Genomic DNA, 63,379 nt, shown 5'->3' with positions numbered 1-63,379 from the left:
ACATTTATTTATTTATTCTATTTATTTTCATTTTAATTTTAAAATTTTAACCTTTAATTTTCATTTAATTATTCTATTTTTAAATTATTCTAGATTTTAATTTTCTTATTATTTTTCATACATCTTATAATATTTATTATAATTATAACTGCCTTCTTAACTCGTGAAAATACTTCCTTTTTATAATTATAATTATTATTATAACTTGTTTTATTTAATTTTATTTGTTTTTTTAAAAAAAAAATGAACACTAGCCTAGTTCTAACTTAATCTCAATATTTTCAACTTCTAGGTTTTTCATTTAACTACTAACTACGATGCAAGAAGTTGATAATATGGAAGTTGTGTTCCGTGGTAGAGGACAAGAAGCAAGATTTAACAAGCTGGCTGGAAGACAAATGGATTTGACTTGCTATCCTCACCAACCAACTATGGTGAAACTTGGTATCGAAGAAAGTATCCTACACCTGCTTAACCAAATTGGTTGGACTGGTTCTCACTTGTTCCGCAAGTTTAGCACTTACCGGAAGCTCACTCTGGAATTCTTGAGCTCCCTGACCTATCTCCCAAACTGTGGACAAGGACTGAAAAAAGGAGTTATTCTCTTTAGACTCTTTGGTATGGAGTTTAATTTCTGCATCCGAGATTTTGCTGAAATGTTAGAACTACCTCATGGACCTGATGCATACGCTCAAGTAGCTGAAGAAAACCTTCCATACTGGGAGTTGGAAAAATTCTGGGGCAGGATCACTGGAAACGACAACCCTGAAGAGAATGAATTTCAATCTGAGAACATCCACAATCCTGCTTTCCGCTACTTTCACAAGATCCTTGCTCACTATATTTTTGGAAAGCCTGATAATGTCACTGAAGTCACTAGAGAAGAGTTGTTCATCATGTTTTGTACCTCTCAGAATCGCCCGGTCAATGCCATCGCATTCATGCTAGCAAACTTCGAGCGCATCACGCAAGACGAAGTTTCGCCCATTAGGATCGGCGGATTTGTCACTATGATCGCTAATGCCATAGGAATGAGAGTGCCTTTGCTTAGATTGACACCTTTTGGTACCCATACCTCTATGGACATCAATTTCTTCTTTAATCGAGGTATCATCGGTAATCTTGGACCTGATCGTTTTGAATTGCTAATTGATAACAAAGTTTGGTATCAGTTCACCTTACCAAATCCTAGGACGAGTGTGCACAACCCTGCCAACTGGCTTTACTATGGTCAGATCCCTGAGAGAGAGCCATCACCTGAAACTCCTCAAGCTTATGAACATTTTGATGAGGAAATGCCTGCATCTGAATCTGAACCTGAAACGCCTCCTGGTTATTATGAACCTCTTCCCGTTGATGAACCCATTCCTGATTATGAACCTCTTCCTATTGATGAACCTATATCTGAGTATGAGCCTGAAACTCGTTCTGAAAATTCTGTTGATGATCACACTGTTGATATGACTGATGTCGAGGTCGAGCAACAACAACCCGCTACATCTACTGCATCGGTGAATCAAAGAATGCCTAATCTGAATACGCACGAACAAGCCATCACTGCGCTACAACAAGATGTTCAACATGTGCGCAATGAACTACACACTTTGCAAATGCATTTCTTTGATTTTATCGACACCGTAAATGCTCAGTTCGACGAAGTTTTCAAACACATTCAGTCTAATCAGAACAACAATAGACGTGGCTAGATGTTACCGTATTAGACTATTAGATTTTATTCTAGTTTTAGTAATTTCTATTCCTAATTTAGATTTGCATTTTTCTGCACTTTTGTTTTCTACTTCTGTTAACACTCAGTACTGGTTTATTATTAAATGCAAAATTCTTTTGATTACTGCTACTGTGTTATGTTACACTGCTATTGACTGCTATATATATATACTTCCCTATAATTTTTTGTTGTTAATAGTATTTAAATCCGACACTGTTATGAACTGATGGACAATATTAATGGTATCTGTCAGCACTGTCTGGTCACTTGCATGCGTGACCCACTTGCCTGCAACCAGGAGACGCCCGTCTCCATCTTTGTGGGACCAGCTGACCAGAATCAGGGGACAGGAGACGCACGTCTCCATGCTCTGCCCCAGCAGACTGACTGCCTGAGACGCACGTCTCCCAAGGCCAGCAGTCTGCATTTGACCACGCAGACCATTCTTCTTTCCCTCTTGAATTTTGAATTTGAATTTCAAAATTCAATCTTCCTCATTCTTCCCCTATTTATTCCATTTAAACTCCATAAACCTCATTCATCCTCCATCATTCACCTCTTAATTCTTCATCATTTCCTAACCTTCTATTCTATTCAAACTTCAAACACTACCATTAATCCATTTTAATTTTCCATTGACCACACCATTTTCAAACCTCACTATAAAACCACACCACCACCACTCTTCTTCTTCACAACTATCATACCAATCTCTACTTTTCTACACTACATTTCTATTTTTCATTTCCATACTCACCATGCCTCCACGTTCATTAATCCGTAGTGAGCGTCCCGAGAGACCACCTCCCGACCTTTCAAACATTATCTTCTGAGATGATGACAATGATGCTCAACGAACAAAATATGTTGCTTTCTACGAACGTTCGGTTGTTCCCACAAAATTTGTGAACACCGAGTGTCTAGAAACTTTGGGCCTCATTGATGGTGTTACCCGTCTGCTCACCAAATCTAGCCTCCACCATCTTTGTACCGAACCCGTACCTACTTATGAGCCGCTCGTCTTAGAATTTTTGAGTTCTTTCAACTACGACACTCCCTCTAATCAACCACTCTCAACCGGTAGCATCCAATTTCGGATGTTCAACCGTGAATATGCTCTCGAACAAGATGTCGTAGCTTCATATTTGCATTTTAATCATGCACCAATTGCTCACCGCTCAATCTTTCAAGAACTCAATGGTCGATCTTGGGAGGATCTCGCTTTTGAATTTTGGTTCAATCTCACTGGAGAAAATCCTTCTGGTTGGAGAGCTCTCCATGCTTCCCACATTCAAAACCCCGCTATACGTTATTTTCAACGTGTCTTGGGGCATACTATTTTTGCGAGATCTAACAACCACAAGGTAAACCAAAATGAATTATTTTTCCTTTACTGTGCGCTTAACAATATCCGTTTCAATGCCGCACCGTTTATGTTCCAACACATCCAAGGTTTAGTTAACGCCCCCGCTACAAATCCATTCTTGCTTGGAGGCATTATTACTACCCTAGCCTGTGCTTTAGGTCTTGGTGACGAGCTCCTCTCACTCTCACATCTCATAAAGCCTGCTCAGTCACTCGATCTCACCTACTGCCGCGATTCCCACTTGGTTTCACCCCGCCACGATGGCCGCTACACTTTGGTCGTCAACAAAGTTCCTATTCCTTATGTTATCCTTCCATGCCCTGAAAGAATCAACATCCGTTATGTTCAACGTTGGAGGCTTATTGAAGACAACCCTCAAGATGACCAACAAGAACATCCTAATGAACCTATGGATGCAAATGAAGAAGAACTCAACCAAGGGCAAGCTGATGTCAACCAACCTCCTCCAAACAACCCTCCGCCTATCACTCTTGAAGCCATGTATGCTGCTATTCAACGCCAAGATCAACTCGTTCAAGCTATGCATACAAACCAAACTGAAACAATTAGGCTCATCAGAGAGATGCAACAGGAGCACCGTGACTATGCTATTAGGAACGAAAGTCAATACGCTGAAATTGCTACATATTTGCATGATCTTGACATTTGTGTGAACGACTCTCCTGATAGACGTCGCCGTGTTCGTACAAGAGGTGCGAGCAGTTCTCGAAACCGCAACAATGAGGAGTAGTTCTTATGCACTGAGGACATTGCATCATCTAAGTCTGGGGGAGTCGTATTATTTCTATTTCCTTTAGTTTTATTTTTCCCTTCAGTTATTTCCCTTCCTTGTAATGTTTTTCAAATTCAATAAAGTATATTTATGGAATTTAAGTCTTATATGTATAATTCCGTAGTTATTTCAATTTCTTCCATTTTCTTGAGCCATAACAAAAATTTTTGCTCCTAAACGATAAACGCAAACCCCACACGTTCGAGAAATACAAAGCTACTCAAACACTCAACGCATTGAAACTGAATATAGTCAATATCCTTATTGTCCCAACACTCTAAAACCCCCGAGTATGCATAACCGATTTGAGTACCCGTTGTACCAAAACCACCGACTTTAAGTTTTGAAATAACCCTTAGTAGTTTATTCTAGCAGTCGGCACCGTCTTAGATACAAACTACGCAGAGAGTCGATGAATATAAGTGTATGATCCTCATAATGATAATTATGTGCTCAACCATAAGAAGAAATGTGCCTACTAAGTAAGGTGATCCTCACAAGATCATTTAACCTAACGGTCGCAAATTTCAAATACAAAGAATTTAAAAAAACTCACTGTCGATTGGTTCAGAAGTCATCTGGTAATGAACTTGGTAGGAAGGACTATTGTCCGATTCCCCACAATCTACAAGTGAATGCTAAGGAGTATACCACATATTGTGCCAGAACTATGTGAGAAGGATCATAGTCACTAACCGACTACTCTGCTATGTGCGTGTCAAGATAATGGGCTTAATGTGATTGCGCGCGAATGAAAAGGGTGAAACATGATGACAAGTCAAATAGGTCGAGCTATAATGGCATGATTCGGATTGGTATGCATACTGGGAGTTGTTTAGTGTTGTTACTATAGGTTTATTGCTAGATTCATTATCATTATTTCCGAATAAGAACGCTATGTAGCTGAGTATGACTGAACGACATGGTGGAAGTGTGTTTCATTTATCTTTATCTTCTTATTTTGCTTGAGGACAAGCAAAGGTTCAATTCTGGGGGAATTTGATAACACGATTTTATATCGTATATTTAGCTTAAAATCCATAGATATTTATAGCATTTTCTGTTTATTATTTTAATTTATTACGATATTACGCGTGTTTTTGCTTTGTTTCAGGTTTTACACTTCAATTACGACTATTTGCGAAAAGGAAAGAAAATAGAGCTTAAATGACCGATATTTATGCCTAAAAGACGAAAAAGGAGTGCTGAAGCGAAAGAGGGGTGCAATTAGGACCCAAAAGGCCCAAAAGAGATATTCAGCCCACCATGGAACCAAAGGCGCGTGGCCCAAACCTGCCCAGCAAGTGGAGACGCACGTCTCCACGCCCTCTATGCCACGTCAGCAAAGGGAGACGCACGTCTCCATGTTCCTACATCTTCTCCACTTGAGACGCACGTCTCAAGTCAGTCAAGCTGCCTCCTGAAGAATAGGAGACGCACGTCTCCACGTCCTGGTCTGCAAAAAGCTCCCCTTTTCACGCAAAGCAACTGAAAAGCCCCTCCTATAAATAGGACGTGTCACTTCACTTCAATCTGTCCGATTTCCTGCCAACGAAGTGCTGCCGAAATTGTACCGCGAACTGCTTTTCCTTATTCTGCTTTCATTTAACCGTTTATTTTCTCACAACGATTTCTATACTGGAAATTGTTGTGAACTTTTCGTAGATCTAGCCTTACGTTAGATTTATTGCTTTATTTCATTGTTTTTTATTTTCTGCCATTTAAATTCCGAAGAACGATCCAGCCAACCTGTGGTGGAAGTTCGAGTACTTCAAGATTCAATTCAATCCAGATTTATTTTAATTCAGGTTTTTTATTTACCGCCTTTATTTATATTATTATTGCATGATATATTATATTCCATTTAATATGTCTATTATTATGAGCCGAACCGATTTATGCATGTTTAATCATATTAATATGTCTGGCTAAATTACTAAAGGTGTCGGTATGTAAAGTAAGTTAACCGTAGGGATCCGAAATAAATTGGCTTAAATTATGTTTTATTAACTATCACTTATTTTTGGTTTATATGTCTAGTTTAATTAGTAAGTCTTAAAACCAATAGAGCGAAAGTTTGAGGGCTTAGGACGGTCAAAGGTTAAAACCAATAGAGCGAAAGTTTGAGGATTTTAACTGGATAGTAGACATAGGACATTAGTTTTAAGGATGGCGAAAGCGTATTAAGACTAATTGGAACTTATTTATTTTCAAAAATTGTTTTTACACTCGAGCGGGATGGCGAAAGCGTACGTTAGGGTTATTAGCTTGCTCCGAGTCAACAGAGCGAAAGTTTGAGATTAGGAGATTTAAATAGATAACGACCTCGTAAAATAGGTATTTTATTAATTAAATTGTTTCCAAAAAGCTCTTCTAAAATCTAATGGGATGGCGAAAGCGTACATTAGGATTAGGATAGTAGTCTGAATCAACAGAGCGAAAGTTTGAGACGAGGATTTTTAATCAATTGGAATTAGTAAAGATTTTTAATTTAATTATGCAAAAGCCAATGGACCTTCGGATTACCTTTAGTTAAACGAAATACATACTGATACCTGTCTTTTATTATTATTCTTTATTTTCTCACAATCACTTTCCCTTAGGAACAATCGAAATTTTAGTACTCCTAGCTTTACATAGTAACCTTAGATAACGGTAGATCGATTCATAGTCCCTGTGGATTCGATATCTTTTAAAACTACACGACACGACTGTGCACTTGCAGTTATCAGATTTATAGACACGTAAAGTCGCGATCAGACTGTTGCATATGTTGCTCAGAGTAAAGGTAAAGGTCGTGATATGAGACAGGTTCAATGTTTCTCTTGCAAACAATTTGGCCACATTTCTCGGAGTTGCATTAAGAAGTTCTGTAATTATTGCAAGCAGCAAGGTCATATTATATCTGATTGTCCCACACGTCCTCCACGACCAACACAACGTCCGGTGCAGGCATTTCATGCAACTACAAATTCTGCCTCTGGTCCTTCTGTTACTAGTGCATCTAATGTTGGTACTCTACAACCTGAAATGATTCAACAAATGGTACTTTCCGCTCTTTCCGCTTTGGGAATTCAGGGTAAGTCTTCTAATGTTTTACATCCATGGTTTCTTGATTCTGGTGCTTCTAATCACATGACGGGTTCCTCTGAAAACTTGCACAATTTACGGTCTTATCGTGGTAATCAACAAATTCAAATTGCTGATGGTAATAACCTATCAATCTCTAATGTTGGTGACATAAACTCTGATTTTCGGGATGTATTTGTATCACCTGGTCTTGCTTCCAATTTATTGTCTGTTGGCCAATTGGTGGACAACAATTGTGATGTTAATTTTTCTCGGTCTGGTTGTCTTGTGCAGGAGCAGGTGTCGGGGAAGGTGATCGCGAAGGGGCCTAAAGTGGGAAGATTGTTTCCACTTCAGTTTATTTCTAATCAATTATCTCTTGCTTGTAATAATGTTTTGAATTCTTATGAGGATTGGCATAGAAAATTGGGTCATCCAAACTCTTCTGTTTTGTCTCATTTATGTAAAACTGGTTTATTGGGAAATAAAAATGTTATTTCTAATGCCTCTATTCCATGTTCTGTTTGCAAATTGGCTAAAAGTAAAACACTTCCTTTTCCATCTGGTGCTCACCGTGCTTCTAGTTGTTTTGAGATGATTCATAGTGATGTATGGGGAATTTCTCCTGTAGTTTCGCATGCTCACTATAAATATTTTGTCACATTTATCGATGATTATAGTCGCTTTACTTGGATATATTTTCTCCGCTCTAAATCTGAAGTATTTTCTATGTTTAAGAAATATTTGACATATGTTGAAACTCAATTTCAAGCAAGTGTTAAAATTTTCCGCTCTGACTCTGGTGGTGAGTACATGTCTCATGAGTTTCAGGAATACCTACAACACAAAGGCATTTTGTCTCAACGGTCTTGTCCTAATACCCCTCAACAAAATGGCATGGCAGAACGTAAGAATCGTCATTTGCTTGATGTAACACGCGCCTTACTTCTCCAAGCTTCTGTACCATCCCGATTTTGGGTGGAGGCTCTTTCCACGGCTGTCTTCTTGATCAATCGTCTTCCTTCTACGGTTATTGATCTTGATTCTCTTTTCTTTCGTATTTTTAAAATTCATCCTGATTATAGTGCTTTACATACTTTTGGGTGTGTGTGTTTTGTTCATTTACCTCCATTTGAAAGACATAAGCTTGGAGCCCAGTCTGTTCAATGTGCATTTATGGGGTACAGTCACTCTCATAAGGGATTTGTGTGTTATGATGTCACTAACCATCGTTTTCGCATTTCTCGGAATGTGACATTTTTTGATAATCAGTTTATGTTTCCATGTGTGTCTCCTGTCATGAATGATGTTGTTACTCTTCCTAAGTTTTCTATTATGCCTCAATCTATAGAACGTTATAAACCATGTCATGTATATGTCAGGAAACAAAAAGAACAGGTTCCCACACCCCTTCCCGATGCTGAACCGTCACCTGATCCTGTCACGATTGAACCACGGCGTTCTGTTCGAATATCTCGAGCACCAGATAGATATTCACCAGACAGGTATGATTCCTCACATACTTCTCTAACCGCCACACTCTCTAGCATATCTGTTCCTACTTGTTATTCACAGGCTGTTAAAGATGTGCGTTGGATAAAAGCAATGAATGAGGAACTTCAAGCTCTTCAAGAGAATTTCACATGGGATATTGTCTCTTGTCCTCCTAATGTTAAACCTATTGGCTGTAAATGGGTGTATTCTGTGAAATTGAATTCCGATGGGTCCCTAAACCGTTTCAAGGCTTGCTTGGTTGCCTTAGGAAATAAGCAGGAATATGGAATTGATTATGATGAGACATTTCCACCAGTTGCCAAAATGACAACTGTTCGGACTCTAATATCTATAGCTGCTTCTAATGGATGGTCTCTTCATCAAATGGATGTGAAGAATGTTTTTCTTCATGGTGATCTGACTGAAGATATCTATATGACACCTCCTCCAGGTTTGTTCTCTTCATCCAAGGGTGTTTGCAAGCTTAAACGCTCTTTATATGGTTTGAAACAAGCACCCAGAGCATGGTACGAGAAATTCCGCTCCACTCTACTTGGGTTCTCTTTTACTCAGAGTCAGTATGATTCCTCTTTATTTATTCATAGCACATCTGCGGGAATTGTTCTGCTTCTTTTGTATGTTGATGATATGGTTATTACTGGTTCTGATCATGCTTCCATTCAACGACTTAAGCAACAGCTACAGGCATCATTTCACATGAAAGATCTTGGTAATCTACACTATTTTCTTGGTCTTGAGGTTCATTCTACGTCCAAGGGAATATTCCTCCATCAACATAAGTATGTCACAGATTTAATTTCTATGGCTGGTCTCCAATCGGCTAATCCAGTGGATACTCCTCTTGAGGTTAATGTTAAATATCATCGTGATGATGGTGATCTCTTACCTGATCCCTTGTTGTATCGTCAACTCGTGGGTAGCCTTAATTACTTGACTATTACTCGCCCTGACATATCTTTTGCTGTTCAACAAGTAAGTCAATTCATGCACTCTCCTCACCATCTTCACTTGGTAGCAGTTCGTCACATAATTCGTTACTTAAAGGGAAGCTCTCATCGTGGTTTATTCTTTCCTATTGGAGTTGCTCCTAAATTGAGTGCTTATAGTGATGCCGACTGGGCAGGGTGTCCTGATACTCGACGATCTGTTACTGGTTGGTGCATGTTTCTTGGCTCTTCATTGATCTCATGGAAAAGTAAGAAACAAGCCAGAGTCTCTAAATCTTCTACTGAGTCTGAGTATCGGGCCATGTCTGCTGCTTGTTCTGAAATAATTTGGCTTCGTGGTCTTTTGGCTGAACTTGGATTTCCTCAAATAGAGCCAACTTCTCTTTATGCTGACAATACAAGTGCCATCCAAATTGTTGCAAATCCCGTTTTTCATGAACGCACCAAACATATCGAAGTTGATTGTCACTCAATCCGGGACGCGTATGAAGACCGACTAATATCTCTTCCTCATGTTAGTACTCAGTTGCAGATTCTTACCAAGGCTGTTCCGCGTCCACGTCATCAGTTTCTTGTTAGCAAATTGATGCTTATTGACCAGCATCAATTTGAGGGGGGATGTGAATAAGGATAAGGGTTTGTTCCTAAAATAAGGGTTTGTTCTCATTAAATGTAATTTTTAGTGTAATTACTTGTATAGCCCTGTAATTTCTATATATACAAGAAATAATAATCAGAAAGGTTGACGCCGGAATTTGTGACAGTAAGTCTGTCTGCTATGATTTGAATTGTAGCAGAGAGAAATGTGCCTCCCACCACAGTTGCAGCCATATCGCTATAAAGATTGAAGGATAGTAGTATTTGCAATTCAGGAGCAAAGATTCACATAAGAATGGATAATACTTCTACAATAATTCTTTGTTTGAGTCCTATAAAAAAAACCCAAGTCTGCATTAAACATTTTTTGTTTTAATATTTCTTATGTGATATAATTATCAAGACGCGTATTGATAATACGAAATTGCAATCAATTTGATATCTTTCTACACGTCTTTCGGTCTGATCAATGAATTTATTCAAATGTACTGTTCTCAAAAGTAAAATATACATGCACCATAGAAGCTTGTATGGCTTCTGGCATGAGTTTACAATCACAAGATATAAAAGTTGCATAAATTTAGAACCAAGAACAACATGGATTATTCAACTTGTTCCATTTATTTATTCTTCAACATGGATTCTAACAAAGTAGTGGAACACAAAGACACAGCTTATGAGTAACTTACGAAGATACAATCAAATGATGATAAAATATAGACTTAATATTATCTACATAAATCAAATTCCGCGGCAATCAATGGCAACCATATGGTTCCTCTAAAACAGGTTTGCAATAAGAACCACAACAACAGCAAGCACCCCTTTCGTCTTCAATTCATCAAACTGGCTGTTTTTCATCCACTGCCTCTCCTGAAAACAAGACAAAAATATTACTTTCCTTTTCAATATTCAATTCATCCAACAGTTTGCACAGAATCATCCAAAAGTAAAATTGGTACTAGCAGGAGTTTAACAAAATAAAGATCAAATAAGCATTTTCTTTTCATTAGCAAACACATTTCTAGTTTAGTTCACAAGCAAGAAAACTATAACTCTTTGTATGAAACAAACCAATCATAACAGTAAAAGATTGATTTAACTTTATTCAACAATAGTTAGACGATTAATTAATAACAATAGTTAGTTTTTTTTTTTTAATAATATTTGACTTTTATTTAAACTTTTCTTTAATGTAGTATTTATATATGGTTATGATTCATTGAAAGTGTATATAACTTTTACACTTGATAAGTTTAAGGTACTAGTGCTTTCTTAACGTTGCAGCATGCTATTACCGTAGCCCCTGTGCAACAACTTCCGGACTTCTTTAGGATAAAAAGTAATCTATTATTACAACAATCTTTATTATTGCACATACTAACAAAGCAGTGGAAAACAAGATTTCAAACAACAATCAAATAATAAGAAAACATTACAAAGCTTAATTGCATTGTACTCTATCTGTCTGCCTCATGCAGGTTATGAAGAATACCCAAAGATGCAATCAAATGATGATCAAATACATACTTAATATTTGCTACGTAAATCAAATATTGCGAAAATCAACTAAAAGTATTTGATTCCTCTAAAACAAGTTTACATGAAGAACCACAACAATAGCGTGCACTCCTTTTATCTTCAATTCATCAAGTGCGCTGTTTTTCATCCACTTAGTCCTCTCCTGAAAATAAGACCAAAACAATTACTTTCCTTTTCAATATTGGCCAACCGTTTTCACTGAATCGTCGAAGAAGCGAGGAAGTAAAACCGGTAGGAGTTTAAGAAAATGAAGATTCAATAAGCATTTTCCTTTCATTTTCTTGATAACAGATTGTCAAATTCTCATTATAGTATAAAATGTATCAGTTAACAAAAACATATAATTATAGTTTTGTTCACAAAGAAGCACATTTCATACCAAAACATAATGTGTTATTTATTCAACAAATGCAAAAGATTTGATTCTTTGCAATTTTTATTTAAAAGCGTTGCTGGAACCAATATTAAAGACTAATGATAGTGTCCTTCGCATAAAATTTCTGACACGAGTTTAAAAGTCTCAAACAACATTATGTCAAGTGATTTTTGGAATAAAATTTGCAGAAAAAGTAAACATTGTATCTCAGACAGCGGAAACATAAAATGTTGATCCATTAGATGATATGAAAAGGTTTAGAGATGTGTTTGGATTGTGAAAGAGAAAATCATACCTGAAACAACGGGAAGGCAGCTTGTCTTCATATTGTGAGTTGGCCATTTATTCGTATGATAGGGATGTGAGAAATTTTGAACCAATTTTCCTTCCTTTTATACCTTTCTTCTAACAAAGGGCAATCTCTAATGGTGAGTTTTTTAAGAGAGGTAGGGAGGCTGTCTTCTGGTAATGACTCTAGCAGAGGGCATTTTCCTATAGTCAGTAGCTTAAGAGAGGCCGGGAGGCTGTTTTCTGGTAATGACTCTAGCAGAGGGCATTTTTTTTATAGTCAGTAGCTTAAGAGAGGCAGGGAGGCTGTTTTCTGGTAATGACTCTAGTCTTTCACAATTAATAAATTGAAGTGATTTGAGCGAGGAAGGAACGCGGTTTTCTGGCAATGACTTAAGATGTAAACAACTCAGAAAGTGGAGATTTTGGAGAGAAGAGAGGTGTGGAAGCCCATTTCCTTCAAAGGACATATTACTGACAGTGAGAGACACAAGGGAGATGGGGAGAAACGAATCCATCGTCAAGGTGTTATCCATTTCTCCCCTTTCTTGAATTGACAAATTTGAAAGAGCTGTTAGGTCTTGGAGACCCCATTCCTTTACATGCGGCTTTGTTCTTTTGCATTCAATCACAAGTGATTGTAATTTGGAGGGTAGACAAACTCCTTCACAAAATGACAACTCTCCATGACAGCAAAGATTCAAATGTTTAAGATTGGTGAGCGTCTCCAACCGAATATTGACTTTAAATGATTCAATTGAGGGATCGGATATGATGCGAAGTGATTGGAGGGTTGACTGCCGACATGAAGGACTTTCTGAAATAAAAATGGAATTCATACTCCTACACTTTAGAATGGAAAGTGATTGGAGCGCAGGGAAACCATCAAGTGGAAATGATGTAAGTGAATCACAGCTATCCCACATATAAAGACTCACAAGTGATGTGTAATTTTGAAATGTTTCGAAAGGCATGAAGGATAACTTCCTACACCCATCAATATCAAGTGACTGCAATGAAGTGGGTAGACCATTTGTGAGAAATGCAGTGAGAGATTGAATATTCCAGAGTGTCAAACGAGTAAGACAAATACTACTCGTGATCACTTTAGAAAAAAACATTAACCATGGAGTGCTTTGAGTATACACTTCCCACTTTAAATCTTCTTCAATTTTTACTTTTTTGATTGCCGAAAGCCAATTCAAAGTATGGGAATTTTCCAATAGGTTATAACAACCTCTTATTTCAATTTCTTCCATGCAAGAAAGGTGGCCAGGTAAATCTCCCCTTAGTTCAGGACAATCAAGTAACTTCATAGTTCTAAGTCGTGGAAATGCAAAATTTATGCCTTCAAAGGAAATCCAATCCTTCCAATTTGGCATGCTGTGAAATTCCATATGCTCAAGGGAAGGAAATGGTTGGAAGGTAGAATTGGAACCTTCTCCTTCCTCAACACAATAGAACTCTGGACCCATTGTCTCCAATAACAACAAATTCGATATACTCAGCTTCTTGAGAGAAGGTAGTTGGCCTAGTGGTGGAAGTGCCATGCAATATTCACAATTATAAATACCAATGGACACCATGTTAGAAAACGAAGAATTTCCCAACCAATTCGGAAAACTTGTCCCTCCATACAAATCAATGACTAGGCTCTTCAAATTTATTGGTGGTTGCAACATTTCGAGCACAACTTTCACTTTTAGTGAATCTTCACTTTGTTTTCCCCATTTCAACTCTAACACCTCAATTTTCTCTTTGTTTTTCAGGTTGGCATCTTCTGCCTCTTTTGCATCAAAGACATTGTAAAGGTTTTTGATGGTAAATTTTCCTTGTAGGTTTGGAAATTTCCTTAGCTCTTTGATAGATAATCCTTCATGTCGCTTACCCACTAAAAAAACAGTCAAAGTTTGGAGGTTTTCTAGTCCACCAATTTCCATGGGCAACTCTTTTATGTGAGTCCCACTTATATCAAGGTGACGTAAACTGATTAAATTTCCCATATGCACTGGCAATTCAGTGAGACTGTAGCAACCTAATAAATTCAAAGTTTGCAAATTGTAGAGGTTACATATTCTATCAGGCAAGCTTTTGATTGCAGTTTTGGAAAGATCTAGATACCGCAACTGCACCAAATTACCAATTGAATCTGATAGCTTGGTGAAGTTTCTATATTGTGATAGCGACAAGACGCGCAACCTTTTGAATAGTGGTAGCAGATCATCAACCACCGTGATGGATAACGAATTGTATGACCTCCCAAAATTAATGGGTAGGAAGCTTCGCAAGCGTTTAAAATTGTAGAAGTGCTTGAAATTCATGAAAATATCATACTCTTCTTGATTATATGATAAATGACGAACCTTTTCAGGAATGTCACCACATTCAGACCTACTACAAATTTTTCCAGATACGGATGTAGCTAAGTCGTTGATAAGGTCATGCATGACAAACAATTTTCCACGAGCACCATCATTTAATTGTTGAATTAAGGATCTAGACAACAATTCTGCAAAGCAGTCATCACCTAATTCCTCTGCCAATTTTCCCACATGAGAATAATCAAGGAAGCCTTCGGCCATCCACAACCGAACCAATTTCTTCCTATCAAGTGGATGATCCTTTGGAAAAATTGAACAATACGCAAAACATCGTTTCAAATGAGACGGGAGAGATTGGTAACTTAAACGCAAAGCCGGCATAATGTTATCATTCGGTAAGTTCCATACTTCGCTATTCAAAATTGCAGTCCATTCGGTTGTCTCTACTCTTGAACGTAGAAGTCCTCCTAGTGTTTTCGCGGCTATTGGTAATCCGTCACACTTTCTTGCAATCTTCCTACCAATCTCTTCAAATGCTATGTTTTTTCCGGCGTGATATTCATCACTTCCGAATGCATGTTTTGAGAGTATAGACCAACAATCTTCATTTGACAGATGGTCTAATTTATAAATAGGAAATGTCTTTACCATCTCTGCAACATTTTGTTGACGCGTTGTTATAATCACCGAACTTCCAGGTTTTCCATCAACAAGGGGACTTACTAGCTCATCCCAATCATTGTAACTATCATTCCACAAATCATCCAGCACAAACAAAAATCTTTTCTTCCTCGTGTTTTTATTTAATTCAACTCGAAGAATATCAAGATTATCGCTTTCCCATACCTTTGAAGATGCAGATGTTGTATTTCTAATAACAGATTCAAGGAGGCTCTTGGTTATTCTCACAACATCGAAATCTTCTGATACGCAAACCCAGACTTTGAAATCAAAATGTTGTTCAACTTTTTCATTATTGTAAACCAGTTGTGCAAGAGTCGTTTTTCCGACACCTCCCATACCCAAAATTGCAACAACACCTAAATTATTGTTTTTGCTGGTGCCACAATTTGATACAAGCATATTGATGATTGATTCTTTATCAACCTCCCTACCGACTATGACAGATTCATTAACCCTTGAACTTGAAGGTGGTCTTCGTGAAACTCTAGCACTTTTTGTTTGCAATCCAAGGGTATCTTTATGTTGTGCAAAAGGTTCAAGTGTTTCACACATGATCTTCAATTGGGAATTGATATCTCGATAGAAGTTTTTGAAAGGAGATGAAAGAAAATTCAACACCTGATTAGTTCTTCTTCCAGCTTGTCTATTCTCCATCTTGCACCGAAGGGAGTCGTAACTTATTTCATTGACCAAATCCTCAGCATCTAAGACAATATCTTTCAAGTCATCTAGCCATTTTTTGACAGCAAGATTGTTGATCTGCCTCTCTTCTGCATCATCCAGCACAGCCTGAAGAGTGAGCAGGGTTGTTTGTAACTTTCTCAATAGGGAGACATCCAGCTTGGTGTTTTGAATGTAATCAAGAAACTCAGTTGAAGCAAGTTTCTCAAGTAAGGTTTGAAGAGTTGCAGAGAGAAAAGCACCTCCTATCATAGTTGCAGCCATCTTGTATGGATTTTGTAAAGCAAATCAACTAGTAAGGAAGTTGTAGCTAATAGTTGAATTTTGAAAAAGAGTAAGAGTTATGAAGATTGAGAGATAGCAGTAATTGAAAGTAAGGAGTAAAGACTCATTGGCATGAGAATAAATGGATAAGAGTAGTGTTTTTGGATGAATGGTTGGCTGTAAAAGAAGACTCACATGTGAATGAATATTACTTGTTTGTTTCTGAGAAATGCACATTAATGGTTTATGGATCCATATCCACTGAAATTGCTCGACCTCATTCAGTGCATGGGCCCATAACAAAGACATAACACAACCACACAGTCAAATATGGTGTACTAGACTACTGTTGTGTAAATTGACAAAAGCCAATGCATAGTAGGTGGTGTTTCCGATAGACGACCACAACCTTCTATTTTAATTTCTTCTATGGAATAAAGGTGACTAGGAAAATGTAGTTAAATTCAAACTATCTTTCCATTGAGTTAGAATCATTTGACATATTTGTTACCTTTGCAGATTTTAAGTTCCGGACTTTAGCATTTTTACCATTGGATGTTGCCTAATGCATGTGTAGATTTCAAGTTCCATGATGATCATTCCGGTGGTGTAAAATGATGAGCAAATCTTCAGCATCAAATATTGCATCATTCAAGTCTTCAAGCCATTGTTTATCATGAATATCCTTGAACTGCTTCTGTTCTGCATCAACCAGCACAGCTTGAAGAGCTGATAGTGTTGTTTCAAATGAAAACACGAAACTCCGAGAAGGTAAGTCTGTCTGCTATGATTTGAATTGGAGCCATATTGCTATGAATATTGAAGGATAGAGACTAGTCTTTGTTGAGCATTTTTTGTTATATTTGAAAACCGATGAAACATCGCATATGATAAAATACTGACAACATATAATTGAACAAATCCTCAGCATCAAAGATTGCATCTTAAATCCATCCATCCATTGTTTGATTTTTGGTTTGACAATCTGCTTCTCCTCTGCATAATCCAGTTAGTGCAAAATCAAAAACAAGCAGTATTCTCCCCATCAATGACTCATTAAATTTGATGTTTTTGATATAATCATGAAACAGACTGAGTTGAAGTTAGTTTGTCCATTCAGGTTTGAACAAAAGCAGACAGAAATGTATTTCCTCCAACCAAAACTGCAGCCATCTCTTACAAGTTGAGTGAAGTTAGACATAACTAATTGTATGGTAGCTTGGATATCTATCAGAAAAGGATTGAAAACATCAATGTTATGTGAGAGACTTGGAATACATTCTTTTTTGTAACAAATATTATAGTAATGTGGTACATGAGCTGCACATATGGAATACATTCACACTGTTACTTTTTGTGGACTTTGTAGAACTAAGCAAATAAAAGAAGATCGAAAAGAATAAACACTGTTGTCCAATTAAATATTCGTGGACAGTGTACAAAGTGGTTTTGTACAAATTTATAGAGAGAGTGAGAGAAACTCGATGCAAATGTAGATATCTTCAAGAAACTTTCATGCACTTATGGCTGTACTGCATGAGAAAGAGTAGTCTTGGCCACAGGAGAGGCATACAAGTTGTATACCTCTTCAAGAAACTTTCTTTAATTGAATATTAGCTATTATGATTAAGTTAATGAGAATTTTATGTTAAGGTTATTTTTTCGAGCTATTTTTTATAATTTTGTCTATTTGTTGGGATCTTAGGATCCGAGTTACGATCCTACAATTTACGCTTTTTCCATATCCTAACGCTCTTTATTGAGACCCCGATTTTGACAACCATGCATACAACCATATGATAGCTCCGTACTTTTCATAGATTTTGACGTGCGTTCGATGTTAAATGTGTATACCTCTTTTGGTTCAGCATGTTGTGGGAGTCAAACTCCTTCCGCTGGACCCAACCCAGAACCAGGCCAGCCTCCGGTACTCACCACAAGAAAAACCAGAGACAATAAAAAACAGCAGAAAATGAAGAAAATTTGTTGGAAATGACGTTTTTCGATAGCTTCCAATCTGCAACAGGGCCATTGTAATAATGCTTGTCAAGAATGATATTCGACGGTAGTGTCCAACAAGAATATATTTCTGTCTGAAACTTTACCGACAAATCAGAAACTTAAGGAATGATCAAACCCATTAGAAATCACGCGGTAATGAACAATATTCCTTGATCGTTGGAGCAAGCAGATGGAAATTTTCCTCAGATTTAAGGAATACTGATACATTGTTGAATTTGGTGTAGCTAATCCCAAGAGAAAAAGAAAAAAAAAGTAATCTGATATGACTTGAAGAGTATCATGGAAAAGTCTCAAACTGACCACTTTCAGAAAGTGATTATTGGAATAGTTGCATTAAAAACAAGTTAAAAAGCACAGTATCTTTTAGAGCATCAATCTTTATGTTACTCAGACAAGTTGCTTGTACTTAGAACCAAGAAAAATACGGATTCTTCAAGTTGCACATACTAACAAAGAAATGTAACAGACGATTTGAAACTTCATTTTTCTGAATCATATGAGCATTCAAATATGATAAGAAAATATTACAAACATTGGCTACTGTAGGGTTGTCGAAAATAATAATACAAAGATCCAATCAAATGATGATAAAATACAGACTGAATATTAGCCAAGTAAATCAAATTCTGATGAAAATCATTTGGTTCCTCTAAAACAAGTTTACATGCAACAATAGCATGCACCTCATTTGTGTTCAATTCATCAAGTGACCATTCAATTAATAAAATTCAAATTGGCTAACTTTTTGCACAGAATGATCCAAGAAGTAAAATTGCTTAGCAAAGAATATACACGAAAAGAGAAACGGTGATTCAGAAAAGTAGTTACACCATATTGGAAGTGACCAATTAGTAATTTAACTTTATCCAACAAATGTGCAAAAGATTTGGTTATATGAAATTTTTACTTAGCTAGTCATAGAAAATATAAAGAATTAAAAGCACACCTCTAGAAGTAGGCGTGCCGCGGTGTCCGACATTTGTATGACACTTGTACGACACAAGTCGGAAGAGTCAAACAAGTGTAGAAAAAGTCAGACAAGTGTCTCAAAATAATTGGTTTTATTTCTTGGCTTCGAACATTTTGAATCGGTGTCTGATAGCCTTATTCCACTCATACACACGTGTCCGATAATTCATACAAATTTTCTTTAAAAAAATTGAGTTTTCTTTTCCTCAACACACTTTATTCATTTTCTAGACAAATCTCACACATGATTAAAAGGGTTAAACATGTATTGAAGCAATGCTATCAATGAAGAATTAAATATATTAATTTTCATTATGACATATATAGTGGTGTCGGTGTCCTAGTTTTTTTACATATCGGTGTCGGAGTGTCCTGTCTGTGTCGTGACGCGGTGTCCGTATTAGACTATGTGCTTCATAGAGCTCAACTGGAACATGGAATAAAGACTAAAAATAGTTTCCTAAGCCCATAAAACAAAGAGAAACAAGTTTTCTAACAATGACGTAGAAAGCATTATAGAAAAGTCTCAAACTACATCAAGTGAGTCTTGGAATAAAAGATGCAGCAAAAAGTATACATTAAACTGAATTTGAAATATCATCAAATCTCATACAGAAGACACATAAAAAATTTACCACTAACAATTTGTCTATATAAAAAACATACATAGCAGAGATTGATTACTGGATTTGTTACAATCATAAAATTGAAGTGATTTCAGCGAGGAAGGGAGACAGTTTTTTGGCAATGACTGAAGCTGTTCATAACTATCAAATTCAAGATTTTTGAGGGATGAGAGTTTTCGAAGTCCATTTCCATCAAAGGACTTCATATTATAGAAGTCCATTTCCACAACTCAGGAGGCATGAAGGATAAATTCCTACACCATTTAATATCAAGTGACTGCAATAAAGTGGGTAGACCATTTGTGGGAAATTCAGAAAGAGGCGGAAAGTCCTCTTAGTTTAGAACACTTACATAACTTCATAGTTTTAAGTTGAGAAAAAGCATAATTTATACCTTCAAAGGGAAGTCATTCCTTCCAATTTGGCATGCTTTGAAATTTTATATGCTCAAGGGATGGAAATGGCGTAAAGGAAAAATTAGAACCTTCTCCTTCATGGACACAGTAGAACTCTGGGCCAATTGTCTCCAATAACAATAAATTAGATATAGCAAGCTTCTTGAGAGAAAGTAATTTCCCTAGAGGTGGAAGTTTCAATCATTGATGCGAAGAGACACCATGTTAGAAAACGAAGAATTTCCCAACCAACTCGGAATATTTGTCCCGCCATATAAGTCAATTTTAAGGCTCTTCAAGTGTAATGGTGGTTGCAACATTTCAAGAAAATTTTGGAACGTAAATCATATTGTATCAATTATAGTTGTTTGATTGATGTTGTAATCAAAAATGGAGTCAAATTCGCTTAGGGCTTTTGAATTATAAGAGTAGATTAATTTGTTCAACATAATTGTATTCAGTTTATTTACTTACTATTCAAGTGCCTGAAAACTATAAAAAACACCTTTTAGTTTCTATCGGTTAAGTTAATTTAGTCTGTGCGCGTTGTGTATTATTATACTGATAACCAAAAGAGAGTATTGTGATCATTGGAACTTGAAATTGTTTTTTGTTTGCACCAAGTAATGAGATTGTATCAGGCTGTATTAGATCACATGTTCCTAATATATTACCCTCTGGATTCATTCTTTAATATTCTTGGAAAGAAATCAAATCTGATTATGCACTGTGCACACCTTATCATTAACAAGAAAGAAATTAATTTTCGTTCTATACAAAGACTCTGAGTGTCAATTTTTCATAACAGTTTTACGCTGCTTGAAAAAAATGCAAGGAGTATATAATGCAGAATAGGCAAAGAAGAGTTCTATCATCCCAAGTCAAATCATCAGCTGTTTTTTATTCTTCAACTTCAGTAACTTCTGCATGCCTTATCGCTAACAAACAAGCATTAACAAGAAATATATGTAATCTGAAGGATATTATAACAAAAAAAGTTATTACAACATTCAGTATTTGTTAGAGGGTAAATGCATGTCCCCAATGAACAAAACATTTCAAACAATATATACTTTATGAATCATATGAGCATTATTACAAAGCCTATTGCATAATTTTTCTCTTCTAAAGGATCAGACAATTGAGACTGTACCAATGACAACAATTTACTCAATCAAATGAATCCATATTATTTATGCTGCATATTGCACATACTAACAAAACTGTGGATGTGGAACACAACATTTCAAACATTACAAAGTGTACTGCATTGTACTCTCTCTGACTGCCTCATGCATCTTACACAAAGATGCAATCAAATGATGATCAAATACAAACTTAATATTAGCTACATAAATCAAATCTTTCGAAAATCAACGGAAACCACAACAATAGCATGCACCCCTTTTATCATCAATTCATCTGTGAATAGGAATTAGTTTAAATGCAATTATTTAGTGTAATTACCGATATAGCCCTGTAACCTTTATATATACGAGAAATAATAATGAGAAAAGTATCAAGCCAAGAATTGTTGACATGGTACAACTGGGCTGTTTATCATCCACTCAGGCCTCTCCTGAAAATAAGACAAAAAATTACTTTCCTTTTCAATATTGTTAATGACAATTCAATTGATAAGCATTTTCCCCAATGAGTAATGACAAATTGTCAATTCTGGTTATTTATTGCAGCTGAATAACCATATCTCATAAAAGTAAACACACTTGAATCTCCAGTAATATTATCGCAGGCATAACAGAAAAGATTGATTTAACTTTATTCAACAAATGTGCAAAAGATTTGATTCTGTGCAATCTTTACTTGAGAGCATAGCTGGAAACAATATCAAAGACTAACCATTAACAATTTGTATTTAAAAAATAATTCATTAAATCTCATGTAGAGGAATAAAGTTATTAACCAATAAGATGATATATATGAAAATATTTAGAGATGTGTTTGGATTGTGAACATAATTAAACAATTATGAAAGAGAAAATCATACCTGAAACATTAGGAAGTCAACTCATTTTCATATTGTGAGTTGGTCATCTATTTGTATGACAGGGATGTGAGCAATTTTGGACCAGTTTTCCTTCCTTTTATACCTTTCTTCTAGCAGAGGGCAATCTCTGATGGTGAGTTTCTTAAGAGAGGTAGGGAGGCTGTCTTCTGGTAATGACTCTAGTTGTTTACAATCATCAAATTGAAGTGATTTCAGCGAGGAAGGAAGGCAGTTTTCTGGCAATGACTTTAGATGTCGACAATCAACAAAGTCGAGATTTTGGAGAGAGGAGAAGTGTCGAAGCCCACTTCCATCAAAGGACATATTATCACCGACACAGAGAGACACAAGGGAGATGGGGAGCAACGAAGCGACCGTCGAGGTGTTTTCCATTTCACTGCTTTCTTGAATTTTCAATCTTGAAAGAGCGGTTAGGTCTTGGAGACCCCATTCTTTTACATGCGGCTTTGTTCTTCCGAAAGAAATATCAATTGTTTGTAATTTGGAGGGTAGACAGACTCCTTCACAAAATGACAACTCTCCATGACAGCAAAGATTCAAATGTTCAAGATTGGTGAGCGTGTCCAATCGAAGATTGACTTTAAGTGATCCAACTGATGTGATTTTAAGTGATTGGAGGGTTGACTGCCGATCTGAAGGACTATCTGAAATAAAAATGGAATTCATACTCCTACAACCATGAATGGAAAGTGTTTGGAGCGCAGGGAAACCATCAAGTGGAAATGATGTAAGTGAATCACAGCTATCCCACATATAAAGACTCACAAGTGATGTGTAATTTTGAAATGTTTCGAAAGGCATGAAGGATAACTTCCTACACCCATCAATATAAAGTGACTGCAATGAAGTGGGCAGACCATTTGTGGGAAATGCAGTGAGAGATTGAATATTCCGGAGTAGCAAGTGAGTAAGACAAATACTACTCGTCATCATTCTAGAAATAAACATTGGATAACTTTCAGCAGCAGCTGCATGTTGCAAGGGAGAGTCGGTCGAAAAAACTTCATGATTAAAATCTTTTTTAATTGTCACTATTTTGATTGCCGATAGCCAATTCAAAGTATGGGTAGTTTCCAATAGCTTATAACAACCTTTTATTTCAATGTCTTCCATGCATGAAAGGTGGTCAGGCAAATCTCCTGTTAGTACAGGACAATCACGTAACACCATAGTTCTAAGTCGGGGAAATGCAAAATTTATGCCTTCAAAGGAAATCCAATCCTTCCAATTTGGCATGCTGTGAAATTTCATATGCTCAAGGGAAGGAAATGGTTGGAAGGTAGAACTGGAACATTCTCCTTCCTCAACACAATAGAACTCTGGGCCAATTGTCTCCAATAACAACAAATTCGATATACTAAGCTTCTTGAGGGAAGGTAGTTGGCCTAGCGGTGGAAGTGTCATGCAGTATTCACTATTACGAATGTCAATGGACACCATGTTAGAAAATGAAGAATTTCCCAACCAATTCGGAAAACTTGTTCCTCCATACAAATCAATGACTAGGCTCTTCAAGTTTATTGGTGGTCGCAACATTTCGAGCACAATTTTCACATTTAGTGAATCTTCACTTTCTTTTCCCCATATCAGCTCTAACTCCTCAATTTTCTCTTTGTTTTTCAGGTTGGCATCTTCCGCCTCTTTTGCATCAACGATATTGTTAAGGTTTTTTATGGTAAATTTTCCTTGTAGGTTTGGGAATTTCCTTACCTCTTTGATACTTAACCCTTTATTTCGCTTACCCACTAAAAAAACAGACAAAGTTTGGAGGTTTTCTAGCTCACCAATTTCCATAGGCAACTCTTTTATGGCAGTCCCACTTATATCAAGGTGACGTAAGCTGATTAAATTTCCCATATGCACAGGCAATTCAGTGAGTCTGGAGCAACCTAATAAATTCAAAGTTTGCAAATTGTAAAGGTTACATACTGTATCAGGCAAGCTTTTGATATTAGTGAAGGACAAATCTAGATATCGCAATTGCACCAAATTACCAATTGAATCTGGTAGCTTGGTGATGTTTACATACTTTGAAAGCGATAACACCCGCAACCTTTTGAATGTTGGCAACAAATCATCAACCACCTTAATGGACAAGGTAGCTCTAAACCAATTACTGGAAATTGGTAGGAAGCTTCGTACGCATTTATAATTGTAGAAAGGCTTAAACTTCATGAGAATATCATACTCATCTTGAATATATGACAAATAACGAACCTTTTCAGGAATGTCACCACATTCAGACCTACTACAAATTTTTCTAGATACTGATGTAGCTAAGTCGTTGATAAGGTCATGCATGACAAACAATTTTCCACGAGCACCATCATTTGATTGTTGAATTAAGGACCTAGACAATAATTCAGCAAAGCAACCATCACCTACTTCCTCTGGCAATTTTCCCTCGTCAGAGTAATCAAGGAAGCCCTCTGCCATCCACAACAAAACCAATTTCTCCCTATTAAGTGGATAATCTTTTGAAAAAATTGAACAATATGCAAAACATCTTTTCAAATGAGAGGGAAGATATTGGTAACTCAAATGTAATGCAGGCATAATATTATCATTTGGTAAGTTCCATACATTGCTGTTCAAAATATCAGTCCACGCCATTGTGTCTACCCTTGAGCGTAGAAGTCCTCCCAGAGCTTTTGCAGCTATTGGCAATCCACCACACTTTCTTGCAATCTTCCTACCAATCTTTTCAAGGGCTGTGTTTTTACTAGGTTGATGTTCATCACTACCCAATGCATGTTTTGAGAGTATAGACCAACAATCTTCATGTGACAGAGGGTCTAATTTATAGATAGGAAATGTCTTTGTCATCTCTGCAACTTTTTGTTGACGCGTTGTTATAATCACCGAACTTCCAGGGTTTCCATCAACAAGAGGACTTACTAGCTCATCCCAGTCATTGTAACTATCATTCCACAAATCGTCCAGCACAAACAAAAATCTTTTCTTCCTCGTGACTTTATTTAATTCAACTCGAAGAATATCAAGGTTATCGCTTTCCCATACCTTTGAAGAAGCAGATGTTGTATTTCTAATAACAGATTCAAGGAGGCTCTTGGTTACTCTCACAACATCGAAGTCCTCTGATACACAAACCCAGACTTTGAAATCAAAATGTTGTTCAACTTTTTCATTATTGTAAACCAGTTGAGCAAGAGTCGTTTTTCCGACACCTCCCATACCCAAAATTGCAACAACACCTAAATTATTGTTTTTGCTGGTGCCACAATTTGATACAAGCGTATTGATGATTGATTCTTTATCAACCTCCCTACCGACTATGACAGATTCATTAACCCCTGAACTTGATGGTGGTCTTCGTGAAAGTCTAGCACTTTTTGTTTGCAATCCAAGGGTATCTTTATGTTGTGCAAAAGGTTCAAGGGTTTCACACATGATCTTCAATTGGGAATTGATATCTCGATAGAAATTTTTGAAAGGAGATGAAAGAAAACTCAACACCTGATTAGTTCTGCTTCCAGCTTGTCTATTCTCCATCTTGCAGCGAAGGGAGTCGTAACTTATTTCACCGACCAAATCCTCAGCATCTAAGACAACATCTTTCAAGTCATCTAGCCAATTTTTGACAGCATGAGTGCTGATCTGCTTCTCTTCTGCATCATCCAGAACAACCTGAAGAGTGAGCAGGGTTGTTTGTAACTTTCTCAAGAGTGTGACATCGAGCTTGGTGTTTCGGATGTAATCAAGAAACTCTGTTGAGGCAAGATTCTCAAGTAAGGTTTGAAGAGTTGCAGAGAGAAAAGCACCTCCTATCATAGTTGCAGCCATCTTGTTTGGATTTTATTAAAGCAAATCAACTAGTAAGAAAGTTGTAGCTAATAGCTGAATTTTGAAAAAGAGTAAGAGCTATGAAGATTGAGAGATAGCAGTAATATTAATAGAAAGTAAGGAGCAACGACTCAATGGCATGTGAATGAATGGATAAGAGTAGCGTTTTTGGATGAATGGTTGGCTGTAAAAGGTAGACAGACACAACAAGACTCACAAGTGAATGAATATTACTTGTTTGTTTCCGAGAAATGCACATTAATGGTTTATGGATCCATATCCAGTGAAATTTCTCAACCTCATTTAGGGCATGGGCCCGTAACAAAGACATAACACAACCACACAGTCAAATATGGTGTACTTGAATACTGTTGTGTAAATTGACACAAGCCAATGCATAGTAGGCGGTGTTTCCGATAGACGACCACAACCTTCTATTTCCATTTCTTCTATGGAATAAAGGTGACTAGGAAAATGTAGTTAAATTGTAGTTAAATTCAAGCTATCTTTCCATTGAGTTAGGATCATTTGACATATTTGTTACCTTTGCAGATTTTAAGTTGCGGAATTTAGCATTTTTACCATTGGAGGTTGCCTAATGCATGTGTAGATTTCAAGTTCCTTGATGATCATTCCGGTGGTGTAAAATGATGACCAAATCTTCAGCATCAAATATTGCATCATTCAAGTCTTCAAGCCATTGTTTAACATGAAGATCCTTGAACTGCTTCTGTTCTGCATCAACCAGCACAGCTTGAAGAGCTGATAGTGTTGTTTCAAATGAAAACACGAAACTCCGAGAAGGTAAGTCTGTCTGCTATGATTTGAATTGTAGCCGAGAGAAATGCGCCTTCCTCCATAGTTGGAGCCATATTGCTATGAATATTGAAGGATAGAGACTAGTCTTTGTTGAGCATTTTTTGTTATATTTGAAAACCGGTGAAACATCGCATATGATAAAATACTGACTACATATAATTGAACAATTCCTCAGCATCAAAGATTGCATCTTAAATCCATCCATCTCAAAAACAAGCAGTATTCTCCCCACCAATGACTCATTAAATTTGATGTTTTTGATATAATCATGAAACAGACTGAGTTGAAGTTAGTTTGTCCATTCAGGTTTGAACAAAACAGACAGAAATGAATCTCCTCCAACCAAAACTGCAGCCATCTCTTACAAGTTGAGTGAAGTTAGACATAACTAATTGTATGGTAGCTTGGATATCTATCAGAAAAGGATTGAAAACATCAATGTTATGTGAGAGACTTGGAATACATTCTTTTTTGTAACAGATATTATTGTATTATAGTAATGTGGTACATGAACTGCACATATGGAATACATTCACACTGTTACTTTTTGTGGACTTTGTAGAACTAAGCAAATAAAAGAAGATCGAAAAGAATAAACACTGTTGTCCAATTAAATATTCGTGGACAGTGTACAAAGTGGTTTTGTACAAATTTATAGAGAGAGTGAGAGAAACTCGATGCAAATGTAGATATCTTCAAGAAACTTTCATGCACTTATGGCTGTACTGCATGAGAAAGAGTAGTCTTGGCCACAGGAGAGGCATACAAGTTGTATACCTCTTCAAGAAACTTTCTTTAATTGAATATTAGCTATTATGATTAAGTTAATGAGAATTTTATGTTAAGGTTATTTTTTCGAGCTATTTTTTATAATTTTGTCTATTTGTTGGGATCTTAGGATCCGAGTTACGATCCTACGATTTACGCTTTTTCCATATCCTAACGCTCTTTATTGAGACCCCGATTTTGACAACCATGCATACAACCATATGATAGCTCCGTACTTTTCATAGATTTTGACGTGCGTTCGATGTTAAATGTGTATACCTCTTTTGGTTCAGCATGTTGTGGGAGTCAAACTCCTTCCGCTGGACCCAACCCAGAACCAGGCCAGCCTCCGGTACTCACCACAAGAAAAACCAGAGACAATAAAAAACAGCAGAAAATGAAGAAAATTTGTTGGAAATGACGTTTTTCGATAGCTTCCAATCTGCAACAGGGCCATTGTAATAATGCTTGTCAAGAATGATATTCGACGGTAGTGTCCAACAAGAATATATTTCTGTCTGAAACTTTACCGACAAATCAGAAACTTAAGGAATGATCAAACCCATTAGAAATCACGCGGTAATGAACAATATTCCTTGATCGTTGGAGCAAGCAGATGGAAATTTTCCTCAGATTTAAGGAATACTGATACATTGTTGAATTTGGTGTAGCTAATCCCAAGAGAAAAAGAAAAAAAAAGTAATCTGATATGACTTGAAGAGTATCATGGAAAAGTCTCAAACTGACCACTTTCAGAAAGTGATTATTGGAATAGTTGCATTAAAAACAAGTTAAAAAGCACAGTATCTTTTAGAGCATCAATCTTTATGTTACTCAAACAAGTTGCTTGTACTTAGAACCAAGACCAATAGGGATTCTTCAAGTTGCACATACTAGCAAAGAAATGGAACAGACGATTTTTGAAACTTCATTTTTCTGAATCATATGAGCATTCAAATATGATAAGAAAATATTACAAACATTGGCTACTGTAGGGTTGTCGAAAATAATAATACAAAGATGCAATCAAATGATGATAAAATACACACTGAGTATTAGCCAAGTAAAGTATGTGGTGTCTCTAATAGATTATCACAACATATTATTTTAATTTCTTCCATGCAAGAAAGGCGGCTAGGCATATGTCCCCTTAGTTTAGAACACTTAGATAACTTCATAGTTTTAAGTTGAAAAAAAGCACAATTTTATACCTTAATTCAAAGGGAAGTCATACCTGAAAGGAAAAATTAGAACCTTCTCCTTCATGGACACAGTAGAACTCTGGGCCAATTGTCTCCAATAACAATAAATTCGATATAGCAAGCTTCTTGAGAGAAGGTAATTTCCCTAAAGGTGGAAGTGTCAATCAATAGTCACAATCATTGATGCGAAGAGACACCATGTTAGAAAACGAAGAATTTCCCAACCAACTCGGAAAACTTGTCCCGCCGTAGAAGTCAATTTTAAGGCTCTTCAAGTTTAATGGTGGTTGCAACATTTCAAGAACAATTAGGAACGTAAATCATATTGTATCAATTATAGTTGTTTGATTGATGTTGTAATCTAAAATGGAATCAAATTCTCTTAGGGCTTTTGTTCAACATAATTGTATTCAGTTTATTTACTTACTATTCAAGTGCCTGAAACCTATAAAAAACACTTTTTAGTTTCTATAAGTTAAGTTAATTTAGAGTCCTAGCGATACGAATTGAGTGTCGCTTCCACATACTATGTTTTAGTAATTCATTTTTGACCCGTTAGCGACAGCGGATCACTTTGCAAATGAAGAAGATACGCGTCTTCCTTGTCGGCGCCGTTCAGTTCCACAATTAACAAGTGGAATTGTCTTTTGCAACAATGACCCGGTTGGAATTGCTTGTTGCAATTATAGCGGAGGCCGGCTTTGGCTAATATGTTTTGGACCAATGTTCCTTGCTCTTATACCTTTCTTCTAATAATGGGCAATTTCTCAAGGTCATTCGCTTAAGAGAGTAAGGGAGGGTTTCTTCTGATAATGACTCAAGTGTTTTACAATCATAAAATTGAAGTGATTCCAGTGTTGAAGGTAAGTACTTGTTTAAAAATTTGAGAATAAAGATGAGTCTGTATTTGTTTGAGTCCCAAAAGAGTACTGTATTATTCATAATTTTGTTAGATCAACTTACAAAATGAAGAATATGGAAATGAGTCCAAGCCATAAAGAGAGAAGAGAATCAAGAGGAAAATATCAATTGAAATTACACATTTTTTACCCCCCACCAGTCTATCCACATTCTGTTATATACTCGTGTGCTCTGTCACATTCCTTTTATTATCAATCAATTTGGATTGCCTCGTATGTCTATTTGTACCATAACATAAACCGACCGTGTGCATGTCGCAAAGGCGGTAAACATACTAGTCAAGGTTGTCAAACTCGAACGTTTATGTATACTTGCAGAGTCTGTAGACTCGTAAGAGTGACTCGATCTGCACTTTGAAATGATACTCTTGGAGATAAATGAAATCTGGTTATGCACTTTCCAGACCTTGTCATTAACAAGAAAATATATGGAATCTAATGGACATTTAAACATAAAAACTTAACTCTTGAAAACTAGTTAAAAAGTATACGAAAAAATAGATTTTCAAGATATAGTTAAATCTCCTAGAGAGGAAACATACATGCAATAGACAATGTTTTATGTATATAACTGATAGTTGGAGACACAAGAGAGATGGGAAGCAAACAGTCTTTCAGGAAGGTGTAAACAATATCATAATGTGGAAAGAACAGTGTGGCACTGCTTACAAAATGCACCAGTTTATAATATCACAAGATAAATAGGGAAAAAAAGTGATCTAATATGACTTGAAAAGTACAACAGAAAAGTCTCTCAAACTAACACACAAACACAGCTGTGGAACACAAGATTTACGGCATTATACAAAGATGCAACCAAATGATGATCAAATAAAGACTTAATATTAGCTAAGTAAATCAAATCTTGCGAAAATCAACGGAAAGCATTTGACTCCTCTGAAACAAGTTTACAAGAAAAACCACAACAACAGCATGCACCCTTTTTGTCTTCAAATCATCCAGCGAGTTGTTTTTCATCCATTTAGGTCTCTCCTGAAAAGAAGATAAAATAATTAGTTTACTTTTCAAAACCGTTAGTGACAATTCAACTAATAAAATTGAAATTTGCCAATATTTTGCAAAGAATCATCCAAAAATAAAGATCAAATAAGTACTTTCCTTTCATTTTCCCCAATATTTTGCAAAGAATCATCCAAAAATAAAGATCAAATAAGTACTTTCCTTTCATTTTGGAATAAAATTTGCAGGAAAAAGTAAACATTAAATATCAGACGTAGGAAACAGAAAATGTCGATCCATGAGATGATATGAAAATCTTTAGAGATGTACTTGGATTGTGAACATAAATAAACATGTGTAACAGAAAATAATACCTGAAACAACCTGTCATCATATTGTGAGCTGGTCATTTATTCGTATGACAGGTATGTGAGAAATTTTGAACCAATTTTCCTTCCTTTTATACCTTTCTTCTAACAAAGGGCAGCGTCTGATGGTCAGCTTTTTAAGAGAGGTAGGGAGGCTGTCTTCTGGTAATGACTCAAGTTGTTTACAATCAACAAATATAAGTGATTTGAGCGAGGAAGGGATGCAGTTTTCTGTCAATGACTTGAGATGTTGACATTGATCAAATTGGAGATTTTCGAGAGACGAGAGGTGTCGAAGCCCGTTTACTTCAAAGGACATGTTACCACTGACAGTGAGAGACACAAGGGAGGTTGAGAGCATTGAATCCATTGTCAATGTGTTATCTATTTCACCCCTCTTTGCAATTCTCAAACTTGAGAGAGCGGTCAGATCTTGGAGACCCCATTCCTTTACATGCGGTTGTGTTCTTCCGAAATAAATACCAATTGATTGTAATTTCGGGGGTAGACAAACTCCTTCACGAAATGACAACTCTCCACGACAGCCTAGACCCAAATGTTCAAGATTGGTGAGCGTGTCCAACCGAAGATTGACTTTAAGTGATTCAATTGAGAGATGGGATATAATTTGAAGTGTTTGGAGGGTTGACTGACCGTGTGAAGGACTTTCTAAATTAAAAATGGAATTCATACTCCTACAAAGATTGATGGAAAGTGATTGGAGTGCAGGGAAACCATCAAGTGGAAATGAAGTAAGTGCAACACAACTATCCCACATATCAAGACTCACGAGTGATGTGTAATTTTGAAATGTTTCGACAGGCATGAAGGATAACTTCCTACACCCTACAATACAAAGGGACTTCAATGAAGTGGGTAGACCATTTGGAGGCATGAATGATAACTTGCTACACCCATGAATATAAAGGGACTGCAATGATGTGGGTAGACCATTTGTGGGAAATGAAGTGAGAGATTGAATTTTCCAGAGATTCAAGTGAGTAAGACAAATGCTACTCAGGTACATTTTAGAAATAAACATTGGGTAACTTTCAGCAGCTGCATGTTGCAAGGGAGAGTCGTTCTCAAGCATTAACCATGGAGTTCTTTGAACATACACTTCATGATTTTTAATTTTTACTCTTTTGACCACCGATAGCCAATGCAAAGTATGGGGTGTTTCAAATAGCTTATAACAACCTTCTATTTCAATTTCTTCAATGCAAGAAAGGTGGTCAGGCAAATCTCCTCTTAGTTCAGGACAATTATGTAACTCCATAGTTCTAAGTCGAGGAAATGCAAAATTTATACATTCAAAGGGAATCCAATCCTTCCAATTTGGCATGTTGTGAAATTTGATATGCTCAAGGGAAGGAAATGGTTGGAAGGTAGAATTTGAACGTTGTCCCTCCTCAACACAATAGAACTCTGGGCCAATTTTCTCCAACAACAACATATTCGATATACTCAACTTCTTGAGAGAAGGTAGTTGGCCCAGCGGTGGAAGTGTCGTGCAATATTCACAATTATGAATGTCAACGGACACCATGTTAGAAAATGAAGAATTTCCTAACCAATTCGGAAAACTTGTCCCACCATACAAATCAATGAGTAGGCTCTTCAAGTTTATTGGTGGTTGCAACATTTCAAGCACAACCTTCACTTTTAGTGAATCTTCACTTTGTTTTCCCCATATCAACTCTAACTTCTCAATTTTCTCTTTGTTTTTCAGGTTGGCGTCTTCTGCCTCTTTTGAATCAACGACATTGTATAGGTTTTTTATGGTAAATTTTCCATGTAGGTTTGGGAATTTCCTTAGCTCTTTGATACTTAACCCTTCATGTCGCTTACCCACTAAAAAAACGGTCAAATTTTGAAGGTTTTCTAGTTCACCAATTTCCATAGGCAACTCTTTTATGTGAGTCTCACTTATATTAAGGTGGCGTAAGTTGATTAAATTTCCCATATGCACTGGCAATTCAATGAGACTCTTGCAACATAATAAATTCAAAGTTTGCAAATTGTAAAGGTTACATACTGTATCAGGCAAGCTTTTGATTTCAGTGAAGGACAAATCTAGATATCGCAATTGCACCAAATTGCCAATTGAATCTGGTAGCTTGGTGATGTTTTTATATTTTGACAGTGATAACACGCGCAACCTTTTAAAAACTGGTAGTAGATCATCAACCACCTTAATGGATAAGTGAGGAAACCACGTGGTACGGCGTAAAATGGGAAGGAAGCTTCGCAAGTATTTAAAATTGTAGAAATGCTTAAACTTCATGAAAATATCATAATTTTCTTGAATATATGATAAATGACGAACCTTTTCATAGATGTCACCACATTCAAATCGATAACAAATATTTCTAGAAACAGTTGTAGCCAAGTCGTTGATAAGGTCATGCATGAAAAACAAGTTTCCCCGAGTACCATCATTTGAGTGTTGAATTAAAGATCTAGACAACAATCCAGTAAAGCATTCATCACCTACCTCCTCTGCCAATTTACCCCCTTGAGAACAATCAAGGAAGCCCTCTGCCATCCACAGCAAAATCAATTTCTCCCTATCAAGTGGACAATCCTTTGGAAAAATTGAACAATATGCAAAACATCTTTTCAAATGAGATGGAAGATATTGGTAACTCAAATGTAACGTAGGCATAATATTATCATTTGGTATGTTCCATACATCACTTTTCAAAATCCTAGTCCATTCCATTGTGTCTATCCTTGAACGTAGAAGTCCTCCTAGTGTTTTAGCAGCTATTGGCAATCCGCCACACTTTCTTGCAATCTTTCTACCAATCTCTTCAAGGGCTATGTTTTTACTCTCGTGATATTCATCATTTCCGAATGCATGTTTTGCGAGTATAGACCAACAATCTTCATGTGACAGAGGGTCTAATTTATAAATAGGAAATGTCTTTGCCATCTCTGCAACTTTTTGTTGACGAGTTGTTATAATCACTGAACTTCCAGGTTTTCCATCAACAAGGGGACTTACCAGCTCATCCCAGTCATTGTAACTATCATTCCACAAATCGTCTAGCACAAACAAAAATCTTTTGTTCCTCGTGTTTTTATTTAATTCAACTCGAAGAATGTCAAGATTATCGCTTTCCCATACCTTTGAAGCATCAGATGTGGTATTTCTAACAACTGATTCAAGGAGAGATTTGGTTACTCTCACAACATCATAGTCTGCTGATACACAAACCCAGACTTTGAAATCAAAATGTTGTTCAACTTTTTCATCATTGTAAACAAGCTGTGCAAGGGTTGTTTTTCCGACACCGCCGATACCCAAAATTGCAACAACACCTAAATTATTATTTTTGCTGATTCCACTGTCTGATAAAAGCATATTGGTGATTGTATCTTTATCATCATTCCTGCCGACCATGACAGATTCATTAACCCCTGAACTTGAAGGTGGTCTTCGAGAAACTCTAGCACTTTTTGTTAGCAATCCAAGGGTATCTTTATGTTGTGCAAAAGGTTCAAGTGTTTCACACATGATCTTCAATTGGGAATTGATATCTCTATAGAAGTTTTTGAAAGGAGATGAAAGAAAATTCAACACCTGATTAGTTCTGCTTCCAGCTTGTTTATTCTCCATCTTGCACCGAAGGGAGTCGTAACTTATTTCATTGACCAAATCCTCGGCATCTAAGACAACATCTTTCAAGTCATCTAGCCAATTTTTGACAGCAGGAGTGTTGATCTGCTTCTCTTCTGCATCATCCAGCACAGCCTGAAGAGTGAGCAAGGTTGTTTGTAACTTTCTCAAGAGGGAGACATCCAGCTTGGTGTTTCGGATGTAATCAAGAAACTCAGTTGAGGCAAGTTTCTCAACTAAGGTTTGAACAGTTGCAGAGAGAAACGCACCTCCTATCATAGTTGCAGTGGCAGCCATCTCTTTTGTATTGATATTGATAACAGCAAATCAGCTAGTAAGTAAGATTGAGAGATTGAGTAATAGCAAGTAAGGAGCAAAAACTCACATATGAATGAATATAACAATAACACTTTGGGTGAAGTTGCACATTTTAAAAGCAATTGGCATCTTTAAAGGTTGAATTATAAATTTATTCTGAGGGATATTTTAATTCAATTGGCATCTTTGAAGTTTGAATGGTAAATTATATGTTGAATATTTTAATATCAGGTCAATTGTAGTCTTATAAAATATAAGTAAATATTAACCACTTTTCACGTATTAAACAACAAAGTTTTAAGATACACTTCATTTAATTTAATTTTTATAATTTCAATAATTCAAGGTTTGATAAAAGAAAAATATTGTGTTAGGCCATCGACAATGAACATAAAATTTTGTCCTATCTTGATGAGATAAATTAATTATAAATTAATATATATTCTAGATCGTTGCCCATAAATACCGCGATGTAAGGCTCGTATACAATGTCAAAACAGTCAGGGTTAAAAAATAGGTAACAGTATCCAAATTTTCGTGAATAGACGTAGGTAAAGAAGTTAGTTTATGAGAATCTGATATTTTTTTATTGGAAATTCTATAAAAATAATAAACAGTACACTATGATTAGGAATAGACAACTCCGAATTTAAACTTTGGTATACTTAAAAAAGTTGAAAAGTAGAAAAATATTGTTGATAGGGCCTAAGAGATATGCACCTTCTACAAAGAGGGAAATGCACTTACTACCAAAGCCTGCCATATCGGATTGAGAAATAACGAAGAATGTTGAAAATGAAATTGCAAGTAAGGAAGAAGAAAAGAAAATTAAGAGTAGTAATTTCAGTTAAGGAGCAAAGACTTGTTTTTTGGGTAAGAAACAAAGTTAGAAAGTTGGCAAGCAAGTCACTTGGAAGTAAACAAATGAAACAGCATGGAAAAGAGTAATCATTGTCCAATTCAAAATTTGAGAATAATATTTGGTTCAATGGATCAAGAAAATTTATTACTTTTAAATCAAACATGTCGATTTCGTAATATCATATTTTATATGGAGTTTGGCTGGCAATGTAAAATATGAGATTTCATATAACCATAACCAAAGTCTCTCTATTAAACCTTTTATTTCTACATCATGATGATGTTGTGAAATATGTGAACAAATCAATTAAAATATATTTAGCCATCAAGATGTGTATTGCGATTATGAAATTGCAATTTGTACTAGTATTTTTTTTTTTTTGAGAAACAGTGAGAAACAGTGTAGTGAGGATCGGTCTAAACTTGACCCAGAGTCAAAATTGTGCATTTTTATTGACTACAATAAAGGTGTGAAGGGGTACAAGTTGTAGGATCTGAATAAGAGGAAAGTGTTTGTCAGCAGAAACTATTATATATAAATGACAGTTACCAAACAGAGTTTTTTTGTTAATATGAGCTGAAAAGCTAAAAGTTAAAAGCTCTTTTTTTGGTGTTACCAAACAGACTCGTACTCGAATAGAAGTTATATTCAAGTCAGAACAGAAGTTATGAATAGATGCAAAGTTCTGAATCAAGATAAGATTCCATTAAAAACATAATGATTAAAAGGCGGCTAAAGCACTCAAATGGAACAATTCTCAAGGTTGATTGAAGAAGCAACACACATACAGCTTGTTGGAGAAACAAAAACAAAAAGCAAACATGCAAGCATTTAATGCTCTCTCCAAAGATCAAGATAAAGGAAAAATACTTGAAACTATAAATATAAGATCACTTGAAAAAGTGTATAGTGGAGTTACGACGAACATTATCAAAGCCAACATGAACTCTTACGCTGAAGAAAAATATTTTTATGTTAACATTCTGAGTTCATACTTCTTGTGCAAAACTTAGTGTAAAATCACAGTTGTGATTAAAGCTTATTAGAAGCAATCTAAAACACTATTATTTGAAGTTATTTTGTAATCGTTCCTTGAGAGACCAGTTGGGTCAAATTTCTCAAGAGGGCTAGGATTGGTTTGTCTTAGAGGTGTTAGTCACTTGCAGTTGTCTTGTGCATTGTATTGTTAGTTATAACAGTTGGTTGTGCATTGTATTATTCAACCTTCCCCCTTTCTAAGTGTTTTCTAAACCTTCAGTTTTGTAGGAGTTATTTACTTGTCCCAAACCGAGAGACGGGTATGAGGTATAAAGGACGGACTCAAGTTTAACAAGTTGATACATAACAGAATTTAGGATAAACCATCATAAGACTTTAATCATAGTTTTCAAACAAAATAATTTGAATTAATACGCAACGAAATTCACAACTTTTAACTTTAAGCAAGTATAGCATCTTAATCTTTTACCAAAAAAAAAAGTATAGCATCTTAATCTAACTTAAAGTAACTTTAAAGTAAAAAGGTATTTATTAGAAACAACGTCAAAATTCGTATACAAAATAAAATCAACAATCAATAAAACATACGCTCATCCCCCGATTGCTACGTATCAGAGCAACAACACCGACTCGAACTCACAACAACTAAATCTTCACTCACTGCGGATCACCTGGACGATACCAGTATAGAGGCAACGGCCAACAAGAAAAGGGTGAGATATCTACCCATGTAATTGAGATTATGATAAATAATATATTAGAGTTAGATCGATTAAAACTACCACATCACGGTATTATCATGATTAATCACTTCACATCATTATCTTCAACAAACAATTCAATTCACGATTCAAGTCAAAGCACTTCACATAAATTCATACTCATGCAATTTAGAATGAGACACTAACAATGCACATGCATATGGTACCCAGGTCTTCAGCCCCCATCGCTAATTGACAATTAATATAGGCATCAAACAAGGCATAAGCCTTCATCATAGTTGGCCAATCCAGGCCGACACAAAATATGCAAATATATGAGACTCGATGAATGCAACATCACATACTCAACAACAAAATTCGTCGCGAGGCATACACCTATATCACTATTTTTACTAATAAATAAAGGTAAATTATCAACATCACATCGTCGCGGGTTTATCATTATAAACTCTTTCATCTTCGTCATAACATCATCACAACAACACAATACAATAACAACAATAACTCAACAACAACGCAATAAATCAACACAATTAATTCAACGATAAATCAACATTGGCTATCAAGCCTACAACTTGATCTTGCAAATAATTAGAGGCAATTCTACTAAATTCATCACCACCTGCAATTCACTTTTTTCAACTAAGACACAATACAACGAATTCACCCAAAACAACCTACACGTGTTCCATAATTATTCCGACAGTTTTTTACCAAACCGGTTAATTAATTTTATCTGTTAAACTTACTAATAATCATATTCGGTACTGTTTTCGTCAGCTCTTATTATTACTACTAGTCCTTGTTATTGAAAACTTGCTTCTGCTGAAACTACTAATTCCTACTATCACAATATGATTCTGCTGTTAAACCAATTTCTGTCATTCGATTCCAGACTACACCACCAGTTACTGTTACGAACGGCTTTAAATTTTAAGCTTTTTAACTTTAATTACAAAGTCGCCACCTATATTTATTCTATCCTAAGGATAAGGGAAATACGGGAGAAAACCTAATAAAAGAAGTTTCTAGGTAATTCGAGAAATTAGGATTAAGGGAAGGTGTTAGGCACCCTTAATCCTTCCTTAAGGTTTACAAAGTCTCTTGTGCATATTTAGGGTAAATAGTTTGTGGTTTTTAAAACAAGTAGTAGAACGTAGGGTAAAGAATAAAAAATGGTTTGAATTGTTGGTTAGTTGTTTTAGATTAATTTTGAATCTTCGATGAAGGTCAAGTCTCCATCAAAATTAAGTCGCTCTAGGCGAAGTAATTGATTCGATTGAATCTTGATAAAGAATTTCGATCTTTATCAGAATTAATTCGCTCGAGGCGAAGAAATTTGACTTTGTTCATTTATTCACTTTGAGCGATAGCGTTTGATTATTGGTCTAGACATAAACCAAATTTCGCGTGAATTTTAATCATTTCGAATTGAATAATAAATCGGTAAGGCGTTAAGCCGACCTATTAGTTACTCGTGGATGTATATTCGTTTATGCTATTACTTTGCAAATAATTATAGTTAATTAGTTTGATTATTATATTTAAACTAAATGAAATAAGACGTATTTTATATTTTTTTATTAATTAAAAGATCTATGTTAATTAATCCTAATTAACTAATTTATCTAATTACATAATTAACCTAATAAATTGAAAGGGACTTTTTTAGTATTCTTTGATATTTTCTTGAGAAAACTAGTGAGAGTAGCCTTTGAAATCAAGTTTACAAACCGACCAAATAAATAAATACATATGAAACAAAACATTAATCACACAACAGCTCACAAAATCAATTTTGTGAGTGTGTATGAAAAGGTGTACGGGTGAATTTTGTGTGGAATAGAATTGACCTCCTCTACAAATAAGAATGTATGTCTTTATATACAAAGAGAATTAGGTTGATACAAATGGCAAGAAAATAATCAGGATAAAAATAGATGATTTGAAAATCAATTGTATTCATTCGCTTTTAAAAATATCATTCTAAACATAGAAATCAAATAACCTTTTTTACTTTTTATATTTTTCTCAAAACCTGGTTTTTTGGGTTTTTTTTTTTTAAAGTTGGTTATTTGCATTTTTTTCACATCAATTACCGTTCATCATCACGCAACCCACCATTCCTTACAATCCACGGCAACATCGCAACACATATGAGTTTAATTGTAACATACGCCTTGCATGCCTCCACATCCTGTTCATCAGCAGCATCTGTTAGTATTAGTGTTGCTCACGATTCGCGAGCAGGGAGGAGAAGATTGAAGACGAAAATCTGAGATGAGAGGCGAGATGAGAGCAAGATTGATTCAGAGAGGTTATTGTTGAGAGGTGATCGATTTGAGATGGAGACAAGAGAGTGGTATTGTCGCGAATTGCACCGGAGCAAGGGAGGCCGCCGCGCCATTGGTTTGAAGAAGTATAATTAGCATAATTTTAATCTGAATATTAATGGAAAATCTGTTGTAATTGAGGAATTAACTTGCCATCCCTTTTTTAGACCTGCCACACCCCAATTTTTTTTAATCCAATTTTATCACTGATAAAAAAATGTGAAAAACAAAGAATTTCTGAAACAAATTTTTGGTACTAAATACCGAAAATTCAGTTAGTTTGAACAGTACACCATATCGGAAATTTAATTTATTTGAAATTTCCGTTATACCGGAATTTTGAAATTTCAGGTTTACCGGAATTTTCAAATTTTCGGTATACCGGAAATTTTAAATAAACTAAATTTCCGGTATGTTTCAATTTTTTGTTTTTTAAATGGTTGAAATTTTGCCGACACTTTTGGATGGTCCTGATTGCACCGACACATTTGTGTAGTCTAGAATGCACCACCATTTGTTTAAATAAGGTGTTAGGGTTATTGGATAACACATCATTTCAACAAAATGTCTCTTCCTCGGTATTTGATTAAGTATCTATGTATTTCAATGGCCGCAACCCTGCTGTTCAAACCAAGATTTCAGATGACGTTGAATCATTTGCCACCTTGAAAGAAACGTTGAATAATTTGCTTCCTGATTCTGATAACAGAAGGGTGGCAAAGATCGAGTTTCGGGAGGACTGGATTGATACAAATTGAAGGGTGAAATACAATTTAATTGAGTTGAAGAATTATAAAGATGTGAAGGCCTTCTCCGTAAGATAACTAAAGGTACAATCGAATTGGATGCACATATCCAAAGATCCGTTGATAACATAATGAAGTGTCTGATTCGTCCAGAGTCTTCCGGTAGTGCATAGGTTTTCATGTTTCGGAGTACTGTTTATGATTGTTTGTTATTTGTCATTTGATGTTTGTTAACTATGTTTGTTTGTTATTTGTCATTTGATGTTCGTTATCTACTCGAAACATGTACTAGACAAAAAGATTATACAATAAAAAAGATGTTCACACATAAGATGTTCGTACAAAATATACAAATATACAAATAATACAATGATAACAAAATAAAACTACATAGGTCCTCCACGGGCAACATCCGTCAACCTAGCTAAAATACTGTGAAACTCATCATCAGGGTTCACCAAACCCATGAGGCTATCCTGTCATATCCCAAATTTGACCGCTTGTAGCACTAACAATTTAATTTCCTTTTTTTTTACTTCAATAAGAAGCATATTCAAAACAATTGTTGCTTACGGGGTGTATAAATAAAATAACTATTAATTACTATTAAAGGGGTGTATATTCAAGTATTGTTTTAGAAAGGGTATTACCAATAAGGGGTGTTTATTGGATCAATGGGCTTAGCATTGTAAAAAATATTTTTAGGGCCCATGTTAAAACTCTTATACTCTAACTATTATTAATGATTATTTAATTATCTTATTATTTATTATTTAAAATGATTATCCTCTTATCGTTTAAAAATATTATTGGTCAAAGGGGTTTGTTTTATTAATGTTATATTAGTATCTTATTAATCGCTAATTATACTATTATTATTTTAAAATCACTTTTGGACTCAATTGATCTTTTGGGCCAAATTTCCTCTCTATTAGAAACCCTCATTTCACTAACCTAGGAACAAGATATATTCCCCTGTATAATTCTGAATAAAAATGATTAATGGTAGTTAATAACTTTTATTTTGATTAATTAATATATACTTCTTAAAATTTGAACAGATAAATTAATATAATTAATATGTTTAATAATTTTGTCCATTTAAATCTTTTTTTATATTCATTAATTCTACAATTTTATTATTTATATAAGATCGTTTTTTTAATGTATAATGATCAAATGAGTAATATGGTTAGTAACTATTAAGCCAATAACATTATAATAATTGGGTAAGCCATTAACTTTAGATTAATTAACGTTTTACTACTTTTAAAAAATCACTAAGTTTATTTTTACTTTAATTAACCTATTCCCTTTTTTTATATAAATTGCTAAAATATCTAAATAATTCAAATATTTTTTTATTAACATAATAATTTGAATCTAATATTATTTTCCCAAAAAGAAGGATAACGAATTTATTTTAAAATCAACCACGAACTACGATTACACCATTTTAACTCGGACAAATTTATATAATTATATAAAATACTTCGCAAACCCCTAAAAAACAATTAACTAACAATTTCAACGTGAACTACGATTACTCTGACTCCCTCATTGCACTAGAGGATACGTAGGCATAGGGTTTCAAAATCCTAGCGAGTATAATTATAAAAAATACTAACATTTAACTCTGTAAAAAATCATTTTTTTGATATAGGTAAATGTACGTTTACCGTATCTCGACAAATTCAACTTATTAAACCTAAACCTAGAAGGGGTCCCCTTGAATACTAGGGAGACGAAGGGTGCCTAACACCTTCCCTTCGTTTAACCGACTCACAAACATAGAATCTCTGACCATAGGGTAATCCGTTTAATTCCCTTCCTTTAAGATAAAACTAAATGGTGTCGACTCTTTACCTTATAATTTTAAGCCGGTTGCTACATATCCAAGGGAGCTGCGTTGTACTGCAGGCGGCTGTCTTGGCCACCAGCGGGAGGTGGAGGTGGTGTGGTAAAGAAGCTCTAGTACCTGAAGGCCTTGCAACATCAGATGATGCGCCAGATGGGGGGATGACCCTAGGGTGTGACACACTGAGGAACCACTCCAGGTATCCATCCTGACACTGCCCATACTGCTGAATCGCAACGGCTGTATCCATGATATCACGGGGGGAGCTGAGGATGTGACTCTGAAACCAGCGATCAATGCCACCAGCTGGAACCTCTGGGGTCGGCCGTGGGATGCCCTGTTGTTATAATCCTATTTGTACATATTTTGTTCATAGATTTTGTGGTATTTCTCAACTCTTTTACCAAGTTTTGATTCCTTTTAGTTATGATCTTATGTAAATTAATAACATTTTGTTTGGTCTGTACATAGTTAAGTTTGATGACTTTTCTTTAATCTTTTTATAAGTATCAATGCTTTTGGCAAGCTTAGATTGAAATGTATTGATGGAATAAGCTTGGAAGGAAGTTTGGAGGCTAAAAGAAGAAGTTGTGTATCAGTTGGTCCGCTTAGCGGAGCTTGGGCACGCTTATGCAATCAAAATTCAATAACTCAGCTGCAAGGAAACAAAAACAGAGGCAAACCAACTTTTTGAGTCCGCTTAGCGGAGCCATCTCGCTAAGCGGATGCTGAAGACAAATCAAATATTTTGGGGCGTCCGCTTAGCAGACCTACTTTTTAGGCACTTATGATTAGGCACTTAAGATGATATTTTTGGGATGTTTACCTACTTTTAACATAACACACTTTTGTAATACAAGTGAGGGAAAAGGAGAAGAGAAAACCATTTCAAGTGTTAATTTCAAGATTTCTAAGCATCTTTGTTCATCTTTCTTGAGTTGGATGCCACTAAATCTTTGTTTGTTGCTTGTTTGTGAAGCTTCCATGGCTATGGAAAGCTAAGTTTCATCTTGCGTCAAGATTAGAGGTAGTTAGTTTGTAAATATGTATTTCTTTTAATCTTTTGTGTATGAACTTGGTTGATGATTAATATATGGTGAATATCTTGTTATTCATGTCCTATTTGTTGTTTTGGATCACTATTGAGAGATATGTTTCAAATCTTGACCTAAAGGATATTCACCTATCAATAAACAAACTCTAGAGATATATTTGTGAGGTGATAATCACTTGTATCGAGTTTTTAAAGATTATCATGTTGATTGTCGACATGAGAGATCATCTGACGGTTAATATGATAATATTCACGATATTGCTTTAGAAATAAACGGTATCGAAAGGATACGTGGTTGTATTAATCATTAATAGGTTCATATACATGATCATTAGAGTACATATGAAGCAAACAAATGAACACTAATCTTGACACAATTTTCTCAAATCATTTTCAAACCCTATTTTATTGTCTTTAGTTACCTTTCATGCTCTTTACATCTAATGTTATCAAAGTGTTACCCAACCTTAGCTCAAAATACACAAAACTGTAGAACGGCGGTAGTATCACATCAATCCTTGTGGAAACGATAAAGGAAATACTTACATTACTAACACCTGTATATAACCAAACTAGCGTAAACACCTCTCAGGCAAGTGTCTAGCCACATGGCTCTCCTATCTGACATAACCTGAATATAAAGAAGATACATCAAAAGGAAGATGCTGGCGGTGACCTGTATACGGTCTCCAGATGAAATCATCCAACCTCTAACACATCCATCACCATGTGCACCTCCTTCGCCTGGTCCCTATGAACTGGTTTAAAAAACATACCAGCTATCGGAAGGTGAAACAGGGAATGCACATCATCCAGAGTCACTGTCATCTCCCCTAATGGAAGATGGAAGGATGATGTCTCCGGGTGCCATCTCTCTATAAAAGCTGATAATAGAGGGGCATCCAACATCGTCATGAAGCATTCAACAAAGTCCAACAAAAGGAACTCTCGAACTATCCTCGCCACCTCATCAGACATCGGTCTCTCGGGAAAGTTCTTCAACTTCGACCCGTGAGAAGTGACCTTCAGCACTGGACGCTCCTGTAACAAAAAAAAACAATAAAAATAATATAATTAAAACACAATAGTATAAATCAAATTGCATAATAAAAATAAAGCAATGTTACATACCTCGCCCTGCCATATCCTAAAAGCGACATGGTCAACATATTCTGTCAAAACGGACCTGTCAGAAGGTCCTCTTGGAAAAGCCTCATTAGTGTGTACTAATGGCTCTGCAGATGCACCTGTGGTGGTGTCTGTATCATGCACCACCCGCTCCTCAACAACCCCCTCATCAGCCACAATCACCCGCTCCTCAATTCTAGACATCCACTCATCAACAACAGGTACCTGCTCCTTAACTCTAGGCATCCCCACATCAACAACCCCCTCCCTAGCAATAGCCACCGACTCCTGAACAACAACCTTCGGCACAACCTATGAAACCTCACCCTGATGCACATGCCCGTCCACATCAGGGGAAGCTCTACCACCCAGACACTAAGGTGCACGAAACCCCTACCCGCCTGCTCAGCCCTCCGTTTCCGGTTAGGACATGTTAGAGGAACGCGTCCAGCACGAGCATCGGCTCTATCGATGGCCTAACCCGCAACAGTACCATCCCTGCCTCTAGTCCTCACTGAAAAAAATTAAAAATATAAGAAATATAGCATTTAAAAAAAATAGAAATACCGGAAATTTCAAAATTTCCGATACTGGAGAAAATACAGGAAATTTCAAATTTTATGGTATTTTTAAAATTTTATAAAGATACCAGAAATTTTGAAATTTCTGTTACAAAATACCATAAATTTTAAAATTTCCGGCACGAAATACCATAAATTTCACAATTTTCGGTAAAAAATACCAGAAATTTTATAAAAATACCGGAAACTTACGTGTTTTCAGGAAATTTCCCGTACCCTTCTTAAATTTCCGGTATCGCCCAAATATTTGAAAATTCCGGTTATCCATGCACATTTCAAAAAATATGGTAAATGATTTTTGTTGGACATTTTGGTCTTTTCAACCAATTTTGGGGGGTGCTAGGGATAATTTGGGAGGTGGCAAGACAAAATCTCATTGTAATTGAATGAGAAAATCAACAAGATCTAATGAAGTACATCCTTAGGGCCTTCGTTAGAATTCTGATCTGTACCCCCTGAAGGCCCACACATGTAACACCCATATATAAATACATACATCAAAGCATATATGTATACATGAATCCAAGTATTTGGTACTGAAAATACTTATAAGTTCCTAGTCAACACATTGTACATATTAATGCCCTAATATAAAAGTTCTATCACTGGCATAATACATACAAGATGTTCAAAACAAAAGCTAAGAACTAGATCAAACAATGATCACAAAAGAAATCCACAACGGAAGCTTCGCCATATCCAAAAGAAACATAAGGAATAAGGAAATTAAACTGCTTTCTCCTTACCCTTCGCGGAACCTGTAGTACCTGAAATCAATATATAATGGGGTGAGATACAAAATCTCAGTGAGTTCCCTATCTTATGGATCCTCTCGGCTTTAAAAGGTTCTAGCCTAACAATCTCAAGTCATAAAAGGAACTAGACCTTGAGTTCACACACTAACATTATATGGAATCATACATAGAGTTCAACAACTCAAACACAATATTACTAATCGGAAACCGCTATCAAGATATCCCTCTATTCCCGTCCCCTTCTACGTCTAGGAGGTGGCACGAGTCATGGATCCTTTGGAAAATCTTGACATACGAAATGGATTCGGACTCATGAGCCTTTCCTCATGAATCGTCACTTCACATGGCCCGTACACCATCACAAGTCTCTACCCTGTTAGGTTCCATTCGTACACAAAAGCGGGAATCAAACCTGCCAAGATTAATACATCATACAATGGTGATTGCTCACGCAAATCACTAGGCTTGTTAGCCCTTCTCTAGGCCTGACAGCCTTTCCTCATAAAATTCTAAACACACGTATGTTCCATATAATGTCTCATCCTAGGTTTTCTTTGTTAAGTTACACATACCTAACAAATCCTAGTTTTCATCACTTATCCTTTATTCATATAACAATGAAGTTATTCCAACCTCTTTGATATAAACGTATTATAACAAAGGCATACCAATCCACCTGCAATAGGACTCAACCAACAATTATCATCATTGTTTGTAAACAATGGCAATTTATCACAATTAATAGTGTACACATACATCATACCAAAAGCATACCGTTCACATGGTTCCGAACGATAAACAACCCAAGTAATCAAGCAAATTCCCGACTCTCGATTAAATAATTCTCCTTTTGTTTCCAAAACCTACACTACTAGAAGGTACACGATTCTAGCCTCCTACTGCTTCGAACGGCGATTAAAACAGAGTTACGGTTCAAAAGTTATGGCCGAAACAGTTTTATGTTTTGAATTAAAAATTCTAGTTAAGGAAGCTTCAGTTCGCGCCGCGCAACAGCTTGGTCGCGCCGCGAACCCCAGGCAGTGGCAAGTATCTCAAGAATTCTCATAGTGTTCGCGCCGCGAACCCTTGTACACGCCGCGTATTGATGGTAGAACTAAAACCTCCTAAAACCTGCATAGCTCGCGCCGTGCAGCCCTTGTCCGCGCCGCGAAGCGCGAGAGAACTGAGTTCTCAGCTCTGTTCCACACATATCACTCATGGCTCAAACCAACCAATCCATCCCAACCTGTTCCAAAATCATACCAAAAACATAGAAACAACATATATGATCTCTACTCACGATTTATCATTAGCCACAAGCATCTATTTCATAGTTTGAACCAAACCCTAAGATTTCTACCAAAAACCCCAATTCCAAACTTATGATTTCTCATCCATAAACAAATCTATAAGTTTCTAACTAGAACCCACCTCGATTACGAGTCGTTGATGACAAAGATGAGTTGATTCGGCGGAGAAATGATCGAAACCCAAGCTTTCCTCTTCACAAGCTTCCTTTCCTCTTCTCCTCCTTCTCTCTACTTTATCTCTCTATCTTTCTCTTCTTGTTGTAAAAATGAAGAAGAAAAGCAAGGAAAGGAATATAAGCAATTCTTTAAGTTAACACTACTAACTTAATGTCCAAAAGTATCTCTAATATGCCAATTAATGAAACCTCAGTGTTAGTTAATAACATTAGAGCAGTTATTAAATACGGGGTATTACAACACACCACTCTCATTTTTGGTGTTAAATAGAACTGAACAAAAATAAACTCGGTTGGGCATATTTCCTTCGGGCCCTGCGCCTAACCTGTGGACAAGACCACTGATTTCACACTTTCATCCCCCTGTATACATAATATTTTATGTTAAACTAGTTCTCTTTTATTAGTTTGTTTCCTTTTATTTTTAGCATAATAAATCCTTGATTTTTGTTAGATTTTTGCATGATAAAAAGACATAATAAAATTATACTTTTGTTAAAAAAATTTATGACAGAAAAGCATAAAATCATTTCATTTTGGTAGCTTTTTTGTTAAATAAAAATGCAATGAAAAACAACAAAGTTTGTTACATTTTGCAAATAGAATTTTACTTTTATTTTGCTTCATAATCAGATTGTGCGACTTTGGTCGCGTTTCCTTTTGTTTCTAATAAGTGTGCTAGCTTGTGCAAGGAACTTTGAGGATGATTTTTGATGGGTGCGCGTTGCTCCGTGTTCCGCTTTATATGCGGGACACGACGATATTTTCCTGATTGTGATTCGTTCGTCTCCCCTTTGAGACATGATATACATATGCATGTTGTTGCTTGTCTGTATTATAAATTTTCTTGCAAGTGTATTGTTTAGATATAACGATACACATTCCGATTCGAAACGCGGTTTACTTTCGCATTGTTGACATGCGCTTTGACTATGCTTATGCCATCTACCGAGTTTTGGACGCTTTCGTTGCTTGATGCTAGCTCGTACACGAAGTTTTCTGTTTTCTTATTACTTTTGTTGTTATTGACGGATTACTATTCGTTTGGTATTGTTTCCTATTGCCTTTTACTTCTTTCCGCATTTTATCGCTTTCCAGCATCATTCTTGCCATGAGAAGTAGGGTAGACATTCATCAGGCCAAGCCCTCGAAAGAGGCTCTGTTTGTGATTGTTTACGTTTGTTCTTGCAAAAATCCTCAAGAAGGCAATTATAAGTCCTCAAAGTAGGCAAGAGGAGATGGTCCGCAATCGACCCCCACAACTTTCAGTGTGTGTCGTTCTTATGCTCACTTTTTGCAAGTAGATGCTCGAAACATGTGGCCAAAATATGAATTGAGTCGAAGACCTGAACAAGGCAAGCGAGAAGGGTTTAGCAGCCAAACCCCGCACTTTCTATAGCTCGCGTCGCCCAACATTGACGCTTGGTGTACTCACGCATCGTTCCCCCTGATCTTTCTTTCCCCGATAACTCAGTGTCGTGGTTAAGAAACTATTTTCCTCCAGTGTGACGGCTTGGGTGCTGAGAGGGACTTGCTCCTCTTGTCTATGGTCTGATCTCCCTATTGTTGTTTGGTTTGATGCTTGATTGACTAGGGTGATTCGATCCTCTTGGCTATGATGGGACCCCACTTTCTTACTACTTGGCTTGCGCCTCGTAGGTGTTTGCTTTACGAGCGATGCTCGTTTGTGTGATATTATTGTTTGCTTTTTATTTCTTTCTCAGTAGGTTTTTATACTTAGCGTAACCTCCCTCTTTGCATGCTAACATTAGGTAGACTTCCCTTTTGCATCAGGTTACTCATCATGCATTCTTTAAAACACAAATCACACTCTTTCTTTTCTTTTACCTCAATGGCGCTTAAGAGCACGTTATTTTCTTCCTATCTCCCCTGCATAAAACTCCAAAGATCAAGCTGCTTATAGGATGTGAATGTTACTGTTCAGCTAATAAACACAAAACACACAGAAACTAGTTAGCCAAACTACGGTAACTCTGATTCCTCAAAAAGGATACGTAGGCAGCAGGGTAGGGTTTGTGTGAGTACAACTCTTTCTTTTCCTTACATTTTGCATGCATTTTAGCTCTTAGATGTAGACATAGATTCTTTTACGCCCATAGATTAGACAACAAGTGACGATCCCATCGAGTACGATGGACGTGAGGAGTGGTAACACCTTCCCTTCTCTGGTTCACTTCAACCGTGCTATTCCTTCTGTTTACCAGTGATTTTTGACAAACAACTGCTAGTCTTCCAAAGGTTGATACTTTGGTAACTTACAGGATCGACTAGATTGATCCTTGGACATGTGTCTCGAGAGTTTGTATCTTTTTGATTTGATTCATGATTGATGATATTTCAGGATTATGAATATCATCAAAATCTTTTGACTAATTTTGACTTTCAAGAATCTATTAACAATAACTCTAAGTGCAACTTAAAGATTAAAGAAATAAGTGACGAAAATGTAAGTAAACCACTTGTAAAAGACTTTAACTTAAATTGCGGTAAGTAAATGACTGAAATGAATAAACTTGTAAAGAAATCAAAATAATGTCTTTCGACGTAAATTTAACTTATATTGAATAAGTAAAATAAAGAGTAAATGCGGTGTTCTTCATACATACATTATTTCAGCAAATTGTCTTTTCTCTAACGCGGGTACTTTGAGTAACTTTTGTGAATTTTCTGTATATTAATTCGAACACACCAAATCTAAACATTTAGACTCCTATATATACTAGTTCGACCCTAACGGTCTCTACGTAGATTACTGCCATGTCTGATATTTCATACGTCGCTTCGTTTCAAATGCTTCCACACGTTCGCCATGTAAAATCGTTCCGTTTGAATTTCAAACTTTCCCTCTTAATGCTTCGACTCTGCTGACGCCGTTGTCAATGGGTACTTGCAAAGATTATAAAATCTCTTCCAACACATCCTTCGATACAACAAATTTTTTCCTTCAAGGACAAGGCTTAAAGTAGCTTCCTAAAAGTCATTTCTTCTTCATAACATAATACTTTTAAGGTATCATGATCATTTGGTCGAAATCTCCAGCTCACAAATTGCCTTATAAATGTCTATTTTTAATCAATGCAGAAGTAGGCATTTTTTGATCACTAGATTTCGACTAAAACCTCTTATAAACTCAAAGGTATAATAACTGTCAGTCAACCACAATTTAACTTCCCAAAAACGTCCCATCCAGACGTGCGTTCAGTTATTGTCATCATAACTACCTATTCCCTAGAAAGTGAACAACAATTTTTTAACTTCCTCACCAAACCGCTAGCACGTGGCCCACTACTCCTTCCAGGTGTACCCTACTGCCTCATAGAGTAGCCCTATAAAAGCTAGCCACTATCTTTCTCTCTTTCTTTTACGTAAACATCCATCTTGAACCTTGGTTCAAATTTCTAGTTTTCTTAAACTTCTCTCTTTTAGAAAAACCCTTTTCATAACTCCCAGATATACCATGTCTTCTGATAATCAGCAAAAGAAATCTAATAAAGCCAAGAAGGCTGGATCTCCAAAGAGTTCCGCTTCGCACGATACTCTAACAAGTAAAATCGTCACGGTTGGGAATCGAGAGTACATTACAGCTCAAAAGCTTACTAAAGAACAAAAAGCTATTTTCAATTCCCAGGTAATAATTCCCTCCCTTATTTATGGAATTAAATTAGGGTTTTTAGGATCATTAGTTTCTCAAGGTCACTTAGAAAAATGCACATAATTTTTTCCATGTCATTTTGATACGAAACCCATAGCAAACAAAACCACTCCCTCAAAGGATGAAGATTCAAACCAGAATTCGGATGAACCTATTAAAGAAAAGACCTCAAATGGTACCTATTCACCTTCTATCATAGAAAGAGAAGCATTCCAGTTAGATTATATATCGGAGAATTTCATGCCTTTTCGTTCTTGTCCAACTTTAGACAAATCTTATCTATCTTGGTTAACTAAAGTTGAAAACCAAAAGGCCCCGTTCTGGAAGGAATTAGGCATCTTTGACCTAATTCAAATGTCCAAACTAGGGTTCAGCTATTGCCAACCCTTATTGTTGTCTAGTCTGTACTTCTGGGATGGTACATACAACACTTTTCACCTTCCATGTGGAATGATAACACCTACGCTTTTTGACATAGCTTCCATAACTGGACTTCCTCCAACAGGAGAGACCTTCGACCCTTATCAGGATAGTAAAGACTTAATTGGCTTCTACGTAAAAAATGCTTCATTCAGTTCTTACATCAATTTATACCACACTTCAAGAGAAGATGTTTCTGAAGTAGAACACATAGCATTCCTAGGTTTATGGTTATCTAAAATTTTCTTTTGTTTAATTCCCTGCAGGTCGCAAAAAGATTTCTACCCCTTGCCAATCAGTTGCATAATGGTCAAAAAATATGTTTAAGTGAACTCCTGTTAGCCAGTTTGTATGAAGGCCTATGGTCTGCAAGTTCAAAATTAAAAGACTATACACCTGGCATCAACCTACTTCTGTCTGGACCTTACTGGCTTCTTCAATTGTGGCTAAATGCCACCTTTGGACCTTCTTTACCAATGCACGGACGTGTTGGTGAAAATGACCTAGAGATAAAAGATAGAAATATTGAAGGCACTTGGCTTCTTCAACTAACTCCAACTGATGAAGGCGATAACTTTCAAGCCTCTCTCACCAAATATACTTTGATGTTCTCCAAACACCACGGTTTTACTCCTTCAATGGCTCCATTCCCTAAACGAACTCATGGCCCATTTTGGTTTACTACTTCACTTGAAGAAGCTATTAAGGATGCCAATGCGGAAATTGAAGATATATGGCATGCGTTTTTGCTCCCAAGACTGCTTATTTCAAGAATCTTACTAGTGAAGAGCTATGTATGCTTATTAGCTTACCAAGCAAATTATGTGTCTCGACAATTTGGGTTGTGTCAACTCATTCTTGTATCTCTCTTTAAAAGAAAGCATGAATTATGTGTTGTAGGGACATATTGGACTGCTCGAGACATTGCAACACACCAAAGCTATCATGCAAACTTTGATGAATTTCAATTGATAGCATATCAACCATCATTTTATGTCACAAAAGGATTCGGTGAATGATGGACAAAATTCTATACTGACAATATGTATACCCTTGATGAAATCAAAGCTAATTTAACAAAAGCTTTTTCATGTTTGCGGGATCACTCTTACAAGTGTAAGCTTACACATTCTGAAGATATCCAAGCATTCCAAAAGTACTTTGAAATTGTCTATGATCCCACACAAATTGTTCGAACAGTTTGTAATGCAACTTCCATTTTATAAGAGAAATTTACAAAACAAATAGCTAAGGGAAAGACTTTTGGGACTATAAAACCTGAATTCATATATGATCTGTCTTTTAAGTTCGAACCACCCAAATTTCCAAATTTACCCAGTGCAGATTTTGCTTTATCATTTTTTCCTCCTTACCCAAATTGGTTCGTGTGTGGGAATTGTCGCTACCGCGAAAAATGGATCAGAGTCGCCACTAATATATTCATCCCATAAAGGAAAGGAATACCAGGAAACCTAACTCAGAACAAGAACAAGGTCTTTCGGCCAGAGAATAGGGCACGTGAGTCGGTTACGCAAGGGGAAAGTGTTAGCACCCCTCACGCCCATCGTACTCGATGGTATCCACCTATGTTTGTTTCTATCTAGAGGGTGTATCTATGTCTAAACCTAAATGTGAATGAATGCAAAAGAAATACGGGGAAAAGAAGGAATTATTTACAAGTGTGTTCGCTTAGGCCCCGCTGAAGGATAGAAAAACACTTAGAAAGGGGGGGTTTGAATAAGTGTAGCTTTAAAAACTTGACATATAAAAATAAATTGCACAGTTATTTTTATCCTGGTTCGTTGTTAACTAAACTACTCCAGTCCACCCCCGCAGAGATGATTTACCTCAACTGAGGATTTAATCCACTAATCGCACGGATTACAATGGTTCTCCACTTAGTCAGCAACTAAGTCTTCCAGAGTCTTCTGATCACACACTGATCACTCCAGGAACAACTGCTTAGATACCCTCTAAGACTTTCTAGAGTATTCTGATCCACACGATCACTCTAGTTACAACCTGCTTAGATAACCTCTAAGACTTCCTAGAGTATTCTGATCCACACGATCACTCTAGTTCCTTACAACTTAATGTAATCAATTCTAAGAGTATTACAATTGCTTCTTAAAAGCTATAATCACAAACTGTGATATTTCTCTTAACGTTTAAGCTTAATCTCACTAATATATTACAACAGCAATGTAGTGAGCTTTGATGAAGATGAAGATTCTGAGCTTTGAATAGAACAAAGTTTCAGCAAGTTAATATGAGTTGTTTTGTTCAGAATCGTTAACCTTGCTTCTCATCAGAACTTCATATTTATAGGTGTTGGAGAAGATGACCGTTGAGTGCATTTAATGCTTTGCGTGTTCCGTACAGCATCGCATTTAATGTTATACGCTTTTGTCAACTACCTCGAGCCTTGTTCACGCTGTGTCTACTGACGTTGCCTTTAATAGCTTTTAACGTTCCTTTTGTCAGTCAGCGTAGCTTGCCACTTGTACTTCCTTCTGATCTGATGTTTGTGAATACAACGTTTGAATATCATCAGAGTCAAACAGCTTGGTGCAAAGCATCTTCTGATCTTCTGACCTTGAAGTGCTTCTGTGCGTGATACCATCAGAACTTCAGTGCTTCTGATCTCATGTTCTTCTGATGCTTCCATAGACCCATGTTCTGATTCTGCTTCGACCATCTTCTAATGTCTTGCCAGACCATGTTCTGATGTTGCATGCTGAACCCTTGAGACAAAGCTTCTGAGCGCTGAATTATGCATACTCTTTATATATTTCCTGAAAAGGAAATTGCATTGGATTAGAGTACCATATTATCTTAAGCAAAATTCATATTATTGTTATCATCAAAACTAAGATAATTGATCAGAACAAATCTTGTTCTAACAATCTCCCCCTTTTTGATGATGACAAAAACATATATAAATGATATGAATTTGCGATCAGAAAAAGCAGACGGCAAAAGACAAATTACACAGCTATAGCATAAGCATATGAATATGTCTCCCTCTGAGATTAACAATCTCCCCCTGAGATAAATAATCTCCCCCTGAAATAAATACTCGAAGAACTTTAATAAAAGACTTCCCTGATTATTTCGGTAGAGACGATCACATAAGCTTCTGTCTTCAGAGAATTCATAGCTTCTGACTTCTGCTTCCATTGGACAGCTTCAGAACTAGAATTTCTTTAGATCCCTAGAACACTCACAGCTTCTGATTCCTGCTTCCATCTAGGACAGCTTCAGAACTAGAATTTCTTTAGATCCTCAGAACATTCACAGCTTCTGATTTCTGCTTCCATTTAGGACAGCTTCAGAACTTGAATTTCTTTGATCTTCAGAACATTCACAGCTTCTGATTTCTGCTTCCCTCGGATAGCTTCAGAGCTTTGAATTTCTACCAACATCACTTCATGCTAGATTTGTATCAGAACATTGTTGAATGTACCAGAGCATCATCAGAGCATCTCTACATCCTGAAATGTTACAGAACAAAAACTAAACGACAAAAGTCAGCATGAACGAGTCAGAACATAAAATGTATATTCGAACACATGATATGTATCAGAGCCATATAGGCTAAAATAATGTATCATAGCAAATAGAATTTTGTCAGAGCAAATAGACAAATATGGATCAAATTCTATTATCAGTGCTTCTGATTTATTCTTCTTTCTTGCTTCTGATTTCTGAAGCTTGACAGCACTTAGCTTGCTTCAGTTTCCATGAGCTTATTCTTTTTACAGAATAACACTTCTTATGGTTTTGCTTCTTGTGTTTGCTTTGAAGATTCTCTTCACTTCTTTATACCTGCAAAACACTTAAACCATATAGAACTTGCAGTTCTTGTTAGTAAATGTGTGGGAGCTTTACCCAGCAACTGATAGATTAATCAAATCATTTATCATTTATCTTCTCCCCCTTTTTGTCATAACATCAAAAAGAATATTTCAAAAGATTCAGATGAATAAAACGACAAATAAAATCACTGGAATGTAAAAAACAAAGAAACTTTTCATTGATAATCAAAAGATATTACATGAGAAGATGTTTGACAAGCAGATGCAACAAGGAAAGAGAACTACTAAGACCAAAGACTAAGACCCTAGCTAAGACAAAATCTGTGCCAGCATGTCTTGAACCCTGTCATTAGTTGCAGTTTTCCTTGCCATGAAGGAGTGAAACGCATCATTGACTGCTTCTTGGGCTTCCAGGCGAGGGGTCAGGGAGACTTGATTCTGATGCAGATCTTCCACAATCTTTATCAGAGACAACATTCTCAGCAGGTGAAAATGAAGAGATTTCTTTGGAATGGGTTGAGGGAGAGGAAAGGTTAGATGAGGAGGAAGTTGAGTCTTGAAAGTAAAAAGATGAGGAAGAAGATGGAGATGATGGAGGGCTTTCACCAGGGGGTTGAAACACACGTCTAGAATAGTTTCCAGATAACTTTGCTTCGAATGGATTCACCTTGAGAGGGTCATAGGTGATCTTTATCTTTTTGGGTTTGGAAGAAGATGTTTCAACAGCTTTTCTCTTTTTGTTTTGATCATTTTCATGGTTTCCTGGGCTTGATGAAGAGTTCATGATGGATTTGCAGATAATGAACAGCTAGGGTTTGATATGAATGCAAAAAGATAGAGAAGGAAAACAAAGACAGAGTGTAATAGAGAAAATATAAGAGGGAAGGAGAAGCGTTTGAAGAATATTTAAAAGAAAATAAAATGAAACAAATGATGGATAGCATTTAATGTTACGTGACATGAGGAGAGATAATAAAGACAAATGAGGTGTCTAGCACAGTTACCTATGGTCGGCGTCCCTTCAACTGCACGCGCGCTTATCCATGAACAGTAACGACAGGTTTACCATCCCGAGATAAAACGTTACAGCTGTTTTGCTTTAAAAGAGGTTCTGAATCAACTTAGACAATGAAACGTTAGTAATAACCGAATCATAATTTCTAAAAGATTTCAATCAGAACTTCTGATTAAAAAAAATCCACATTCATTTCAGAAGATACTCATACGTAAGAACTTCTCATCTTCTCATTCTGGGCATAAATCCATACTGATGTTCTTCAGAATGAACTTAAACCTATCTTCAGCCAGGGGTTTTGTAAAGATATCAGCCCATTGATGATCTGTATCCACAAAGTTTAAAGATATAACACCCTTCTGAACATAGTCCCTTATGAAATGATGTTTAATCTCAATATGTTTAGCCTTTGAATGAAGAATAGGATTCTTAGATAAACATATAGCAGAAGTATTATCACAGAATATAGGAATGTTACTCTCATATATCTGATAATCTTCTAACTGACTCTTCATCCAGAGCATCTGTGTACTGCAACCAGCAGCAGCGACATAATCTGCTTCTGTTGTTGATAGAGCAATAGTTGCTTGCTTCTTGCTATACCAGGAGATCAAATGACTTCCAAGAAATTGGCAACTTCCTGAAGTACTCTTTCTTTCAATTCTGTCTCCAGCATAGTCAGCATCGCAGAATCCTACTAAGTTGTATTCTTTAGATTTTCTGTAAACTAAGCCAACATTAGTAGTACCTTTCAGATACCTTAGAATTCTCTTAACAGCAGTTAAATGAGATTCTCTAGGATCTGATTGGAATCTAGCACACAAACAAACACTGAACAGAATGTCAGGTCTAGAAGCAGTCAAATATAGAAGAGATCCAATCATACCTCTGTATAACTTCTGATCTACCTTCTTACTTACCTCATCCTTACCTAGGATGCATGTTGGATGCATAGGAGTTTTGGCTTCTTTGCAGTCTAGAAGATTAAACTTCTTCAGAAGTTCCTTCACATACTTGGTTTGGTGAACATACGTTCCTTCTGATGTTTGATTTATTTGTATTCCAAGGAAATACTTGAGTTCTCCCATCATGCTCATTTCAAACTCAGCCTGCATAGACTCAGCAAACTCCTTTCCAAGTGTAGCATTAGATGTTCCAAAAATAATATCATCTACATATATTTGACAAATTAAAATATCCCTTTTAAAGGTTTTACAAAAGAGAGTAGTGTCCACTTTTCCTCTAGTGAAACCATTATCCAGAAGGAAAGAACTTAAGCGTTCATACCAAGCTCTGGGAGCTTGTTTCAATCCATACAACGATTTCTTTAGTTTAAAAACATGATTAGGAGACATAGAGTCTTCAAAACCAGGAGGTTGATGGACATAAACTTCTTCATCTATATAACCATTTAAGAAGGCATTCTTAACATCCATCTGATAGAGAGTGATGTTATGTTGAGTGGCAAATGAAATTAATAGACGAATAGATTCTAACCTGGCCACTGGTGCAAAGGTTTCTGTATAGTCAATCCCTTCTTGCTGACTATAACCCTGAGCCACCAGTCTGGCTTTGTTCCTTACCACTTCACCTTTCTCACTGAGCTTGTTTCTGAAGACCCATTTTGTACCGATTATATTGAATCCATCTGGTCTAGGAACAAGATCCCAAACATCATTCCTTGTAAACTGATTCAGTTCTTCTTGCATAGCAATTATCCAGTCAGGATCTTCTAGAGCATGATCAACAGAAGTTGGCTCGATCAAAGATACAAGGCCTAATTGACAGTCTGCATTGTTCTTAAGGAATGCTCTTGTTCTGATTGGATCATCCTTCTTTCCAAGAATGACATCTTCTGAATGACCAGAGATGAGTCTGGATGATCTTCTGACAGATGGTTCTTCAGAAATGCTTAGATTCTCCAGAGAAGCTGATACTTGATCTTCAGATTCTTTGCTTCTGAGAAGCTCTGCTTCTGATGCGTCGCTTCTTGGCTCAACAACTTCTGATATATCTATATCACAATCTGCAAAATTATCAAACTGCTTTGGTTTTTCAGAACCAAGCTTATCATCAAACCTGATATTGATTGATTCTTCTACAATCAATGTTTCAGTATTGTATACTCTGTAGCCTTTTGAGCGTTCAGAATATCCAAGAAGGAAACATTTTTGTGCTTTGGAATCAAACTTACCAAGATGATCTTTAGTGTTCAGAATAAAGCATACACATCCAAAAGGATGGAAATATGAAATGTTGGGCTTTTTATTCTTCCACAATTCATAAGGAGTCTTATTTAGAATAGGTCTGATAGAGATTCTATTCTGAATATAGCATGCAGTGTTTATTGCTTCTGCCCAGAAATGCTTAGCCATATTGGTTTCATTGATCATGGTTCTGGCCATTTCTTGCAGAGTCCTATTCTTTCGTTCTACAACTCCATTTTGCTGTGGAGTTCTAGGACAAGAGAAATCATGGGCAATACCATTTTCTTTGAAGAATTCTTCAAAGGATCTGTTCTCAAATTCACCACCATGATCACTTCTGACCTTTATGATTTTACACTCTTTTTCAGATTGAATCTGAATGCAGAAATCAAAGAACACTGAATGAGACTCATCCTTGTGTTTCAAGAATTTTACCCACGTCCAGCGGCTATAATCATCTACGATGACTAATCCATATTTCTTCCCTCTGACAGATGCTGTTTTGACTGGGCCAAACAGATCAATGTGCAAGAGTTCTAATGGCCTTGAGGTAGAAACAACATTCTTGGACTTGAATGCAGGTTTGGAGAACTTGCCCTTCTGACATGCTTCACAAAGAGCATCTGATTTGAATTTCAGATTAGGGAGTCCTCTGACAAGATCCAGTTTGTTAATCTGAGAAATCTTTCTCAAACTAGCATGACCTAATCTTCTGTGCCAGACCCACTGCTCTTCAGAAACAGACATAAGACAAGTCACCTTCTGACTCATAAGATCTTGCAGATCTGTCTTATAAATGTTGTTCTTCCTCTTGCCTGTAAATAGGATTGAGCCATCCTTCTGATTTACAGCCTTGAAAGACTTTTGATTAAAGATTATATCATAACCATTGTCACTCAATTGACTGATAGATAAGAGGTTATGTGTTAATCCTTCTACAAGAAGTACATTAGAATTGGAAGGAGAGTTACCAGACTTTATAGTTCCAGAGCCAATTATCTTGCCCTTTTGATCTCCTCCAAACTTGACTTCTCCTCCAGACTTAAGCACCAGGTCTTGGAACATAGACCTTCTTCCTGTCATGTGTCGTGAGCATCCAGAGTCCAGGTACCACGACATGTTGTGCTTTGTCCTTTTTGCAGCCAAGGATATCTGCAATAGGAATAATCTTATCCTTAGGTACCCACATTTTCTTGGGTCCTTTCTTGTTAGATTTTCTCAAGTTCTGATTGAACTTGGGTTTAACATTGTAAGCAATAGGAGGAACAGCATGATAATTTTTAATGTGAGTTTCATGATATTTCCTAGGTTGTGTCACATGCTTTTTGGTGTGTGTTATGTGAAAACTTTGAGCATGTGAAGTGTGCCTAATATCATGGGAGTGGCCATATTTGAACTGATCATACAATGGCTTGTATGTGAATTTCATTTCATCAACAGGTTCAAGTTTGTATGGGGTTTCACCCTCAAAACCAATGCCGACTCTTTTGTTTCCAGACACAGCATATATCATAGAAGCTAGCTGACTTCTGCCAATACTTCTAGATAAGAACTTCCTGAAACTTAAATCATATTCTTTCAGAATATGGTTTAGACTAGGAGTGGATTTTTCTGAATCAGAAGGAGATCCAACGTTATTGGATAATTTTAAAAGTTTTTCTTTTAATTCAGAATTCTCCAACTCAAGCTTCTTTGTTTCAAATTCAAATAGCTTTTTCAGCTTTTTGTATTTGAGACTAATCTGAGACTTGAATTCCAGAAGTTCTGTTAGACCGGAAACTAACTCATCTCTAGTAAGTTCAGAGAATACCTCTTCAGAATCTGATTCTGATGTAGATTCTGATCCGTCATCTTCTGTCGCCATCAGCGCACAGTTAGCCTGCTCATCTTCAGAGTCTGAATCATCTTCTGACTCATCCCAGGTTGCCATAAGACCTTTCTTCTTATGAAACTTCTTCTTGGGTTTTTCCTTCTGAAGTTTTGGACATTCATTCTTGAAGTGTCCAGGCTCATTGCATTCATAGCACATGACCTTCTTCTTGTCAAATCTTCTGTCATCAGAAGATTCTCCACGTTCAAATTTCTTTGAACTCTTGACGCCTCTGAACTTCCTTTGCTTGTTCTTCCAGAGTTGATTTAGCCTTCTGGAGATCAAGGACAGTTCATCTTCTTCTTCAGATTCTGATTCTTCAAGATCTTCTTCTCTAGCCTGAAAAGCGTTAGTGCATTTCATGATATTGGATTTTAATGCAATAGACTTACCTTTCTTTTGAGGCTCATTTGCGTCCAGCTCTATTTCATGGCTTCTCAAGGCATTGATAAGCTCTTCCAGAGAAACTTCATTCAGATTCTTTGCAATCTTGAATGCAGTTACCATAGGACCCCATCTTCTGGGTAAGCTTCTGATGATCTTCTTTACGTGATCAGCCTTTGTGTACCCCTTGTCAAGAACTCTCAATCCAGCAGTAAGAGTTTGAAATCTTGAAAACATCTTTTCAATGTCTTCATCATCCTCCATCTTGAAGGCTTCATACCTCTGGATTAAAGCGAGAGCTTTAGTCTCCTTGACTTGAGCATTTCCTTCATGAGTCATTTTCAAGGACTCATATATGTCATAGGCCGTTTCCCTGTTAGATATCTTCTCATACTCAGCATGAGAGATAGCATTCAGCAAAACAGTTCTGCATTTATGATGATTCCTGAAAAGCTTCTTCTGATCATCACTCATTTCTTGCCTTGTCAGCTTTACGCCACTGGCATTTACTGGATGTTTGTAACCATCCATCAGAAGATCCCATAGATCACCATCAAGACCAAGAAAGTAACTTTCCAGTTTATCTTTCCAGTATTCAAAGTTTTCACCATCAAATACCGGCGGTCTAGTATAACCATTGTTACCGTTGTGTTGCTCAGCAGAGCCAGATGTAGATGTAGACTTTGCAGTTTCATCAGCCATCTTTTACTGAAGCGTTTTTCTCTTCCTGAATCTTTTCTAAACACGGTTAAGTGCTTGCACCTTAGAACCGGCGCTCTGATGCCAATTGAAGGATAGAAAAACACTTAGAAAGGGGGGGTTTGAATAAGTGTAGCTTTAAAAACTTGACATATAAAAATGAATTGCACAGTTATTTTTATCCTGGTTCGTTGTTAACTAAACTACTCCAGTCCACCCCCGCAGAGATGATTTACCTCAACTGAGGATTTAATCCACTAATCGCACGGATTATAATGGTTCTCCACTTAGTCAGCAACTAAGTCTTCCAGAGTCTTTTGATCACACACTGATCACTCCAGGAACAACTGCTTAGATACCCTCTAAGACTTTCTAGAGTATTCTGATCCACACGATCACTCTAGTTACAACCTGCTTAGATAACCTCTAAGACTTCCTAGAGTATTCTGATCCACACGATCACTCTAGTTCCTTACAACTTAATGTAATCAATTCTAAGAGTATTACAATTGCTTCTTAAAAGCTATAATCACAAACTGTGATATTTCTCTTAACGTTTAAGCTTAATCTCACTAATATATTACAACAGCAATGTAGTGAGCTTTGATGAAGATGAAGATTCTGAGCTTTGAATAGAACAGAGTTTCAGCAAGTTAATATGAGTTGTTTTGTTCAGAATCGTTAACCTTGCTTCTCATCAGAACTTCATATTTATAGGCGTTGGAGAAGATGACCGTTGAGTGCATTTAATGCTTTGCGTGTTCCGTACAGCATCGCATTTAATGTTATACGCTTTTGTCAACTACCTCGAGCCTTGTTCACGCTGTGTCTACTGACGTTGCCTTTAATAGCTTTTAACGTTCCTTTTGTCAGTCAGCGTAGCTTGCCACTTGTACTTCCTTCTGATCTGATGTTTGTGAATACAACGTTTGAATATCATCAGAGTCAAACAGCTTGGTGCAAAGCATCTTCTGATCTTCTGACCTTGAAGTGCTTCTGTGCGTGATACCATCAGAACTTCAGTGCTTCTGATCTCATGTTCTTCTGATGCTTCCATAGACCCATGTTCTGATTCTGCTTCGACCATCTTCTGATGTCTTGCCAGACCATGTTCTGATGTTGCATGCTGAACCCTTGAGACAAAGCTTCTGAGCGCTGAATTATGCATACTCTTTATATATTTCCTGAAAAGGAAATTGCATTGGATTAGAGTACCATATTATCTTAAGCAAAATTCATATTATTGTTATCATCAAAACTAAGATAATTGATCAGAACAAATCTTGTTCTAACACCCGCGACCCAATGCCTACATATCCTTTTCAGGAATCAGAACGACCGTAGTTCGACTCCATAGTTTCCATTTGTTTTGTGTTTTTTAGTTGAACAACGGTTAAGGTCACAATCCACGATGCTCGACCTTTGGAGACTTATACGCCTAGTTCTGGACTGGACTCAACATGTTCTTAATAGCATAATGAACTTTGGTTTGTGTTTTTTATGTAACTACATGATGAACAAAACCCAATACAAGGTTTCGCACCACTTCATCACTTTGTTTTAATTTGAACCTTTATTAGGTGTTTTAAATGTTTTTGGTTGGGTATTTTTTAAGGGAATTTACTTTGCGATTAGAATCACATAAAAATGTATAATGATCGAGAAGCAGATTAGGGAATGAATCCCACTCACTTCTATCCCATTATATAATGTTCAAGAAACAGATTAGGGAATGAATCCCACTCATTTCTATTCCATTAGTTAATGTTTGA

At 36.4% G+C, this 63,379-nt stretch overlaps 3 protein-coding genes, 1 long non-coding RNA gene and 1 pseudogene across 5 annotated transcripts; 1 reads left to right on the top strand and 4 right to left on the bottom strand.

The window, feature by feature from the left end:
* Nucleotides 1-11,451: 11,451 nt before the first annotated feature.
* On the bottom strand, nucleotides 11,452-16,345 carry LOC131593150 (putative disease resistance protein RGA3; annotated as a pseudogene).
* A 115-nt stretch (nucleotides 16,346-16,460) lies between these two features.
* Nucleotides 16,461-17,829, top strand: LOC131593151 (uncharacterized). Of its 2 annotated transcripts, XR_009280766.1 has the most exons (3): nucleotides 16,461-16,612; nucleotides 16,692-16,943; nucleotides 17,293-17,829. It is a non-coding gene; the product is annotated as an uncharacterized LOC131593151 (long non-coding RNA). The 2 variants fall into 2 exon arrangements; XR_009280765.1 differs by lacking the exon at nucleotides 16,461-16,612 and having other exon boundaries at nucleotides 16,626-16,943.
* Nucleotides 17,830-22,125: 4,296 nt separating this feature from the next.
* LOC131662709 (putative disease resistance RPP13-like protein 1) lies at nucleotides 22,126-26,582 on the bottom strand. The gene has a single exon (XM_058865416.1). The coding sequence runs from the start codon at nucleotides 26,015-26,017 to the stop codon at nucleotides 22,220-22,222; it is 3,798 nt and encodes a 1,265-aa protein (XP_058721399.1). The 5' UTR covers nucleotides 26,018-26,582; the 3' UTR covers nucleotides 22,126-22,219.
* Nucleotides 26,583-30,584: 4,002 nt separating this feature from the next.
* Nucleotides 30,585-35,140, bottom strand: LOC131662708 (putative disease resistance RPP13-like protein 1). The gene is made up of 2 exons (XM_058932563.1): nucleotides 31,061-35,140; nucleotides 30,585-30,719 (listed from the first exon to the last, which is right to left on the bottom strand). The coding sequence occupies exon 1, from the start codon at nucleotides 34,974-34,976 to the stop codon at nucleotides 31,077-31,079; it is 3,900 nt and encodes a 1,299-aa protein (XP_058788546.1). The 5' UTR covers nucleotides 34,977-35,140; the 3' UTR covers nucleotides 30,585-30,719; nucleotides 31,061-31,076.
* Nucleotides 35,141-44,270: 9,130 nt separating this feature from the next.
* On the bottom strand, nucleotides 44,271-44,945 carry LOC131659594 (protein MAIN-LIKE 1-like). The gene is made up of 2 exons (XM_058928765.1): nucleotides 44,703-44,945; nucleotides 44,271-44,612 (listed from the first exon to the last, which is right to left on the bottom strand). The coding sequence occupies exons 1-2, from the start codon at nucleotides 44,943-44,945 to the stop codon at nucleotides 44,271-44,273; spliced, it is 585 nt and encodes a 194-aa protein (XP_058784748.1).
* Nucleotides 44,946-63,379: the final 18,434 nt, after the last annotated feature.

This window comes from Vicia villosa, linkage group LG3, assembly GCF_029867415.1.
Source record: "Vicia villosa cultivar HV-30 ecotype Madison, WI linkage group LG3, Vvil1.0, whole genome shotgun sequence".
Taxonomy (NCBI): domain Eukaryota; kingdom Viridiplantae; phylum Streptophyta; class Magnoliopsida; order Fabales; family Fabaceae; genus Vicia; species Vicia villosa.
The sequence above is the reverse complement of the archived record's forward strand: the minus strand, read 5'-3'. Positions and strand labels throughout refer to the sequence as shown.

Excerpts from the sequence above, each read along its gene's own strand:
- LOC131662708 (XM_058932563.1), bottom strand. The coding sequence starts at position 34,976 with ATGGCTGCCACTGCAACTATGATAGGAGGTGCGTTTCTCTCTGCAACT.
- LOC131662709 (XM_058865416.1), bottom strand. The coding sequence starts at position 26,017 with ATGGCTGCAACTATGATAGGAGGTGCTTTTCTCTCTGCAACTCTTCAA.
- LOC131659594 (XM_058928765.1), bottom strand. The coding sequence starts at position 44,945 with ATGCCTAGAGTTAAGGAGCAGGTACCTGTTGTTGATGAGTGGATGTCT. Across the intron at positions 44,613-44,702 it reads TTAGGATATGGCAGGGCGAG|GAGCGTCCAGTGCTGAAGGT; the intron begins GTATGTAACATT and ends TTTTTGTTACAG.